At 44.2% G+C, this 72,089-nt stretch overlaps 1 protein-coding gene across 1 annotated transcript; it reads left to right on the top strand.

Moving 5' to 3' along the window:
• The first annotated feature begins 35,552 nt into the window (after window positions 1-35,552).
• On the top strand, window positions 35,553-51,770 carry LOC126166137 (cuticle protein 76-like). Its single transcript, XM_049920379.1, has 2 exons — window positions 35,553-35,637; window positions 50,974-51,770. The coding sequence occupies exons 1-2, from the start codon at window positions 35,626-35,628 to the stop codon at window positions 51,463-51,465; spliced, it is 504 nt and encodes a 167-aa protein (XP_049776336.1). The 5' UTR covers window positions 35,553-35,625; the 3' UTR covers window positions 51,466-51,770.
• The last annotated feature ends 20,319 nt before the right edge of the window (window positions 51,771-72,089 follow it).

The following is a 72,089-nucleotide window of genomic DNA, read 5'->3' as shown; positions in this document are numbered from 1 at the left end:
AAACTGTTTATACCAACGTTTAATACACCACCTATCAGGAGGTTTAACACCATACTTCGTTCGAAATGCACGCTGAACAACTGTCGTCGATTCACTTCTGCCGTACTCAATAACACAAAAAGCTTTCTGTTGAGAGGTCGCCATCTTAGCATCAACTGACGCTGACGCCTAGTCAACAGCGCCTCAAGCGAACAAATGTACAACTAAATGAAACTTTATAGCTCCCTTAATTCGCCGACAGATAGTGCTTAGCTCTGCCTTTTGTCGTTGCAGAGTTTTAAATTCCTAAAGTCGTGGTATTCTTTTTGAATCACCCTCTATAGTAACCCAACCTCCTGGTAGCAAGTTAATTGCTAAAAACTGCAAGACTGCTGTGGAATGCTTCGAAGTGTTCATAAAACCAAAAATAGATGCCGGAAAACAGATGTAACAGAAATATGGTCTTACACTGAATTACTTATAATTGATCGTTCCTACAGAGTAGCTGGTTTCTTCACAGGGGCTAGGAGCAGAAATATTTCTCAACACTTGTCACTGGCCAGACTTTCGTTCCTTATGAGGTGTGTGGTGCTTGACAACCTTCATGATAGCGCACAATGTAAGGAACTGGATAAAATGGCTGCAGTACGGAAAGTATTCCCTTTGTTCAATGCAAACTGGAAAGTGCACACAGCCTTTGAGGTTACACTACAACTGATGAATAGCTGGTGCCCTTCAGAGGTAAATGTCCCTTTTGGGTGTATGTTCCAAGGAAGCCTACTAAATACAGGGTTATTACAAATGATTGAAGCGATTTCACAGCTCTACAATAACTTTATTATTTGAGATATTTTCAAAATGCTTTGCACACACATACAAAAACTCAAAAAGTTTTTTTTAGGCATTCACAAATGTTCGATATGTGCCCCTTTAGTGATTCGGCAGACATCAAGCCGATAATCAAGTACCTCCCACACTCGGCGCAGCATGTCCCCATCAATGAGTTCGAAAGCATCGTTGATGCGAGCTCGCAGTTCTGGCACGTTTCTTGGTAGAGGAGGTTTAAACACTGAATCTTTCACATAACCCCACAGAAAGAAATCGTATGGGGTTAAGTCGGGAGAGCGTGGAGGCCATGACATGAATTGCTGATCATGATCTCCACCACGACCGATCCATCGGTTTTCCAATCTCCTGTTTAAGAAAAGCCGAACATCATGATGGAAGTGCGGTGGGGCACCATCCTGTTGAAATATGAAGTCGGCGCTGTCGGTCTCCAGTTGTGGCATGAGCCAATTTTCCGCGGGCTACGCGTGAAACTTCCCCGCACGCGTTCAACCGTTTCTTCGTTCACTGCAGGCCGACCCGTTGATTTCCCCTTACAGAGGCATGCAGAGGCTTTAAACTGCGCATACCATCGCCGAATGGAGTTAGTAGTTGGTGGATCTTTGTTGAACTTCGTCCTGAAGTGTCGTTGCACTGTTATGACTGACTGATGTGAGTGCATTTCAAGCACGACATACGCTTTCTCGGCTCCTGTCGCCATTTTGTCTCACTGCGCTCTCGAGCGCTCTGACGGCAGAAACCTGAAGTGCGGCTTCAGCCGAACAAAACTTTATGAGTTTTTCTACGTATCTGTAGTGTGTCGTGACCATATGTCAATGAATGGAGCTACAGTGACTTTATGAAATCGCTTCAATCATTTGTAATAGCCCTGTACGTGATCAAGATACAGACATTATGTGATGCAAGGACTTGGTACACATCTCAGATGGAAGTGTATGCTGGAAAGCAGCCTGAAGGGCCTTTCCAAGTTTCAAATCAGGCAAAGACGTTGTTTTGAGACTCACTAAGGAGATTCAACGAACTGGCCTAAACATCACAACAGATCGTATTTACGTAGGGGTGCTGTGAACACCCCACCTCCCTAATTATGAACGCTCACCTCTCCAGTTAAAGGTGAAGGGCAATCAAGGTATCATACCCTAACCACGAGAAACACCCCTATTTCGTAGTATCACCTCCTTCGTAAATCGCTGTTGGCAACACACAAGAGGACAGATAACGTTCTCCAGGAATTCATCCAAACCCAAAAAATTCCCTCAGATTGCTACGGGGAACAGCAAGATTCATCACTTAGAATCACTTGTTTCCATTCTTCCGTTGTCTACTGGCGTCGCTTATACCCAGGCCTGCAGATGTCAGACACTTAGGTAGGTACCAAACGCTGTATGTCGATAGAGGATCAGGCAAAGCTCCTATTTAGGTCGTTCTATGTGCTGTTGTCCAGTGGAACGGGCGTAAACGTTAATTAAAAGTAACACCGGAACTGTGGAGGACAGGAAAAGCGTAACTGCGAATAACTAATAAACGTAGCTTCCATGGAACAGTTGGTCGTGCGTTAGATCGTCCTCTTGAGGGTCCTGATCAAATCCAGTCGATGACAAGGCGTTTAACTGCATTATGCGTGAAAGTATGGTATGGTAATTAATATTTCCGCACGTGCGATGCAGTTGTTTCTTTATTCTACTGTTCCGAATATTTATGTCTGTTATGTGAAACTACAAACTCACTAGACGCTTCATCAAGAGTGGTGTCTGTTCTACAGAACTATTTCTCAATGGAACGCTTTTCCTCTGCTCTGTAAAGCTGGTGTTAACTTTTAATTACCGTTGACGCATGTTCTACTGCACGACAGCACATAGCATGAAGTAAACCGGAGTATTGGGTGATACTCCATCGACACACAAAGTTTGGTACCGATCTCAGTGTCTGACGTCTGAAGGTTTGAGTGTTAGCACAGACTACCGAAATGTGTACAGAATGAATTTTTCACTCTGCAGCGGAGTGTGCGCTGGTATAGAACTTCCTAGCAGATTGAAACTGTACCCGATCACTGGAACTTTGCCTTTCGCGGGCAGGTTCTCTACTGACAGAGCTTCCCAAGCACGGCTCACAAGCTGCCCTGTGTGGCTTATGGGCTCCTTAACCACTTCACCCCATTCCTGTTAACGCTCCACGCACAGTAATAGCGATATCTGGAGTGCTGGTAGCACGTTGGAACTCACAAGTCATTCCTTCCGCTGATTTCACGCGATTCCTTACAACTACCCTGCACAATAGGGTTACTGACAAAATATCGATGTATCGTTATACTTTCCAAAAAACAGCGCTATACAGGGTGTCCCATTTATCTTGACCATCCTAAATAACTCTTTATCCAGATGCAAACTGTGGTGTCACCGCCAGACACCACACTTGCTAGGTGGTAGCCTTTAAATCGGCCGCGGTCCGCTAGTATACGTTGGACCCGCGTGTCGCCACTGTCAGTGATTGCAGACCGAGCGCCGCCACACGGCAGGTCTAAAGAGACTTCCTAGCACTCGCCTCAGTTGTACAGCCGACTTTGCTAGCGATGGTTCACTGACAAATTACGCTCTCATTTGCCGAGACGATAGTTAGCATAGACTTCAGCTACGTCATTTGCTACGACCTAGCAAGGCGCCATTATCATTTGCTATTTATCTTGTGATGCCTGTACCGTCAGACCGATGTTCACCAATTATGGATTAAAGTTAAGTATTCAAGAAGCTACGTACTTTTCTTGATACTATAAATTCCCTTAACTGTTCCAAACCTCACGCCAGCCTGCGTGAGCTTAAACGCGTGCCTTTCGGCTACCAATCATAGAGGCTTGGCTGTCTTGCCAAGACACAACACAAACAACAAAATGTTGCAAGCAAATGTTATTTAGCCGTCACAGGCACATCAATGAACATGATTGCCTTCGTTGTAGATTTGTTCATTACGAAGATTTGAACAGCAGTATGACTGTATTCTTTATTCGATAATTCATTTCCTCTCCTAAAGACCTATTCAAAAATGTATCACACTGTACCATTCACTGAAACACAACGTTATTAATTACATAACACAACATTGAATTTGAGCCCGAGATCACAAACTCGTCCACTTGCTGGAGTTCTCAGAAAACAAATGAAAACCAAGTGATAGCATAACACAAAATTGACTTTGACTCTCCTTCACCATTGCCCAGGAGTAGAACATTCAAATATACTCAAAGTGGTGACCCTGGACACCGATACACTGGCGCAATCGTTGAATGAAAGAGTTGTTTACTGCTTCTAGTGTTGCCTGCTGAAGGGACTTGCATTCTCTGCAGTTGTTGGAATATAGCGATATGTCTTTAATGCATCCCTAAAGAGAAAAGTCCAGAGGATGTAAATCAGGATACCTAGCAGGCCAGGTAACTGTTCCTCCTTGATCAATCCGTCTGGCAGGATATCTTCGGATCAGAACACGACGCACACGCACGGCATTACGTGCTGTACATCCATCATGTTGATACCACATAAGCATTCTGGTTCTTAGAGGCACTTCATCCAGAGGAGGAGAAAGAATTCGTCTGAGGAAGTTGGCATACACTGTGACGCTTAGACTACCATTGATGAAGTAAGGGCCAATAATTACAGTATCCACACCAGACATTTACTCTCCATTGACGCTAATATTCCAACTGTCAAGGCCATCGTGGATTGTCGCTGGACTAAAAGTGCATGTTGCTTGTAATTACCTGTCGTTTTACCAGACATTAACTCTCCATTGACGCTGATATTCCATCTGTCAAGGCCATCGTGGATTGTCGCTGGTCTAAAAATGCATGTTGCTTGTATTTACCTGTCCTTTGTTTGGCAAGAAACATTTATCGGTAAATAGAACATTGGAGAAGAAGTTCGGGTTGCCGAGGATTTGCTGCAGTGGCGACTGACGGAAAACTGAACACGATTCTGGAAATCACTCCCATGCAATTCTTGATGTAGGTGTACATGGTAAGGATGGAACCGGTGACGTGTAAGAATACGATGTACACTGGTTTTAGGAATGCTAATCTTGTGTTCAAGCTGTCGTGTGCTCACATGTAGATTCATAGCAACGGGAGCGAGAACAGTAACTTCAACAGCTTCCTCTGAGCGAGTGCTACGACGATCGCGTTGTCGTGGGTTGAAACTTCCCGTTTCTGAAGCGTCGCCACAAGAAGAGAAAATATCAGTGGGGAAGTTGGGTTCTTGTCTGGATATCGCTCTCTGTGCAGTTCCGTTGCCTGAGCAGCATTACGCCTACCTTCAACAACAACAACAATAAAAGAAACGTTATGTCGATGCAGTTTGTAGGAAGGACAGCCTTTACTGTATGCCTGCTCCACACAACAGTATTTAAAACGACTAAACTACTGTACTAAATGTACCCGTACATAAGAAATCAGTATTGCAATTACTGTTCTGCTAACTTACATTCCCCATAGATGCGTAGAATTTCTACCTTCTCTTCGTAGGTTTACATCCTACTCACACAACTCTTCAATTGACGATGGTTGACGGAATAACGGGTGTGCATTCTATTTATGTTTACATTTGTCCTCTGTCGACGTCAGCACGTGGATGTTTGCCATTACCCCGAGTACCTGCACTAAGCTCTGGGAGCGTCAACGTCAATGTTGTGTTATGTGATTAATAACATTGTGTTTCAGTGAATGGCACACTGTCATACGTTTTTGAATAGGTTATTAGGAGTGGAAATGAATTAACGAATAAAAAATACATGGTCCCATTTAAAAAAGTCATACCGCTGTTCATATCGTTGTAAAAAAACAAAACTACAACGTAGGAAATCATGTTGATTGATGTCCCCCTGACGGATAAAGAACATTTGCTTGAAACATTTTGTAATTTTCATCTGGACAAACAGTTATTCAGGGTGGCCAAGATAAATGGGACACTCCTTTACCCTATACATCGATATATCGAAATCCATATGGTGGCATCGAATGCCGATATTTTTATTTCATATTATATTTTTTCGCATTTGTTCATTTGAAATTGTAGTAGAACATAATTTTGCTTTGATTGTGTGAAGGAGTCTACTACTTTTTGAGCTCTTTTTGAGCTCCCATCACCTCCAGTCTGTCTCTTTGACTGTGTGTTTCAAGTATAATTGGCACAAAGGAGAAGTCCGACTGCTCTTGGGTGGCGGCGATGTGAATGGAATAACAAGATTTTCGATGTGGATAAACAGCACGCCAGTTGCGCATTAAGAGAATTTTTGATGCAAGTAGCTTGCTATCTCTTCACATCGTCATTTTTCAAAAGCAGCTGCTGAAAAAGATGACCATAATCTGAATGACAGAATTGGTTTTTGCGGTGGGTGGGGACGTGTGAGGGAATATGCAGGACAGCTACCAACAGAAATTGCAATGTTTAACTTCACAGTGAACTTACAACTGCTAGGTCCCTGGCATTTGCAGAAATGAAAAAAACAGGGATGTGACATGAAGTGTTCTGGACAAATCCGATATGTCACGAAACCAAACGACAGACCCATCGGATACATTTTATTCTGACACTTCCATGCAGTTACCATTATAAGCAAAGTGGTGAGAGCCCAGCGTGAACCCGCACCGTTTTCTTTTCAATTCTTCCACCGAGGCAGCTAGCTTGTCGATGTACAGAATATCTAATATTAGTAAATCAATGGTCAAATACACAAATATAAAACAGGCAGTATGTTCACAAAGTGCAGCCGATATTTTTACAGGCCGATATGCCGATACTTTTCTGCCGATGTATCGATACCCTTCTTCAATGTATCGGGGACCAATAATGATATATTTTTAAATATCGACATATCGATTACCGACATTTTTAAAAATACCAACAGTCCTATTCCAGAATGCTCGACGGTCCCTGGCCGTCTTTATATGGTGTCTGCCAAGGATTGTTCTAGCTGTAGTCGTTCGTTCGCGTTTCCATTTCACAGTTTCATCACCAGCAGTCGCCTTCGACAGCTTTAATCTGTGATGGATTTATTACTCAGATGACGTCCGATGAGTAGTTCATTGTCGAAATTACTGAAATCTTGTAACCGACGTATTCTGATGTTATTGTTTTTCTGGTGACATCGCACTACTCCCCGCCTGTTTTTATACTGGCGGGTCAGCCTCTCGCGACATGTAATTGCCAATTCCGCACTACATAGGTGTTGTCGGATACTTTCGATGATATAGTGTATGCCACACACATCAAAAAAGTTGTGAAGCACCTCGGTTCCGAGAGTTCCGGAACCTGTACAGAAAATTGGAATAGAGATCAACGTAAACATCACTTCCGCCCTTTATATGGCTCATGAAAACCATACACTGCATGTTGCACCACAATGCAGTGTGGCCATTGGAGGTGGTGGTCCAGATTGCTGTACACACTGGAACCTCTAACACCCAGTAGCACGTCCTCTTGCATTGATGCATGCCTGTATTCATCGTGGCATACTGTCTACAAGTTCATCAAGGCATTGTTGGTCCAGATTGATCCACTTCTCAACGGCGATTCGGTGTAGATCCCTCAGAGTGGTTATTGGGTCACGTAGTCCATAAAGAGCCCTTTTCAATCCATCCCAGGCACGTTCGATAGGGTTCATGTCTGGAGAACATGCTGGCCACTCTAGTGGACTGATGTAATTACCGTGAAGGAAGTCATTCACAAGATGTGCATGATAGGAGCGCAAATTGTCGTCCATGAAGACGAATGCCTCGCCAATATGCTGCCGATATGGTTGCACTATCGGCAGGAGAATGGCATTCACGTATCATACAGCCATTACCCCGCCTTCCAAGACCACCAGCGGCGTACGTCGGCCCCCCATAACGCCACCCCAAAACATCAGGGATCCTACACCTTGCTTCACTCGTTGGACAGTGTGTCTAAGACGTTCAGCCTGACCGGGTTGCCTCCAAACTCGTTTCCGACCATTGTCTGGTTGAAGGCATATGAGACACTCATCGATGAAGAGAACGTGATGCGAATCCTGAGCGGTCCATTCGGCATGTTGTTGGGCACATCTGTATCGCGCTGCGTGGCGTAATTGCAAAGATGGACATTGCCGTGGACGTCGGGAGTGAAGTTGACGTGTCCTGTGGCTGCACGAAAAGCATTGTTCAACATGGAGGCGTTGCTGTCAGGGTTCTTCCGAGCCATAATCCGTAGGTAGCGGTAATCCACTGCAGTAGTAGCCCTTGGGCAGCCTGAGCAAAGCATGTCATCGACAGTTCCTGTCTCTCTATCTCCTCCATGTCCGAACAACATCGCTTTGGTTCACTCCGAGACGCTTGGACACTTCCATTGTTGAGAGTCCTTCCTGTCACAAAGTAACAATGCGGACGCGATCGAACCGCGGTATTGACTGTCTAGGATGGTTGAACTACAGACAACTAGAGATGGGGGATCCGCTCTTGAACTAATTCATAGAGTTGAATCTTTCAAAGGAGTGAACAATCAGTGATTCAGAAAAAAAGAACGGTAGCTCCAAACGTTTCCCACGGCAGAGAGAGAGAGAGAGAGAGAGAGAGAGAGAGAGAGACGGAGCATATCAGTAGCGCCTCTGCTGGTCAGAGCACAGTGCACGCCACACAACACAACCAGTGTCGGCCTCTGCCCTGCTTCTACCTTGGCTGCCTGCATTGTGCAGTGCTCCATTGAATTTTGTGTTTCACATATGCCATGCCGTCTCTGTGCGTCGTCTGCCGCGTGCAGTGTCGCACTCTGTCGGCGATCGTTTCAGTCGCACGTCCTGCCCTCTGGGCAGCTGATGCGAGCAACAGGACAGAGAGCCACCTAGCGGATAACATAGGAACTACTTGCAACAACCTGCTCGCAAGGGAACGGACGATTTGTCTCGGAGCGGGTGAGTTCACCGCTCCCCCCCACCTTCGGAACTCGCCCGTTCAACGCTCACCCCACCGTCTCGACTCTAGCCAGAGCGTTGAGCAAAGCGACTCAGGTGTCACTCTGGTCGCTGCGGTCTCAGCTCACGCAGTAATACAGCTCGCGGCTGACCTACTCGACTCAGCGCCTCTGCATCGGAGTTCGTCCCTACTGGATATTGTTCTTTGTAGTAATACCGCTATGTATATTACATTATTATGTTATGTATACATCAATTGTTTTTATTTTATTTTTATTTGTTTAAACTGATTAGATTAGGTTCCTGATGACTCCTCTTACTATAGGATTTTTATTATGGACACTCGAATTTACGCTTTAATTACTAGCGAACCGATAAACGTATCGCAAAATGTGATACACCAATATTTTCCTTGTTTTATTCTGCGTAAGGCTATATGCAGCACTTTCGTTTTACAGTCAAATTTATATTTTGCGGTTTTAGGCGTCTTCGGAAGGAAACGTTCACTTTAAAAATATATGGCTTGCGATGTATTTGTATGAGGTTAATGAAATTTTAATACATTATAGCCAAATATATTGTTAATGTAAATCTCAAGTTACGAAATTTTCCGATCACCCAAAAAACCACGATAGTGCAAAATAAATCAATAATCAAAAACTTTGTCATATCGTGGAAATTTCAATAAACAATACAAAATTCTTACTCATTATCTGTGTTCAAGATCAAAATACAGGTATAGTACTGGAATAAACCAAGTTTAAAGGGCAATGTGCCTTCCATTTATTTTCTACTGTAAATGAGTGGTGAGTCATGAAAAAGAGCTAATTCATTTCAGGGAGTGAACAGTTCTGATCCAATCTCTGAAAAGAACAGTTTTGCCCATCTCTACAGACAACACGAGCCATGTACCTCCTTGCTGGTGGAATGGCTGGAACTGATCGGCTGTCGGACCCCCTCCGTCTAATAGGCGCTGCTCATGCATGGTTGTTTACATCTGTGAGCAGGTTAGTGACATCTCTGAACAGTCAAAGGGACCGTGTCTGTGATACAATATCCACAGCTAACGTCTGTCTTCAGGAGTTCTGGGAACCTGGGTGATGCAAAACTTTTTTTGATGTGTGTATACTCTCTCTCCCAGTTTACTTACCAATCTGTACCATTCAGATGCGTGCCTCCCAGCTACTCCCATCTGAAACAGTTTCTGTAGGAATGTGGCATTATCGATGCTACTTTTAAAGCAGCTCATTGGTTCCTGGACTTTCCTGTGTAGGCACAGCGTCGTGCATTGGCGGTACCCAGCCTGCATCTGGGCAACCTCGTTGACCATCTGTCACGTCAGGTGGCCTGTGCCGTGTACAAAATTATGCTGACTCTTGATACATTGCTGCAACGCCGTACTCTGTATATCATTCTCTTAGCATATTATCACGTAAAAAGTAAATAACCCAATAAAAATTAGTAACAGTGTACGTCCAACGTGGAACGAAATATTACAAGCCAGTTAGCACGGCAGCGCTCTTGGTATGCTGTCTGTTAGCTCGTCAGGTGTGAATTTCCCTCCTACAAGCCAGAGATAGTTTACTGCTACTCTCTCTTATTTACTTGATATGACGTTTTCTGGATGTAAACATCGTTCCTGTTATTATTCCGCTTTGCATTTTATGTGATATTCTCAAGAAAAATTATTATGATGACGACGAACGCTTCGTCGCCAATGTTGAATGACTGGTGGCCAATGCTACATAGAAACATGCAAATCTCTTCTTTGCATATACAGCAGGTTTGTCAGTGAAGTCGATAAGGAGCTGGCTGTATAGTCTTGGTCTACAACGACTGAATAATTAGAAGTCGTTGGTAAAAATTAATATATTGTACGTAACTGGTGGTACAGGTGTCTTCATAGTCAGGAGGAATATAATTACAAACAGAGAGCTATAGAGGCGTCACATAGGCCATACTTTAACCAAGCGCCTTGTTGGAGGTTGCTTCCTATCAGCTGAAGGCTATACTACTTACTTGACGTCCCGAGCAAGAGTGGCCGAGCGCACGCCAGAGACTTGTTGCAATCTGCAGATCGGCGCTAGTCTCGACTCGCGGGTCCAGCGATATTAGTATTGACCGCGGTCGATAACTGCAACCCCTGACAAGTGTGGTATCGAACGTTGATACCACAAAAAATCTACATTTCATTAATTTCTGTATATCCTATTTTTTCATTCTTCCAGCTGCACTTTTTAGCGTTCGTATATTTATGATGTACACTTTAATGCTACATGGTTTCGTTTGTTCATTTCTTATGTGACTTTTCGAATTTTGGGGGAGCCGTTTATGTTCTTCCCTGAATCTGTTCCATCCTGAATTACTTTTTTTCGTAGATTTACTAAACCGATGCTGATGATTTCCGGCATAGTTTCTGAAAAACGCCATGGGTAACTCGTTGCCTCTATCCTAAGCATCCCCCGCCCCATGTATTGACTCGACACCGATGAGTCGTTAAAACCTTGCTTCCTTCGTATCTCTTTCAAATAATTTGATCATCTCCACTTCTTTTCTGTCTATGACTAAATCATATTCTTCTCACTCAGTTTCATCCGCTTCACGTTCAATATTCCGAGGTAGCAATCCAGATTAGACTGTGGAAGTCCATAAATGGTATGATGGTATCCTGGGTTTTGTTAATTGATTTATCCATTTTTTTTTAAAATCATCAGACTTTCGAATGGTTTAATGTCGTACATTCTGCAAATCTTTTCATTTCTGCGTAATTACTAATTCACCAAAACATACTATTTACTTAGCATATTCTAGTCTTTGTCTACCCCCTACTATTGTTCCACTCAACTGATCTTTCGAACGCTGGACGTCGAACCAGATGTACCACCAGCTCTACCCTCCCTCTGGTATGTTTCTTCCATAAACTTATTTCATCACTTAACCAGGTTGCACCAGTGGGGTAAAGCGATTGGCCCCCATAAAGTGTGCAGAGGGCCCACAAAAACAGACCAGAAGAAAACCAAGAAAGAAAGATTATTGGCTAAAAACAGTCTTGGTTGCAATTTTAATTTTTTTATTTTTCAGCTACGCGTTTCGCCTTATTTAGGCATCTTTATGTTATCTACATAGAAAACAGAGAACAAATATATCTATTTAAGAATCGCGATCGCGTTGTGCAGAGTTAGATAGCCTAAAAGCATGTATAAACTGATCAAATACTGAAAGAGCAAATACCTTAATTTGGTGTTTCTTAGAACGATACTTTAGACAGTGTGGTCAAAGGGCATCGTCGAATACGTCAGGCCAACATCGCCTTCGTTAAACTCAGTAAAAACTAGAAATACATAAAATAGTAAAATCAGAAAGAAGAATCACCAGTGGTCGGACACTGAGGAATGCAATCATATTGCCGAAGCCTTATGATAGGGCCTTGCGTTTTCTAGATGGACGCGAGTGACACCAAGACCAGCATAACGCGTTCCCGTTCACAGGAGCGAGTAACAGAATAAGATGGGGCTCAGGTAGTAAGCATAATGCACCACAGAGTCGTGTGCTAGTACTGACGCCTAACACAGAATCACCTCAATAGGTGGCGCTGCCACGCAGGACTGATAAGAAGGAGAGATCGTAAACTGGATTTACATACCCACTAAAACTTTATAAATGTAATGCACATAAAAGATTGATAAGATGGAGTTACTAGGGGCAACACCTGTGCAATAACGTATCCCAAAATTTTGACGAAGTAAAATACAAATGAAGGCGGTAAATTTAAAATGAGAAAACAAGGTGTATAATACAACACACAAATGCAGTACATAAACAGATTTTACGTTCATATATAATCCTGGAGCTCTCGTAATTCTGCCTAAATATGAGCCGTGTTCCTCTCTGGTCTTATGTCGTCTTGTTAGCTAAGCCATTAGGGTTTTTGACTCAAATAGGATACTTGCGAGTTTGTCGCTTTAAATGTTGACACCATGCACTCCGTTTTATTGACCTTTCTTTCATAAGTTTTCACCATGCTCATCGTTATATCATTACTGCAAGGGGGCTGATGACCTTGCTGTTTAGCGCCCTCAGCCATATATCACCATCACCATCATGCCAAATAACCCACAGTTGTACTTTGTACCAACAACTGTAGTTTTGTCCGGTAGAACAGTTAGAGTTGATCGTCTGTCGATACTGAGGATATGAGACTCGAAGCATAACCTCGGAGTGTAACGAGGGGCCGGCCGAGGTGGCCGAGCGGCTCTGGGCGCTGCAGGCTGGAACCGCGCGACCGCTACGGTCGCAGGTTCGAATCCTGCCTCGGCCACGGATGTGTGTGATGTCCTTGGATTAGTTATATTTAAGTAGTTCTAAGTTCTAGGGGACTGATGACCTCAGAAGTTAGGGGCTCCGGAAAGGCTCAAAATCATGAAAAGTTCAATTTTTACTTTTCTGCGTTTTCTGAATCTGCAGACTATTACCTTTTAATAGATATATAATTTATTCAATTCCGAACACTACAACTATTTTTAAATTTTTTTTGAAATTAGTTCTACATGGGCGTGACCCACTGTGGCGCTGTTAAACTGCTGTCAAATGGTGTTATTTTTAACGTCCGTGTTCATCAGGTACATTTTAGTGATGTGAGATAAAGTATGTGTTGTGGCTAACCTATTTTCAGAGACTTAGCAGCACCTGAACTGTTGAAAAAGTGTATTCACGGAAAAACTCAAAACCCCAATGAAAGTGTAAATAGTGTTATATGGTCGAGAATCCCCAAGACTGTATTTGTGGGAATAGAAACACTTCACTTTGGTGTGTATGATGCTGTTGCGACTTTCAATGATGGCAACATTGTAAGGTGCAAGGTATTTAGAAATATGGGAATGAAGATAGGTTCTAACATGGTACGAGCGATGCTTGCTTTAGACAAGGAACACCTTCGGGTTGCAGACAGGGCTGTAAAGAGTCTAGAAATACAAGCAAGAGTAAACAGGAGGAGGAACAAGAGGAAGCTGGAGGAGGAGTTTGCAGAGGATGAAGATAATCCATCCTATGGACCTGGAATGCCCTCAAAAGTTAACCCAATCTTTGTCGCTCGATTCCCAAAACTTTTATTTTCTCATACTTATTACATGTTTTCTAAGGATCTTCCTAACGTATTTGTTTGAAACTTTCAGTAAATGTTACACAGTACCTTCTGCATAATTTAACACAGCCTTTTTCCAAAAAACTGTATATTTTTGAATATATAAATAAAAAATTGCAAAAAAATTGTGAATTTTCATTACAATTGAAAAAAAATCATCCTTAATAACTGAACTAAAATTTTGTAAAATCCCCTTGTTAAGTTGTAGCCCGTATTCCAATAAATAATCTGTAAAAAGTTCAACTTCCTACCTCACATACTTTGTGGGGAAAGATGTAATTTATAAGCGTTAAATTTTAACATTGCAAGTATAGGGCGTTCCGGAGCCCCTTAAGTCCCATAGGGCTCAGAGCCATTTGAACCATTTGAGGGCGGAAACTGGTTGTGACGTCGTTTAAGCTGTTGTCCCAGAGCCTACCTCCATTGACTTACGGAAACCACAGGATTTGTACATCGGGCTACCAGAGTCGGTTTCTGACTCCGTCTCCTCCCGAATGTGAGTACTGTTTCAAAACTACAGTGCTTCTTCGCTCGGGCCAGGTAGTCAGGCGTAAGTAAATGCCCCGAAGTTAGAGAAGTTGGATGACTCGTGTTATTCCGCCCATACTGGGCAGTTATTTGCTAAAAAGTCTATTTATACACTGAAGTGACAAAGAAACTGGTGCAGTTATGCGTATTCTTGTACAGAGATACGTAAACAGGCAGAATACAGCGCTGCTGTCGGCAACGCCTATATAGACAACAAGTGTCTGGCACCATTGTTAGATCGGTCACTGTTGCTATAATGGCAGGTTACCAATATTTAAGTGAGTTTGAACGTGGTGTTATAGTCGGCGCACGAGAGATGCGACACAGCATCTCCAAGGTAGCGATGATTATCCCCTACGACCATTACACGAGTGTACCGTGAATATCAGGAATCCGTTAAAACATCAAACCACCGACATCGCTGCTGCCGGAAAAAGATGCTGCAAGGACGGAACCAATGATGACTGAAGAGAATCGTTCAACGTGACAGAAATGCAACCCTTCAGCAAGTTGCTGCTGGTTCAGTGCTGGGCCACCAACAAGTGTCAGCGTGCGAACCATTCAACGAAACATCATCGCAGCCGAAGGCCCACTCGTGTACTCTTGATGATTGCACGACACAAAGCTTTACACCTCGCCTGGGCCCGTCAACACCGACATTGGGCTGTTGATGACTGGAAACATGTTGCCTTGTCGGACGATTTTCGTTTCAAATTGTATCGAGCTGATTGACATGTACGGGTATGGAGACAACCTCATGAATCCATGGACCCTGCATGTCAGCAGAGGTCTGTTCAAGCTGGGGGAGGCTCTGTAATGGTATGGGGCGTTTGCAGTTGGAGTGATATGGGACTCCTGATACGTCTAGATACGACTCTGACATACATACGTAAGCATCCTGGCTGATCACCTGCATCCATTCATGTCCATTGTGCATTCCGACGGACTTGGGCAATTCCAGCACGACAATGAGACGCCCCACATGTCCAGAATTGCTACAGAGTGGCTCCAGAAACACTCTTCTGAGTTTAAACATTCCGTTGGCCACCAAACTCCCCAGACATGAACGTTATTGAGCTCATCTGGGATGCCTAGCAACTTGCTATTCAGAAGAGATCTACACTATGTCGTACTCTTACGGCCTTATAGATAGCCTTGCAGCATTCATGGTGTCAGTTCCCTCCAGCACTACTTCAGACATTAGTCGAGTCCATGCCACGTCGTGTTTCGGCACTTCTGCGTGCTTGCGGGGGCCGTACACGTTATTAGGCATGTGTACCAGTTTCTTTGGCTCTTCAGTATATATTGCAAACCGAAATAAAATGTTACCTGCATCTAAGGCATAATGACTTGAAAACCACACGTCTTCTTCATACTGGTCACTCCTAGGATAACAAGTAACCTTGACTAGGCTCTCAACAAGACGCTAACCATTCAAGCATCTTTTTACGCTCCAGTGGGAGGACTCTTCAGACTGTGATGATTCCGTCGCGTACAAAGTGCTACTGCCACATTATAAGTCAGTGAATTTCACGTTTTGACTAGAGGACGCAAAAATTCTTACTTGCAATCCCGCTATCCTGTCGTAGCTGATGACGAGACTCGTTTGGCCCTACTTTTTAAATTTTGCGTACCGTCTGGACTCCTGTATAAGCCAGCCACATTTATCTGTTGCAATATTTTAGGTCCTTCCGTTCAGTTTCCCCTTTTCATAGAAGATTTTAGAAGCGATGGTAAACATGATTTTAGTGGCTCGGTGTCTTCTATGTCTACATCCACATTCTGTAACACACTGTGAAGTGCATGGAAGAGGGTGCTTCCAATTTCACCGAGTGTTGGTGTTTCATCCCGTTCCATTCTCGTATGGAACAGGGGAAGAATGCTTAAATGCCTGTGTGCGCGTTGTAATGAGGCTACTCTTGTCTTCGCAGTCAATTCAAATTAGTTTAGAATTTCTGTGACCATTCGTCCGCATTTCTTTACGTACGTTAAATGTACCCTGTTAGTCCAATTTGGTAATGGCCCCACGCTCTTGAGTAATGCTTTAGGATGGGTCGCACGAGTGCTTTGTCAGCAATTTCCTTTCTAGACTAACTCAATTTTCCCATTAGTTATCCTAACCAGGAGTCTCCTCTAGAGACTGACTCCATTATTCTAGTATCCTAACAATGAACTAAAGGCAGGCACCTGCTTTACTTTCCATTGAGCCTATCTGATCATTCCATTCTTTTATCTCACATCCGGGAGTCTTTTTATGATTAACTAATGTTGTAGTCATGTGTTTTTGCGTTTTATGAAGTTCACACTGTTACAGAATAATGATGAGGGGGTCGTTGCGGAGTGCGTGAAGAAAGCAAGTTCATGCGGCCATCTCAACAACAATACGGTGCAGAACGAAAATCAACAGAATGATCTGACATGAACATGACGGAGAAAGAGATCGACGCGGGTGCCATTTCGTCGCTTAAGAAAGGTCTTAACTTCGCACCAGCGCCTCGGAGCATCCCTATCTGTGATGTTATAAGTGGGGTTGAACAAGCAATCCCCAAGATGCCTAGGGAGAGTGCAGACAAAATTCGTCGCGAAACGTGTCGTATCATTTCAATATCTAAACCACCGAGGTCTAACTTGACTAGGTCTGAGTGCAATGGTCTTGACGCACTCCGCAACGACCTCCTCATAGTGGTTCTGACAACTGACAAGGGCAATGCATCCGTCATTCTGAATAAAGCTGACTACGACGCCAAAATTCAGTTGATTCTTGAAGAGGATACATGATGTGTTGGCAAATGTGCCAACACCTTGTAGATAGAGGAGGCCGAAATGCATGCTATAATCTAACGCAGACGGGCGTGAGGTCTGGAACAGGATACGTAATGAATGCTATAAAGAAAAGTACGTAGCTGCTGGAATACTTAACTTTTAATCCATCATTTGTATACAGCATTCTTGATGATACAAGTGAGACTCTCTATAGAAATGGTTAATGGCGCCTTGCTAGGTCGTAGCCATGGACTTAGCGGAAGGCTATTCTAACTATCTCTCGGCAAATGAGAGAAAGGCTTCGTCAGTGTAGTCGCTAGCAAAGTCGTCGTACAACTGGGGGCGAGTCCTAGTACGTCTCTCTAGACCTGCCGTGTGGTGGCGCTCGGTCTGCAATTACTGACAGTGGCGACACGCGGGTCCGACATGTACTAATGGACCGCGGCCGATTTAAAGCTACCGCCTAGCAAATGTGGTGTCTGGTGGTGACACCACAATACATGCCGGAAACTGCCACGGGACCCGACGTCAAGAATAATAGGGAAGACATTAGAGCTTCTAAGGCAGTCAACACTGGAAGAAGGCGTTATTAAGAATCTCCTCCTTCAGGCGCCGAGACCACCTACGCTTTATGGACTGCCAAAAGTCCACAAACCGGATTCTCCTCTTCGTTCCATTGTGAACGCCACTGGGTCACCCACTTACAGATTGGCAAAACACCTGGCCAGCCTCCTTGCACCGCATGTGGGTCGTTGTGTGCGTCACATCAAGAACACCGACGACTTTATCAACAGAATTAAACAACGTCTTAGACAAGGAGCCGTAATGGTTAGTTTTGATGTGGTCTCCCTGTTAACACATGTTCCGGTCAAAGAATGTACAGATCTCCTCTCCCAGTTATGTGATAGCACAATTGTGGGACTGTTTAAGCACACTTTGACATCGTCGTAATTCCTACATGGCGGCCCGTATTTCGATCAGTTGGACGGCCTGGCTATGGGTTGGCCATTAGCTCCATCCATTGCCAACCTTTTTATGGAAAAATTTGAAGACATCGCCTTGGATACAGCTCCAGCTAAGCCAAGTTGCTTTTATCGTTACGTCGATGACACTTATCATCTGGCCCCATGGTCGTAAAAAACTTGGAGAATTTTTAGAACAACTGAACAGCATTCACGGCCACATCAAGTTTACGATGGAAGTCGAGACAGATGGTGCATTGCTCTTCCCTGACGTCCCCGTTCGACGGAAAACCAATGGGCACCTCAGCCACAGTGTCTACAGGAAGCCGACAAACACAGATCGGTATGGGCACGCTCTCAGCCACCACCATCCGGCACAAAAACATGGCGCTCTGAATACCCTCGTCCATCTTTCAGACGCTGAAAGTCTGCCACTAGAATTGAGCCACCTCCGGAAAGTCTTCCAGGGAAACGGGTACAGCCACAGACAGGTGCTGCAGGCTATATCTGGTGTGACACGCAAGAAACACACCAACGGAGCAGAGAACACCACCGAAAAAGAAAGCAAAAAACTTGTGTTTTTGCCTTTCGGTGGTACAGTGTCGGGACAGATTATCCGGCTCCTGAAGAGATATAACACTTCATGGGTGTTTAGGCCCCCAGCAAAAATTCGACAGCTGATGAGGCCTGTGAAGGACGATCTAGGGCTTAGAACGCCTGGACTGTACAAGATACCATGTCAGTGTGGCTGTTACTACGTCGGCCAAACAGTACGCACTGTGGAGCGACGCCGTACGGAACACGAGAGGTGCTTATGCCTACGCTATCCAGAAAAATCAGCCGTGGCAGAACAGGCCGTAGAAAATGGACACAGAATTCTATTCGACGAAACATCTGTCGTTATGAGGACGAAGGCATTTGAGGATAGCGTCATAAAAGAAGCTACACTCCTGGAAATGGAAAAAAGATCACATTGACACCGGTGTGTCAGACCCACCATACTTGCTCCGGACACTGCGAGAGGGCTGTACAAGCAATGATCACACGCACGGCACAGCGGACACACCAGGAACCGCGGTGTTGGCCGTCGAATGGCGCTAGCTGCGCAGCATTTGTGCACCGCCGCCGTCAGTGTCAGCCAGTTTGCCGTGGCATACGGAGCTCCATCGCAGTCTTTAACACTGGTAGCATGCCGCGACAGCGTGGACGTGAACCGTATGTGCAGTTGACGGACTTTGAACGAGAGCGTATAGTGGGCATGCGGGAGGCCGGGTGGACGTACCGCCGAATTGCTCAACACGTGGGGCGTGAGGTCTCCACAGTACATCGATGTTGTCGCCAGTGGTCGGCGGAAGGTGCACGTGCCCGTCGACCTGGGACCGGACCGCAGCGACGCACGGATGCACGCCAAGACCGTAGGATCCTACGCAGTGCCGTAGGGGACCGCACCGCCACTTCCCAGCAAATTAGGGACACTGTTGCTCCTGGGGTATCGGCGAGGACCATTCGCAACCGTCTCCATGAAGCTGGGCTACGGTCCCGCACACCGTTAGGCCGTCTTCCGCTCACGCCCCAACATCGTACAGTCCGCCTCCAGTGGTGTCGCGACAGGCGTGAATGGAGGGACGAATGGAGACGTGTCGTCTTCAGCGATGAGGTCGCTTCTGCCTTGGTGCCAATGATGGTCGTATGCGTGTTTGGCGCCGTGCAGGTGAGCGCCACAATCAGGACTGCATATGACCGAGGCACACAGGGCCAACACCCGGCATCATGGTGTGGGGAGCGATCTCCTACACTGGCCGTACACCACTGGTGATCGTCGAGGGGACACTGAATAGTGCACGGTACATCCAAACCGTCATCGAACCCATCGTTCTACCATTCCTAGACCGGCAAGGGAACTTGCTGTTCCAACAGGACAATGCACGTCCGCATGTATCCCGTGCCACCCAACGTGCTCTAGAAGGTGTAAGTCAACTACCCTGGCCAGCAAGATCTCCGGATCTGTCCCCCATTGAGCATGTTTGGGACTGGATGAAGCGTCGTCTCACGCGGTCTGCACGTCCAGCACGAACGCTGGTCCAACTGAGGCGCCAGGTGGAAATGGCATGGCAAGCCGTACCACAGGACTACATCCAGCATCTCTACGATCGTCTCCATGGGAGAATAGCAGCCTGCATTGCTGCGAAAGGTGGATATACACTGTACTAGTGCCGTCATTGTGCATGCTCTGTTGCCTGTGTCTATGTGCCTGTGGTTCTGTCAGTGTGATCATGTGATGTATCTGACCCCAGGAATGTGTCAATAAAGTTTCCTCTTCCTGGGACAATGAATTCACGGTGTTCTTATTTCAATTCCCAGGAGTGTATTCAAATCAAAACCTCTGAAAACACCATCAACAGGGACGGCGGTTTGCAGCTCAGCACAGCCTGGGACCCGGCCATCGCGAGGTTAAAACGGGCGCGACGGACGCGGGATGAAAACATTACCATATATGGCGAAGAAGAGAGCACCAGTGACGTCACAGCCAGCAGTGCTGCTATATAACGACGCGGACACGGCGACACAGCAGTCAGTCTTATCACTTGACAATGACTGAGGAGAGCTCGGTCGAAAGCTCGTGGCTTTTTAACCACCTGGCGCGGCTGGAAGCCCGAGAAAATTTTATTAATTCATATCGCCGCGAAACCATGTATTGCATCATTTGCAAAACGAAGATTACAAGTTATATTCTCTGGCAGACCAAATTTCGTTCTGGGACCATAGTCTGTACCCCAGAAGAGCACCTTAGATATGCTGAATAGCCCGAACTGGTCTACACTTGAAGATAAACTATCCCGCTGCTTACAGAGTTCCAAGTAGTATTATTGAGGAATCTAGCAATCTACTGCATCTTCTTTTGTCGCTCTCTTAAATATCAGTCTCTCAAAGTCGACTGTCTCGGGAATTTTTGAGAGTTGCGTCGCTCGGCTTTTGATGTTTGATTTCTGAGCTTCACGTACCGTAAATATAAAACAATTAACGGAAACGGAATCTCTAGGTAAGAGTATCAACAATGTAGGAAAAGACAGATTGCTACTTACGATACAGAAGACACGTTAAATTGCAGACAGGCACAATTAAGACACTTGCATAGAGCTTTCGACCACAGTCGTCACCAGTCTCACGCACACACGACCGCCAGCTATAGCATCTCAGGGCGGAATATAACAACTAGCTGAGTACCTGGCATTCCCCAGGTATGCATTTGCTACATTGTTCTATTAACCCGTCACCTCCTTGTCAAAGTCAATGAAATTCACAAACAGATCTGTACCTTAGATGTAATTTTATTTTATTGTGAAGGCTACCAGTTTCAGCATTTCATTATGCCATCTTCAGGCCCCATGTGCATCTCTCCAAGCATCATATAGACCCATAAATCTCTGGATGTCGTGAATTCAACCATTACACTATTGCTTCATTCGAAGTCTTGAGGGCAACTCAGCAACCTGTAGACTGAGTCTCCTCCTTTGTCCTGTCTCTCTGTCCATCACCTCCTCTCCCTTCTCTCTGTCCTCCTCCTCTCCTCGCTCTGTCCACCTGCTCCCTTCACCTCTGTCCGTCTGCTCTGCTCCCCCCCCCCCCTAACTGCTCCTTCCCCTCTGTCCCTCTGTCCGTTAGCTCCTTTCCTTTCTCCCCTCTTTTTGTCCATTTTCTCCTCTCATGTCTCTGTCCATCTCCTCCTAACCCCTGTTCATCTCCCCATCTTCTCTTTGCCTGCCCATCTCCTCATCTCCTCTCTCTCTTTCTGTCCATTTCCCCTCCTCCTCTCTCCATCCATCTCCCATCTCCTCCTTCACCCTCACTGTTCATCTTTTCCTCTTCCTGGCTCTCTTCACGTTATCACGCTCACCACAATAGGAGGCTGGTGTTTCTTACCCCCTCACAGTACAGGGTCTATCAAAAAGAATCATCTGGTTCGGCACGTCTGTATTTGTGAAACTAATAAGCATAAACAATGTATTTTCTGTTTGATGAATAGGACATTTTTTCATATCTTTCCATAGGTGTTCAATACGCCCTCTCGAAATGCTTGGCATATGTCAGATTGTTCCCACACTGCAGCGAGCACGTCCTGAGTTACAGCTTCCACAGCGACTGTGAAACTAGCCCTTAATATTTTTATTTTTTATTTTATTTTATTTTATTTATTTTTTGGTGAAACACTGACCTACATAATTTTTCCTGCCAAAGACAATTCAAACTTAACCTATTCATTTATCACCCACAATGTACAAGACCAACGCAATCTGACTGCTATACATTGACAAAATGACTTCCAATAATTAACACAAAAGAATGACCCCGAACTGCAAGAAATCCTAACAATAATAGAAATTCAAAAAATATGAAATTAATGGAATAAGAAACTACCTCCAACTCTGTTAATTGCCTAAACTCATTTGAATCACGAATCCTGATAGTGGACAACACATTCTTTTGCATAAGTCACTTAACTCACAGAAAATCTTCATAACACGAACTACACCAATTACAGCAAGTGGCAACAACAGCCAGCGAAATAGAAAGATTATAACTACTATATACTCTAACTACTAGGATAAATATGGTTAGCAAAAAGGAATATTTTGTTGAAGAGCAAACAATGTATATTAGAAATTTTTACCTTATTCATGTGACATCCAGTTCCAAAAATTATATAGTTGTCAATAATTCCACTGCCCAAAACATTATCAACCATACACCCATCCTCATACATTTCCTTCTGTATTTTCTTAGAAACACATCATTTCATCTCACTTCACAATGCATGTCCTACCAACACAGAGTCTGTGCTAAGAAAATCATGTCCATATGCTTCCCTATCCACTCGCTAACTACTAGTCCGTCCAACCACAGTATCTTGCCGAGGGTACAGAGCGCTGTCGGCGATATTAACACAGTCTATAGCGCTGCCAACTCACAAACAGGCCACTTACAGCTGTTATGCGGTGTCTCAGTTAATTCATTGTTGTTGGTAAAGGAGGCACATAAACAGTCTTTTATGAAAACCAACAAGGAAAAATCACTGAAAATCAAGAAAACAGTCATCCTCCATCTTGCCAAGTACGAAATTACAGAGCTCCACACGTTGTATTTTGTCACTACCACGAACAGCTTGCAGCCGCTGAATTTTGTATGGTTTCATGGGTTAAAGTCGACTCCTGACGGACATCGGGTGCATGTTGAGCTGTAGAGCTGCACGGCGAACGGATTTCTGCGAACTCCTGGGACGGCCCGGCGTTTTGCCTTTACGCAAGCAACCTGTTCCTCGCAATTGTTCATGCAATCGTCTAATGCTTTGTGCTGTAGGAGGATCCATTCCATACCTAGTACGAAAGTCACGCTGAACAGTTATTACTGACCCGCACTGCGCAAAACGTAGAACACAAAACGCTTTCTGTTTTCCCGACACCATTTTTACTACAACTGAAGTGGGCGCACACTGCTGCTACCTAGTGGGAACCATGTAAAACTCGAGAGTCTGCTCTTCCCAACAGCATGTTGTTCACGCACATATCTCAAATAACATAATAGTTATGACTTTTTAAAAATCGGATGATTCTTTTTCATACATCCTGTATTTCTTTCCAGATCGCAAGTAATATGTGTATCAAATTTGGTTTAAATCGTTCCACGTGTTTGGGATGAGGCTTTTACCCTTGGCTTCGCCCACGTACGCATGTATGCAGGGTGTCCGATTTATCTTGACCACCCTAAATAACTGTTTGTCCAGATGCAAATTACAAAATGTTTGAAGCAAGTGTTATTTAGCCATCAGGAGGACATCAATCACCGCCAGCCGGGATGGCCGTGGGGTTCTAGATGCTGCAGTCTGGAACCGCACGACCGTTACAGTCGCAGGTTCGAATCCTGCCTCGGGCCTGGGTATGTGTGATGTCCTTAGTTAGGTTTAAGTAGTTCTAGGTTCTAGGGGACTGATGACCTCAGAAGTTAAGTCCCATAGTGCTCAGAGCCATTAGAACCATATGGCATCAATCAGCATGATTACGTTCGTTGTAACTTTGTTTTTTACAAAGATATGAACAGCGGTATGACTTTTCTAAATGGCACCCTGTATTTTTTCGGTAATTCATTTCCTCCCCTAAAGATCTATTCAAAAATGTATCACAGTGTACCATTCACTGAAACACAACGTTATTAACTGCATAACACTTTGAGCCTGGGATCACAAACTCGTCCACTTGCTGGAGTTGTCAGAAAACAAATGAAAATCAAGTAAAAACATAACACAAAATTGACTTTGACTCCCCTGCACCATTGCGCAGGAGTACAACATTCAGAGGTGCTCAGAGTAGTGACCCTGGACACCAACACACTGGCGCAATCGTTGAATGAAAGAGTTATTTACTGCTTCTAGTGTTGCCTGCTGAAGGGAACTGCAAGCAAGGATGATACGTTCCTGCATGTCCTCTGGAGTTGTTGGAATATCGCGATAGACAACGTCTTTAATGCAGCTCCAAAGGAAAAAGGCCAGGGGATTTAAATCAGGAGACCTAGGAGGCCAAAAAACTATTCCTCCTCGACCAACCCATCTGAAAGGATACCTTCGGTTCAGAGCACGACGTGCACGCAAGGCACTATGTGTTGGACATCCATCGTGTCGATACTACATAAGCATTCTGGTTCTTAGCGGCACTTCATCCACAAGAGGAGGAAGAATTCGTCTGAGGAAGTTGACATACGCTGTGCCGTTTAGACTACCATTGATGAAATATGGGCCAATAGTTGTAGCCGATGTCCGTCAGGAGTCGACTTTAACCCATGAAACCATACAAAATTCAGCTGCTGCAAGCTGTTCGTGGAAGTGACAAAAAACAACGTGTGGAGCTCTGTAACTTCGTACTTGGCAAGATGGAGGATGACTGTTTTCTTGATTTTCAGTGATTTTTTCTTGTTGGTTTTCATAAAAGACTGTTTATGTGCCTCCTTTACCAACAACAATGAATTAACTGAGACACCGCATAACAGCTGTTAAGTGGCCTGTTTGTCAGTTGGCAGCGCTATAGACTGTGTTAATATCGCCGACAGCGCTCTGTACCCTCGGCAAGATACTGTGGTTGGACGGACTAGTAGTTAGCGAGTGGATAGGGAAGCATATGGACATGATTTTCTTAGCACAGACTCTGTGTTGGTAGGACATGCATTGTGCAGTGAGATGAAATGATGTGTTTCTAAGAAAATACACAAGGAAATGTATGAGGATGGATGTGTGGTTGATAATGTTTTGGGCAGTGGAATTATTGACAACTATATAATTTTTGGAACTGGGTGTCACATGAATAAGGTAAAAATTTCTAAATACATTGTTTGCTCTTCAACAAAATATTCCTTTTTGCTAACCATATTTCTCCTAGTAGTTAGAGTATATAGTAGTTATAATCTTTCTATTTCGCTGGCTGTTGTTGCCACTTGCTGTAATTGCTGTAGTTAGTGTTATGAAGATTTTCTGTGAGTTAAGTGACTTATGCAAAAGAATGTGTTGTCCACTATCAGGATTCGTGACTGAAATCAGTTTAGGCAATTAACAGAGTTGGAGGTAGTTTCTTATTCCCACACCAGCGTCCCAATGACGCTGATGTTCCACGTGTCTAAGCCATCGTGGGTTGTCGCTGGACCAATGATGCACGTTCCTTGTATTTACCTGCCCTTTCTTTGAGAAGGAACGTTCATCGAGGATTTGCTGAGAGAACTGTACGCGATTCTGGAAACCATTCCCATGCAATTCAAAATGGTTCAAATGGCTCTGAGCACTATCTGACTTAACATCTGTGGTCATCAGTCCCCTAGAACTTAGAACTACTTAAACCTAACTAACCTAAGGACATCACAAACATCCATGCCCGAGGCAGGATTCGAACTGCGACTGTAGCGGCCACGCGGTTCCAGACTGAAGCGCCTAGAACCGCATGGCTACAACGGCCGGCTCCCATGCAATTCTTGTTGAATGTGTACGTGGTGAGGATGGAACTGGTGACGTGTACGAATATGATGTACACTGGTTTTAGGAATGTCAGTTTCGTGTTCAAAGCTGTCGTGTGCTCATATGTGGATTGATAGCAACGGAAGCGAGAACAGTAATTTCGGCAACTTCATCTGTGCGAGTGCTACCACGATTGCGTTGTCGTGGGCTGAAATTTCCCGTTTTCTAAAGTGTCGCAACAAGACGAGAAAACATCCGTCGGGAAGGTGGGTTCTTGTCAGGATATCGCTCTCTGTACAGTTCCGCTGCCTGCGTAGCATTTCGCCTACCTTCAACAACAACAACAACAACAACAACAACAATAAAAGAAACGTTATGTCAATACAGTTTATAGGAAGGACAGCCTTTACTGTATGGCTACTCTACACAATAGTATTTAAAAGGACCAAACTACTGTACTAAATGTACACGTACATAACAAATCAGTATTGCAATTACTGTTCTGCCAACTTACATTCCCCATAGATGAGTAGCATTTCTACCTTCTCTTCGTTGGTATACATTCTACTCACACAACTGTTCAACTGACGATGGTTGACGGAATGACGGATGTGCATTCTACTTATGTTTACATTTGTTCTCTGCCAATGTCAGCACGTGGATGTTTTCCATTACCCCGAGTACCTGCACTAAGCGCTTGGAGCGTCAACGTCAATGTTGTGTTATACAATTAATAACGTTGTGTTTCAGTGAATGGTACACTGCGATACATTTGTGAATAGGTCTTTAGGAGAGGAAATGAGTTATCGAATAAAAAATACAGGGTGCTATTTAAAAAAAGTCATAACGCTGTTCATATCTTTGTAAAAAACAAAGTTACAACGAAGGCAAGCATGCTGTTTGATGTCCCCCTGACGGCTAAAGAAAATTTGCTTGAAATGTTTTGTAATTTGCATCTGGACAAAGAGTTATTAAGGGTGGTCAAGATAAATGGGGCACCCTGTATTTAACACTATACACACATATTTGTACACAGAGAACTTCGTCCTACAGTTTCATTTTCACGCAGCTCATTGTTTATGACGTCGTGTCTGCTGAACTGTGTGCTATACGATCATATAATTTTGCAGGTAAATTCATTGTTATACGTGGCTACTGTCTTCAAAATATGTTGCGAATAGAGTTAGTTGTAAAGAATTAATAATTTATAACGTCACTCACGATTCTGGAGTTTTTAGTCCATCTCAGTATTTGACATCATATCTCCTTAACTAGGTTTCGTACATTTTGTACAGTCATACATTTTTAGGTACATTCAGCAACATATGTGGCTACTGTCTGTAAAATCTATTACGTACAGAAGTAATAAATTAAAACGTAATGCATGGTGCGGAAGCTTTTCATCTTTCTCAGTATTTAAGACGTCGTACGTTCTGAACTAATGTGTCGTACAATGATATATTTAATCTAGGTATATTCAGCGGCCTAAGTGGATATCGTCTGCGAAGTGTGTTGCGAATGAAGTTAGTAGTACAGAAGTAGTAAATTAAAACGTTATACACGATGTCACAGTTTTTCACGCCTCTCAGTGTTTATGACACAAATTTTGTACAATGCACAATGAAATAATTTTGCTGGTACATTCAGTGGTATATTTGAATATTGTCTGCAAAATGGGTAGCGAATACAGTTGGTAGTAAAGACGTAATAAATGAAAACGTCTTGCTTCATGCGGCAGTTTTCCTGCATGAACTGTGGAAATATAGTAAGCGATAAATTTATTTGCTTTCATCGTTTTGTGAACCTCGTCGGCGAGAAAGAGTTTCGTAAGTGTTTGAAATTACGTGCGTACATTTTGTCGCAAGTTTCTAAGTGTTCCATTCTCAAATACTGGATGATTAAGTTATGGTTATTCTGGTTGGACACACTGCTTTTTCACCCCTACCCTCACTTATACCGCTTCGATAGGTGGATGATTCGTATACCCATAGCGATGATTTACAGACAGGTCCAGTGATTTACAAAAAAAATGTTCAAATGTGTGTGAAGTCTTATGGGACTTAACTGCTAAGCTCGTCAGTCCCTAAGCTTACACACTACTTAACGTAAATTATCCTAAGGACAAACACACACACCCAGGCCCGAGCGAGGACTCTAACCTCCGCCGGGACCAGCCGCACAGTCCATGACTGCAGCGCCACAGACCGCTCGGCTAATCCCGTGCAGCCCAGTGATTTACGATGAGATGTGATATATATACATATATATCCAGTTTTGTGACATGTATGGATTCAAAAATCCTGTTGCCGTATGGTCATTTTATGGGTCGGAAGCTTTCGGAAGTCACGAAACACTGAATCAAAATGATAGCCTTGATCCGTGACTTTGGGAGTGTCGTGTGTGGAAAAAGCGTGATTGGGATTTCACATGACTGACGTTTTCATAACCCGCGTTGTTTGCCACAGAGGAGATCGCTCTGGTCGAGATACCTCATTATGGTTGAGCTGAGTGAGAATATTATTTATGATGATACAGTGGATTGCAGTGCGAATGGGCGATAGTGGTTTGAATAACCTCCATTACCCGTCATGTAGACTGGTGTGACCTGAAAGTTCTTTCGTCCACTGCCTACAGGTTTTGTTCTATGAAACTGTGGTATGTTGAGGTAAAGAGAGGGACTACCTCAGATGCAAATTGTGTACAGGATTTAACAGGGATGCCATTCGCCTAAGAGGCCTTGTTGAAAATTAGTGTTCTTAGCAATTTCTCAATGCTACTGACTTAAATATCAAATGGTTCAAATGGCTCTGAGCACTACAGGACTTAACATCTGAGGTCATCAGTCCGCTAGAACTTAGAATTACTTAAAACTAACTAACCTAAGGACATCACACACACACACACCCATGCCCGAGGCAGGATTCGAACCCGCGACCGTAGCAGTCACGCGGTTACTTAAATATCAGTATCACTCTTTTTTGTTGTGGTGCTAGTTTTACAGTCAGGCCGTAGTCTACTACATCATTTGAAAACGGAGTCCAGTATTCCTGCTTTTGCTTTTCTGCCCTCAGTTTCGGTTCTTTCCTCATCCACGAGCGCCTGGACACTTACGTTTGTGCCCAGTATGACAAGAATATCTTCCTGTTTCGTGTGAGACCTTTCAATAATACTCTTCTACAGTGTTACTAAAGGCCTCACACATTGCTCTTATGACAGTGTCAAGGACGTTTCATCCAGCGTCTCTTTATCAACAGCCGTATACTTTGTTTTAAATATACTGTATTATGCAGTAATTGCTGTTTCTTCAGATAGTCCCTTGCAGACATTGTCTACCACAGAGCTTCTCTCCCGTCATGGAGTACTCTAGTACGTACATATCTATCCAATGATCAATTTTTCTTTTAAACTTGGGCGACAGCTCTTCTACGTACTCAAGCTCAGAGATAAATGTTTCAAGCTCCTATTTCAGATATGACACTCCAGAGCCTTCGTAAAAATTAAATCTCTCTAGATGTTAGTATTTGACTTGCTCAGTGATGGCTGGTCTATTTGCTACCATGGAACAGATACATTACCATCATCAATGGACTTCCGAACTATCTGTTGAAAGTAGTTTTTGGAACAGCATTTATTTTTATTTCGCAGGACGTGTTACCACGCTCAACTCTTATAAAACTAATTACTCTAACGTATTGGTGGACGACTAAAGTCTCATCTAGTAATGCCGACGATTTTTATTGTTTGAGTCAACAGTTTTCTGACAGGTCTGATGCAACCCACCACCAACTCCTCTCCTGGGCCAACCTTTTCACCTCATAGTAGTACTTGCAATCCAGGTACTCAATTATTTGTTGAATGTATCCGAATCTCTAACTTCCCCTTCAGTTTTTAACCTCTACAGCTCCCTCTAGTATCATGGAAGTTATTCCCCGATGTCTGGACAGATTTCCTATCATCTTGTCCCTTCTTCTCGTAACTGTTTTCCATGGATTCCTTTCTGCGCCGATTCTGCGGAGAACGTCCTCATTCCTTATCTTATCAGTCCACCTAACATCGACACGACCGCGGAACACTACGTAGCAATATCATACCTCGAGACGCCCTTGGGGTCATCCTCATCACTAGTTTGGTTCCTACTGTCCTGTTTCCGGTATTCAGTAAGAGAATAAATGAAATCTCTGCATTTCTGTGTACTAGAATAAAATGAGCAAACGTTGTTTTCAAAAACTTCGATAGGTTCTTGACCGCTTTACTTAAAATCTTTACACGACTCTATTATATATATTCGATAAGCCTGTTAGAGAAGTGACCTTGCGACGAATCGTGTAATAATCATCATCGTCATCAACACCAAGATAATGCCCCGTGCATCCAGAGGAAGCAAACACATTGAGATCATATACCGTCCCCAGTGAAATACTAAGAAAGACTTAAAAACAGTATTTATAAAGAAGAGACATTTAAAAATTGTAATAATTTCTCTGTGTAAGTTTCGAGGGCAAAGATGAACTCGGAACAAAATGATCTAAAGAAACGAAAAGATACTCTCTTTTGTTGATATTTTAGTCGTCTTCACTTCTTCTCTTGTCTTGGTTGCGTGTAGATATACATATTGCGAGTGCTGGCAAATGTAAGCATATTTGTACTATTAAGCAGATAATATATTGATTTAATATTATTGTTCGGTTTTAATTTGTCGGAGGTGATCCCTATTTCATGTCCGCCTTCCTTGAATTAATTTACAGTGCAACAATCGCAGCGGCCGATGCAGCCAACGACGCCATTATGTGGCGATATTAACTTACGAAAATTAGCGGAAGCGAAAAACTCGCCTGCTATTAACATAATATACATTTTTCTCCACAGCCGCCCGACGTTGCAGAAAATACACTCCTGGAAATTGAAATAAGAGCACCGTGAATTCATTGTCCCAGGAAGGGGAAACTTTATTGACACATTCCTGGGGTCAGATACATCACATAATCACACTGACAGAACCACAGGCACATAGACACAGGCAACAGAGCATGCACAATGTCGGCACTAGTACAGTGTATATCCACCTTTCGCAGCAATGCAGGCTGCTATTCTCCCATGGAGACGATCGTAGAGATGCTGGATGTAGTCCTGTGGAACGGCTTGCCATGCCATTTCCACCTGGCGCCTCAGTTGGACCAGCGTTCGTGCTGGACGTGCAGACCGCGTGAGACGACGCTTCATCCAGTCCCAAACATGCTCAATGGGGGACAGATCCGGAGATCTTGCTGGCCAGGGTAGTTGACTTACACCTTCTAGAGCACGTTGGGTGGCACGGGATACATGCGGACGTGCATTGTCCTGTTGGAACAGCAAGTTCCCTTGCCGGTCTAGGAATGGTAGAACGATGGGTTCGATGACGGTTTGGATGTACCGTGCACTATTCAGTGTCCCCTCGACGATCACCAGTGGTGTACGGCCAGTGTAGTAGATCGCTCCCCACACCATGATGCCGGGTGTTGGCCCTGTGTGCCTCGGTCGTATGCAGTCCTGATTGTGGCGCTCACCTGCACGGCGCCAAACACGCATACGACCATCATTGGCACCAAGGCAGAAGCGACCCTCATCGCTGAAGACGACACGTCTCCATTCGTCCCTCCATTCACGCCTGTCGCGACACCACTGGAGGCGGGCTGCACGATGTTGGGGCGTGAGCGGAAGACGGCCTAACGGTGTGCGGGACCGTAGCCCAGCTTCATGGAGACGGTTGCGAATGGTCCTCGCCAATACCCCAGGAGCAACAGTGTCCCTAATTTGCTGGGAAGTGGCGGTGCGGTCCCCTACGGCACTGCGTAGGATCCTACGGTCTTGGCGTGCATCCGTGCGTCGCTGCGGTCCGGTCCCAGGTCGACGGGCACGTGCACCTTCCGCCGACCACTGGCGACAACATCGATGTACTGTGGAGACCTCACGCCGCACGTGTTGAGCAATTCGGCGGTACGTCCACCCGGCCTCCCGCATGCCCACTATACGCCCTCGCTCAAAGTCCGTCAACTGCACATACGGTTCACGTCCACGCTGTCGCGGCATGCTACCAGTGTTAAAGACTGCGATGGAGCTCGGTATGCCACGGCAAACTGGCTGACACTGACGGCGGCGGTGCACAAATGCTGCGCAGCTAGCGCCATTCGACGGCCAACACCGTGGTTCCTGGTGTGTCCGCTGTGCCGTGCGTGTGATCATTGCTTGTACAGCCCTCTCGCAGTGTCCGGAGCAAGTATGGTGGGTCTGACACACCGGTGTCAATGTGTTCTTTTTTCCATTTCCAGGAGTGTACGTAGCTTTAAGATTCTTATTTTCAGTACAACAGCCGAGAGCGAGACCCAGGACTCCGACTACAATGCAATGGTTAACGGAGGTAAGAAGAAATAGTCTCGCGCGTGTGTGGGCCGCAATTGTAATTAATAACTAAACATTTTTTGCTTTAAAGTGAACTGCTTCATTTACTGCATTTTTATATTTTCTCCTTTCATCAATTAAATTCAGTATTTCTTCTGTCACCCAAGGATTGCTACTAGCCCTCGTCGTTTTACCTACTTGATCCTTTGCTGTCTTCACTACTTCATCCCTCAAACCTACCCATTCTTCTTGTACTGTATTTCTTTCCCCCATTCTTGTATGGAGTGTAGCGATTTATGGAAGTGAAACATGGGCGATAAATAGTTTGGACAAGAAGAGAATAGAAGCTTTCGAAATGTGGTGCTACAGAAGAATGCTGAAGATTAAGTGGGTAGATCACACAACTAATGAGGACGTATTGAATAGAATTGGAGAGAAGAGGAGTTTGTGGCACGACTAGAAGAAGGGATCGGCTGGTAGGACATAGTCTGAGGCATCAAGGGATCACCAATTTAGTATTGGAGGGCAGCGTGGAGGGTAAGAATCGTAGAGGGAGACCAAGAGATGAATACACTAAGCAGATTCAGAAGGATGTAGGCTGCAGTACGTACTGGGAGATGAAGTTGCACAGGATAGAGTAGCATGAAGACCACAACAACAAAGTGAAATGACTAGCCGAGGAAATTAATATGAAAAGTTTATTCCATTGTTCAACTTGTATGCTCATGTATTAAGATTCAGCGAGTCTAACGTTCATTAACGTAACAAATAATTTCCACTGAAGATTAATATTGTTGAAAAAAGAGAACTTCACAAAAGCATTTAACTGTAAATGAAAATTGAATGAAATATCGTTTTGATAAAGGTCCACCACGTAAGTAGGCAACAATCACCATTACCAGTCAATCTCTGCAGTAAATAATAAATTGAGTTACGACGGCCGACGGACGCGAGAATCACAAATGTACAAATTCACAGCATTAATGAGGGTGCTAGTCTTAGGTATGGAATGCGTTATTACTGCTGTCCGTTTACGAAGAAATGAGCGCCTTACAGCATCTAGCCAGTCATGACTTCTGGGACATTCATGTACGAATTTCGGCGCTTGTATTCATCGACTAGTACGGAGTGTCAGTAATAGAGGAAAGGTGCCCATTATGCGATAGTTCCCTAATATGAGACACCGCACCTGTGCTCATGTTAGGAGTTGCACACTGCTGGAGAGTTTCTTAAACACGTCTACTGCGTGCCAGACGACGACACAGCGAGTAGGACGCCATAGTTGAGCCGGACACAGTACGTAGAGGTTGATACAAAATTTCTTGTGTTTGGAGTTTTTATGGCATCGGTGTTAAGACGATATTTCAGCTTGAAGGTGAGTGGATATTACTGCACTCTTTTATTGTTATTTGTGACGGTATTACCTATAATTATTGACAATTAGGTTCATTTTCCAACGAACGTTGTTAGCAAGTGCGTTATTCTTTGTGTAAGATGGCGAAATTCCTAATATGCGATAGTATAGGGATCCAAATACGCGACAGTGTCGCATATTACGATACCTATCGCATATTGGGGGAACTCATTCTCTCACGATTTGTTATTTGTAGTTTACGCTATACTATCATGAGATAACAATATTTTATCATTTGATGTAGTAAAATTTTGGCAACTGCGTTTATTTTAGTTCGATTAAATTATCATAAACAAGGATTACTTTGACTAGTCTTATGATGAGAAATTGGAATGTTTTCTGGAACTTTCTTTCAAGGCAGTATTTCGCTCAGAATATGATCAATATTACCCCAAATTCAAAGTACTCCGTTCACAGTACTTATAAAAAATAATCTAACAAATAAAATCATAGAAGTTGAAGTCCTGTAAGAAGTATGTCTGATTATTTTATTTATTCTTTGTAGATGGCATTGGCACCAAAAAGGAAAACATGGGATGAAGACGCCATGGTTCGTGCCATTACATGTGTGAGAAATGGCGAGATGGGGTACTTAAAAGCCTCAAAAGTTTTTGCTGTACCAAAACGTTGTTTATAATCGTCTAGTGACTCGGCATCCGAAGTCCATCTTGATGACGGTGGGGATTCAGACAGCAGTGATGATGATGACGCAGAGTGTCTGTTCTGTACTGGGCGCTTTTCTGAAGACAAACACGGGGAGAAATGAGCACAGTGCACGAAATGTTATCGCCGGGCTTCATGAAGATTGCAATGTCACAGAAGACAATTTTGTTTGCCCCGGATGTCGTAAATATAACCTAAGGAGTGTGAAATGAGTGAAGGATAACAGAAATGAATGAACATGTAAAAATTGTATATTCATATGTCATTATTCTGTAGTAAAATAATTAAAGCAAAATATTATTACTGTTTCATATTAGGAAACCTTGATCTAATTTCTACGAAATGCCTTGTTTGTGAAGATTTAATAACTACTCTGAAAGATTGTTTATTATTGCAAAAAAATGGTTCAAATGGCTCTGAGCACTGTGGGACTTAACAGCTGTGGTCATCAGTCCCCTAGAACTTAGAACTACTTAAACCTAACTAACCTAAGGACATCACACACATCCATGCCCGAGGCAGCATTCGAACCTGTGACCGTAGCAGTCGCACGGTTCCGGACTGCGCGCCTAGAACCGTGAGACCACCGCGGCCGGCTATTATTGCAAATACGATAATTGTATGATAAAATTAAATAATGCAAGATATTATTACCATCATAAAAAATAAAATTGCGCTTGCTTTTAGGTCTTTCAAATGGGTTTACAAAAGTATGTCTCATATTAGGCACCTTTCCTCTATCCGATATGCAGGAAGCGGCCTTGAGTTCGGACTGTTTCACAGATGACTGCCCGGCAGGTCCACGGCATATGGCGAGTGTGTGTAGAGTCAGGTGTCGCAAGGTTTTCGCAAACAGCGTCGTGTGTTATGTACGGCAGGTCAGGGCAGGGCGCTGCGACTCGTGCTGTGCGGGCGTTGCTCGGCCCGTTCAGCGGTCGGACCGGTGCGGCCACTTCTCCGGCTGTTGTCCCGGGGTGTCCACCCCGGCAGCCGCCGCCGCTATATAACGCCCGCACTCCGGCTACCGACACCAGTAGTTCCGCACTCAGCACAACCAACAATGGCCTTCAAGGTAAGGTGGCGGCAGTCTTGCTGCAAAGACAGTCGCGAGTTCTTGTACGTACGTGGCGTTTTGCATTACGATCCGTGCTCTGCTCGAAAGTACTTTCCTCACTACTTTCCCCGAGGATAGCGTCGTACGCAACCAGCCAGTTAACTATAGGCAGTAACCACTGGCATGGAGGAGCCGTTTTCAGACGGGGTTCAGTATCATATTCCTTTTCAAAAAGTGAGCTGGTACAGTGTTCGAGTCTACATCTACATCTATATCCATACTCCGCAAGCCACCAGACGGTGTGTGGCGGAGGATACCTTGAGTATCGGTTCTCCCTTCTATTCCAGTCTCGTATTGTTTGTGGAAAGAAGGATTGTCGGTATGCCTCCGTGTTGGCTCTAATCTCTCTGATTTTATCCTCATGGTCTCTTCGCTAGATATACGAAGGAGGGACCAATATACTGCTTGACTCCTCGGTGAAGGTATGTTCTCGAAACTTCAACATAAGCCCGTACCGAGCTACTGAGCGTCTCTCCTGCAGGGTCTTCCACTGGAGTTTATCTATCATCTCTGTAACGCTTTCGCGATTACTGAATGATCCTGTAACGAAGCGCGCTGCTCTCCGGTGGATCTTCTCTATCTCTTCTATCAACCCTATCTGGTACGGATCCCACACTGCTGAGCAGTATTCAAGCAGTGGGCGAAAAAGCGTACTGTAACGTACTTCCTTTGTTTTCGGATTGCATTTCCTTAGGATTCTTCCAATGAATCTCAGTCTGGCATCTGCTTTACCGACGATCAACTTTATATGATCATTCCATTTTAAATCACTCCTAATGCGTACTCCCAGATAATTTATGGAATTAGCTGCTTCCAGTTGCTGACATGCTATCATCATCATCACTTATCTGCTATATTAGCAGGTCCTTTACCTCTCCATTTTCTGCGATCCATTGCTTCCTTTTTAAGGCTGCTGTATGTTGTACCGTCCGTCCATCATGTCATCCAGTATCTGGAATCTCTTCCTTCCTCGCTTCCTTTTCCCTTCTACTTAATCTTCTAAAACTGTTTTTATCAGTCCGTCATTCTTTCTTAATATATGCCCAATCCAATTTCTTTTTCTTCTCTTCATTACATCTAGTAACTGTCTTTTCTCTCCCACTCTTCTCAGCACCTCTTCATGTTTTACTCTGTCCATCCAACTTATTCTTTCCATCTTCCGCCACGTCCAGATCTCAAAAGCCTCCAGCCTTTCTCTGTCTTTTTTCCTCATAGTCCATGTTTCAGCACCATATAGAAGAACACTCCATACAAGACATTTTATGAGTCTCTTTCTGAGTTCTCTGTCCAGACCGCTGCAGAAGATTCTCCTTTTCTTATAAAACGCCTCTTTTGCCATTGCTACTCTTGTTTTAATTTCTGTGGTGCACTTCCAGTCGGTGTCTATACTGCTTCCAAGATACTTAAGATTTGGCACCTGTTCTAGTGTTTCTCCATTCAGTATACCTGCTATATTGTAGCTAAATGATAAGGGATCTTTCTTTCTATGTATTCGCAGCACATTACACTTGTCTACATTGAGATTCAATTGCAATTCCCTGCACCATGCGTCAATTCGTTGCAGATCCTCCTGCATTTTAGTACAATTTTTCATTGTTACAACCTATCGATATACCACAACATCATCCGCAAAAAGCCTCAGTGAACTTCCGATATCATCCACAAGGTCATTTATGTATATTGTGAATAGCAACGGTCCTACGACCTGAAATCACTCTTCGGAAGACTTCTCTCCATTGAGAATGACATGCTGCGTTCTGTTATCTAGCAACTCTTCCATCCAATCACACAATTGGTCTGATAATCCATATGCTCTTACTTTGTTCATTAAACGACTGTGGGGAACTATATCGAACGCCTTGCTGAAGTCAAGAAACACGGCATCTACCTGGGAACCCGTGTCTATGGCCCTTTGAGTCTCGTGGACGAATAGCGCGAGCTGGGTTTCACACGATCGTCTTTTTCGAAACCCATGCTGATTCCTACAGAGTAGATTTCTAGTCTCCAGAAAAGTCATTATACTCTAACATAATACGTGTTCCAAAATTCTACAACTGATCGACGTTAGAGATATAGGTCTATAGTTCTGCACATCTATTCGACGTCCCTTCTTGAAAACGGGGATGACCTGTGCCCTTTTCCAATCCTTTGGAACGCTACGCTCTTCTAGAGACCTACGGTACACCGCTGCAAGAAGGGGGTGGGGGGGGGGTACGTTCCTTCGCGTACTCTGTGTACAATCGAATTGGTATCCCATCAGGTCCAGCGGCCTTTCCTCTTTTGAGCGATTTTAATTGTTTCTCTATCCCTCTGTCGTCTATTTCGATATCTAATATTTTGTCATCTGTGCGACAATCTAGACAAGGAACTACAGTGCAGTCTTCCTCTGTGAAACAGCTGTGGAAAAAGACATTTAGTATTTCGGCATTTGTAGTCGGTGAGATCCGAGATGAAATCCCCGACTAGTCAATCAGCTTTCAAAGGTTCCCTGGGTACCGTAAATCATCTCGTGACAGATTCCAGGATGGTTCCTTTGAATATACCACGGTCGATCAGCTGTCCCGTCCCTGTCTCGCGCCCCATCGCTATTTTTAAGTCTCGATTTTTTCATATTGACCTATCTTGTACTAGCCTTTCTCTGTGCGACTATCACACCCAGAATGCCGTATGATCTCTCTCCTATATTCTAATCTTTGTTTGCCTCTACTATTTTTCACTTTCACTGCTCCTTCACTGCAACAACCCATCCACTTGCACTAAATCTCCAGAAATGTCTCAGTTTAGCCAGTGAGTCCGTAGCGTATGGTATAAGAGGCGTACTGTATTCTATGACTGGCCGTTCTTTTCCACCCTAATTTTGCGGAGATAAAGACAATCCATTCTTGGACATTGTTTGTGAGTCGTCGAGTAGGACTCTTTCCACCTGTTCTGCCGAAAAGCTCTCGTAATTTACGTCCCTCGTAGAAGCAGTATCAGCGCCATCGAGTTCCGTGTAAAATGTAGTTCTATTTCCTGTGATTCTAAGTGATGAAGCGGGTTGCCGGCCGGGGTGGCCGAGTGGTTCTAGGCGCTACAGTCGGGAACCGCGCCACCGCTACGGTCGTAGGTTCGAATCCTCCCTCGGGCATGGATGTGTGTGATATCCTTAGGTTAGTTAGGTTTAAGTAGTTCTAAGTTCTAGGGGACTGATGACCTCAGATGTTAAGTTCCATAGTGCTCAGAGCCATTTGAACCATCTGATGAAGCGGGTTATTCGGAATAATGCTCAAAAAGAATGCCTTTATGATGCATTTATTTACTAAACACATTGAACTGGTAATATCGACGCAATTAATAATCAGTAAGTAAAAACTAACAATTTCATGGTCTTACGACAGAACTACATTGGAAGGCGTCCTATCGGCGACTGGTGACTATGGCACGCAGCCTGTATCTCGCACTTACGTTCGTGATATTTCGTAGTCTTTCTTACATTTTCGTTGGCTTAAATGTTAATCATTTATTTATCAACGTGATCGGTTTCTGGCGCTGTAATATTGTTGTAAGAAAGTACTTATGACCTGTAGGCTTCTCCTAGTATTATTGTTGTTGTTGTTGTAATCTTCAGTCCAGAGACTGGTTTGATGCAGGTCTTCATGCTACTCTATCCTGTGCAAGCTTCTTCATCTCCCAGTACCTACTGCAACCTACATCCTTCTGAATCTGCTTAGTGTATACATCTCTTGGTCTCCATCTACGATTTTTACCCTCCACGCTGCCCTCCAGTACTAAACTGGTGATCCCTTGATGCCTCAGAACATGTCCTACCAACCGATCCTTTCTTCTATTGAAGTTGTGCCACAAACTTCTCTTCTCACCAATCCTATTCAATACCTCCTCATTAGTCATATGATCTACCCATCTAATCTTCAGCATTCTTCTGTAGCACCACATTTCGAAAGCTTCTATTCTCTTCTTGTACAAACTATTTATCGTCCATGTTTCACTTCCATTCATGGCTGCACCCCATACAAATACTTTCAGAAACGACTTCCTGACACTTAAATCTATACTCGATGTTAACAAATTTCTCTTCTTCAGAAACGCTTTCCTTGCCATTGCCAGTCTACATTTTATATCCTCTCTACTTCGACCATCATCAGTTATTTTGCTCCCCAAATAGCAAAACTCCTTTACTACTTTAAGTGTCTCATTTCCTAATCTAATTCCCTCAAGATCGCCAACTTATTTCGACTACATTCCATTATCCTCGTTCTGCTTTTGTTGATGTTCATCTTATATCCTCCTTTCAAGACACTGTCCGTTCCGTTCAACTGCTCTTCCACATCCTTTTCTGTCTCTGACAGAATTACAATGTCATCGGCGTACCTCAAAGTTTTTATTTCTTCTCCATGGATTTTAATACCTATTTCGAATTTTTCTTTTGTTTCCTTTACTGCTTGCCCAGCTCCTAGTATATATATAAAACTCGCTTTTTTCCAGTACATATCCCCTAGTATATGTATTGAAAAAAGCGGGTTTTATGAGAAAATATTTATTAAGCAGGTGCTTTTCCTACGTAACTCGCCGCTGACGTAACACGTGTTCTAATATCTAGCCGCAGCTCCTCACATGACCATCCACTGGCAACGCTATATGGTCCAAAGGCTCCTGCAGGCACCATGGAAACTGAAATCTTATTCCCGAATGTGAGTTCTGCAGTACCGCTCTCCTCACTGAATGTTACACGGTATCTGCAGACGCGATGAAAATTCAGAAAACTGGAAAATACAGAAAAAAATGCGGCTTGAAAAGAAGGGATACCTTACAAGCACCATGTTAAGTTTTCCTGAATGTCGCAGTATTTGTTCGAATAACATATCCACTCTTCTGGTACGGGTTTACTGTAGACGTCTCTTGTTAGTAAGACCGTCTCGGTGTGGCTACCGGCAGTTTTACTCACCAGTAGCCAGTAGCACCATCACCTGTCGAGCAGCTGCCTTGAAGACATGTTGTGGTATATACGGAACGCAATCCGGTGCCAGACCCGAGTGCCTCGTATTGAAGAGATCCGCTGGGAAAGCCTCAAGAGTCACATCTTGAACATAGACTTCTCTCTTGGTGTCAGTACGGTCGATTCAGCCTGGCTATTCATCTCGAATATTTCCGGAACCGTTTGAAGACATCGTATCCCGTTTTCACCCACGTGAATTATGAAAAGGTCCTCACACTAAACCTTTGGAGGCAAAATAGTCTCCGTTTTCCACTAAAATCAGTCCTCGTCATGCCCCACCGCTGGGTCGGAACCGTGTACGTGTTTCCAACGCTACGTGGTCCCTTCCCATCCGTAAGCCCAGAGCTCCGTTGTCACGGACGCAGTCTCGGTCCACTGCATGTGCGCGCCCCGGTCTCCCGACTTACCAGTGTAGCAGTTCGACTGTGCAGAGAGTGTTCAGCTCGACATTTTACGATGTGAGGTCCTTCTTTGCGTCATCTGAGGATACACACTGGCGATATTATCATCACCTACAATACAACCTTTGGAGACAGGCCTTTTCCACATTTCTTCGTCAAATTTTTCCACCCGAATCTATCGTCTTTATTTATGTCTTACACTGGATTATCCTCTACGTCTTATCACAACCTTATCCAACACAGAATCTCCTTTTTTCTACCTCCCATTACTGCGTCTCGCTGTACGCACAGTGTATTTCTGTGTCAGTTGCATGAGAGTCGCTATCATATCCTGAACCGCTATCTCTTCTCTTGTCGATTTTTACGGTGTTTCCGCCCTTTCTTCTTGTTCCGTAAAAAAACCTGGAAATTTGTGGTAAGTTATTATGGGACCAAACTGCTGGTGTCATCTGTACCTAGGCTTACACTTTACTTAATCAAACTTAAACAATCTTAAGCTAAGGACAACACACACAACCAAGCCCTAGGAAGGATTCGAACCTCCGACGTTGGGAACCGCGCAAGCCGTGGCAAGGAGCGCGAGACAGTACGGCTACCCCGCGTGGCTTTATGCCGAATGTGTATTCCATTGGGCAGTCTGCGCTTCACACTGAGCCTCCATGTTCCACATCCGTAAGTTAGAAATGGCCTTATACACTGATTATAGACTGCCATCCGTTTCCCAAGTGATCTCAAAATCCACTTTTATTGTCTGATTAATTCTTTAAGTGTCCAAGGGATTGTTGTTCCTAATTGCCCTAAGTATACAAAAATGGTTCAAATGGCTCTATGCTCTATGGGACTTAACATCTGAGGTCATCAGCCCCCTGGCGAGACTTAGAACAACTTAAACCTAACTAACCCAAGGACATCACACACATCCATGCCCGAGACAGGATTCTAACCTGCGACTGTAGCGGCAGCGCAGTTCCAAACTGAAGCGCCTAGAACCTAAGTATACAACTCTTGTTCATCTTCTCTAATTTCCTAGAAGCATACTCATCATTCACTTATTTGATCAGCGCAATAAGTCTTCAGGCCGACTGTTATATTAACGTTATTCAGTTTCTACATCCATGTTCACCCATAGCAAATGAAACAATGTCAACTACCTACTGAAGGTGGCACACATAAGAGCCATTTTTGTGCAGTCTTTTTCGACCCCAGTTTAACATTTGTAGACCTCTCCTGCTGCTTCAGAGAATTCTTGTGTATAATTCTTTCCTACATTGTATACTGATGTAACTGCGTTCTATGCCTAAGGTCTCAAGTCGGTTGGTCGGTTGGTTTGGGGAAGGAGACCAGACAGCGTGGTCATCGGTCTCATCGGATTAGGGAAGGATGGGGAAGGAGGTCGGCCGTGCCCTTTCAGAGGAACCATCCCGGCATTTGCCTGGAGTGATTTAGGGAAATCACGGAAAACCTAAATCAGGATGGCCGGACGCGGGATTGAACCGTCGTCCTCCCGAATGCGAGTCCAGTGTCTAACCACTGCGCCACCCCGCTCGGTCGTCTCAAGTAATGCTAGCATATGTTGTATGTCAGATTTAAAGCAGTTTCGGTAGTACCCCAAGGGTGTGATACAGGTGCGTTACTGTTTTCAGTATACGGCGTGATTCAGTTGCCCTGCCTACAGCTTCGATGGAATTTGCAACACATTCAAAAACCACACACGAGGTTTTCATATTTTCTCGCTCGCTACGCCCAAACTGTTACAACCACAGAAGAAATGAGCAGGACCCTTTTAAAGGAAATTCAATGTAGTTAAATTTTGTACTGGGATACTTTTACTCTTGTGGCCACGGTTTTCGAGTTACTCAAGAAGAACGGATTTGAAGGTCACTTTGCACGTTTTTCTTGGATAATTCGGAAACTACTGTCTCTAGCGAAAACGTAACCCAGTATAAACTACATTAAATTTCCTACAAAAAGGTCGTGTTAAATTTTTTATTTAGGCTAAGATTGCGTCTAATAGAGAGAATATGAAAATCTTGCTTGCTGTATCTGAAAGCGGTGCGGATTGCATACAACCCATAGGTAGCGACAGCTGAATCACTCTGTGTGTACATGATGTATCATAGTTAATGGCGTAAACGCATACAGTGGCAAGTACACGATACCAGAAGTAAAAAAGTATCAGTAAACATTGGGTCTAAAATGCATACCTTAAGAGCTACGAGCAATTTTTCATCTTCGGTACTGCGAAACAAATCTCTTCTACTGCAAGCTCTTTGCTTTCCATATATTGGAAAATGGTAATGTGGACCAAAACAAGAAAAAATGTCCAGTAAACATGTGCTCTAAAATACATACCTTAAGAGCTATGAGCACGTTCTGATCTTCGCTATTTGGAAGCACAACTCTTCTAATGAACAACTGCTCATAACTTTTAAGGTTAGTACTAGGCCATTTCACACATTCAATATCTTCACTTTTCGTTCTGTCCGGCACGTCAACGACCCTGTGTGGGCGTACATTGTCATCCATAAACAGAAAATTGGGACATATGAACTCCCAAACAGAGGGCCATAATCCACAATAATCTCCCTGGAATACCGATGTGCTGTAACGGTACCTCGCACAAAGATAAGCAACCGTGTTCCGTCACTGTGCAAAATGCCTGCGCACACAATTACGCCTAGGCCATACCGACGATGTTCATGAACATATTGTGGTGTGTAATGTGTTCCCCTCTCTCTCTACTCTACCTCGTGCCCAGAATCACTTGCCACAATGAAGCGGCATTCATAGGAGAATATCACTCCTGACCACTGTTGCTGACCGCAACCAACATGCTCCCTACACCAACGACCTCCTTCTCGACGATGGGGTGGTTGAAGTGGGACGCATTTAACAGTTCCGAGTATACGTACCAGTCTGATTTAATCAGAGCGAAATGATTCTGGCAGGGACGTGTGTACCGCCAGCGATTTCAAGGTCAGCACCGATCTGTTCCTTTTCGCCACCACGGCTACGTATCGATCCTCTTGAGATTTGGTGGTCCACCGGCATGCTTTCGTATAGCAGTTTCACCTTCAGCGGCCTTTTCTAACCGCGTGATGTCGCTTTTGGAAAGATCCATTACTATGGCTAGAATAGTGACACTTTAACCGGCTTCGAGCCATCCAGTGTCTTGCCCACGCTGGTAAGCACACAAACGATGTCATGCAGACACACTGCCGTACCACACGGAATGTCATACTAATCATTCCCACGACAACGTTCATCAAACATCGTAGTGTCGAATGCGTACAGAGCGTTCAAACACAGGCTTCGCTGCAGTTAACACTTCCCGCATTCCACATTTCGTTTTACTATAATTGGTCAGGTGTTCTGCAGTTATTTTCGGTTGTCCCTAAGCAAGCGCTAGTTGTTCCTTACCTATTGCCAAGCAGACTACAACGATACGCTTCCATAAAATTTTTCATCTCCTATTTCACCCCCTTAGTGGCTGAATTTCTAAAAACACTGGAACAATCTAGAGAACAAAAATAAATTTTCATAGATTTAGCTTTAAAAATGCTTTCACAATGAAATATTTTCAAAAAATCTTTCATCCCCTATTTCATCCCCTTAAGGGTAAAATTTCTAAAAACAATGAAACACCTTACTTTTTAATCGAGCAGTCAAATAATAACTGTCATAGATATAGCTATTAAAATGCTTTATTAGTTCGTTAATAATGATTTATTTTTTTAAAAAAAAAACTTTCACCCTCTTCGGTCCTGAATTTCCAAAACATCTGAAACACTCTTTTTTTTTTAATTTCTCACTGAGAAACTAAATACCAGCCCGCATCTCGTGGTCGTGCGGTAGCGTTCTCGCTTCCCACGCCCGGGTTCCCGGGTTCGATTCCCGGCGGGGTCAGGGATTTTCTCTGCCTCGTGATGGCTGGGTGTTGTGTGCTGTCCTTAGGTTAGTTAGGTTTAAGTAGTTCTAAGTTCTAGGGGACTGATGACCATAGCTGTTAAGTCCCATAGTGCTCAGAGCCATTTGAACCACTAAATACCAATTTTCGGAGTTCTAGATTCGAAATTGCCTTAATAGCGACACAACTTTAAAAAATCTTTCATCAACTTTTTCACCGCCGGCCAGGGTGGCCGAGCGGTTGTAGGCGCTGCAGTCTGGAACCGCGCGACCGCTGCGGTCGCAGGTTCGAATCCTGCCTCGGGTATGGATGTGTGTGATGTCCTTAGGTTAGTTAGGTTTAAGTAGTTCTAAGTTCTAGGGGACTGATGAGCTCAGAAGTTAAGTCCCATAGTGCTCAGAGCCATTTGAACCATTTTTGAACCTATTTCACACCCTTAAGGGTGGAATTTCGAAAAATCCAATTTTAAACGTTGTCTGCAGTATAAGATCAACACCCTCTCCAAATTATATGCTTCTATGCTCAGTAGCTTTGGCTGGGAGATGATGACTCAGTCGGCCAGGTCATTTCCTTTTACAGTATACTGGCTGTACCGGGTATAAGTGCATGTATTTTTATAAGTTGTACCTTCATATGTGCACACGTCAAAGAGTTGGTTGTTTTTTCTCTGCATCGAAAATGTATAACCTGATGTTTTTCGCAAGATCGTACTGTAACACTAAGCGGACTTCGTCCTTCAGTATAAACTACTCGTTTTGCATGCACACTTTAAAACCTGACCTGCTGCCCAAAGGAAAAGCAGCATTAATGGCTCGGTGTTGCCACACGTACTTGGAGGTACAAACCAACATAAAAACATACGACTTGTAACGGCTGTAATCGTTAGTCTGTATCAACATCTACATCTACATCTACATCCAAACTCCGCAAGCCACGTGACGATGTGTGGCGGAGGGTACTTTGAGTACCTCTATCGGTTCTCCGTTCTATTCCAGTCTCGTATTGTTCGTGGAAAGAAAGATTGTCGGTATGCCTCTGTGTGGGCTCTAATCTCTCTGATTTTATCCTCACGGTCTCATCGCGAGGTATACTGCCAGACTCTTCGGTGAAGGTATGTTCTCGAAACTTCAACAAAAGCCCGTACCGAGCTACTGAGCGTCTCTCCTGCAGAGTCTCCCACCGGAGTTTATCCATCATCTCCGTAACGCTTTCGCGATTGCTAAATGATCCTGCAACGAAGCGCGCTGCACTCCGTTGGGTCTTCTCTATCTCTTCTATCAACCCTATCTGGTACGGATCCCACACTGCTGAGCAATATTCAAGCAGTGGGCGGACAAGTGTACTGTAACCTACTTCCTTTGTTTTCGGATTGCATTTCCTCAGGATTCTTCCAATTAATCTCGGTCTGGCATCTGCTTTACCGACCATTAATTTTATATGATCATTCCATTTTAAATCACTCCTAATGCCCACTCCCAGATAATTTATGGAATTAACTACTTCCAGTTGCTGACCTGCTATTTTGTTGCTAAATGATAAGGGATCTATCTTTCTATGTATTCGCAGCACATTAAACTAGTCTACATCGAGATTCAATTGCCATTCCCTGCACCATGCGTCAATTCGTTGCAGATCCTCCCGGTGCTCGTGCTTGATCAAAGCAAAGTTCACAGACTACAGAAGCTGCATGTGGATGTATAGCGACGTAGTAACTAGAAAACACGGCGTTTCAGTGCGCTGAAGTGAGCTAATAACTGAACGCCAATATGTAGTACGGAGTGTGGAGGTAATTTAGGAGCCAATAACCATGAGGAAGAACAGTAATTTCAAACAAGAGCACTGTAAGGAGGTGGTATCTAAGTCTGTGGTTCTTTGTGTTACGCAAGATGCGTTTCAAACAGGATTGGTCGTATTCTGCAGGAAAACGGTTTGAAGTGTGTACTGGTACCGTACTTTCATCTAAGCTGGACCTACCCAGATATGACGAGACGTAGTAGCACGTAATTTACGCAGTAACATTGTCGAACAGCATCGGTTTGGTGGTCCAGGTGCTATGGTGTGGGCAGGCAGAATGCAGCGTGGGCAAATACTGACGTGATACTCTTCAGTACACCGTGCTCAGTCACCAACAGAAATATTCGCACTGTTACAGCCGGTATACAAAGATAGGCATGTGAGTCGTAGTTTAGAATTGCACCTCCTTGCTTATTTTATGAGGCAGAGCTCGCGGCGAGTATTGCAACTGGGGCGACCTGAACTGTGGAGCATTGGGGTGGGGGGGGGGGGGGGGGTGCTGGACTGATCGATGGACCAGGTGGCAACCCGAGAACGCCGTAAGCGATAAAGGGATTAGCCGTGTACGGTGGGCGGCCACATTGCTAGTAGGAGGGGGGAGGGGGGGCGGGGGGCAGCTGTTGCGACAACTGCGTCGCCTTCATCGTCAGCGGGGAGAGCTGTGTAGCTGCGAGAGGCCCCGCCAGCCACCCGGCCGCTGTGTTGTAGCATGTGGAGCACCGAGGCGCGCTGTCGCAATCCTGGCCCCGCCTCTCATCCCAGACACGGCACGCCTATTAATAGGGACACAAAACACAGTGGCGCAACGCAGTGCAATGCGCGCCCTTTGCGGCGCCTACTAGGGAACATAGTCCGTCATTCTGTCCCCACGCGGCTGGCTATAAAGTTGTTATCTGCTCCGTCGCTATTCATCTACCTCTGCATCCACATCTACGTCTGTACAATTACACCACAATTTCGCACTTCAGAAATTGAGAAAGCGTTCATAAACTTTCTTTCAGACTGTTTCTCGGCCGTGACATCCTCCAACAGCACGCGAGGAAAATGTAAACAAATCTTTTCGTGACAGCTTTGAGTTCTGTTATTTTGTTCCGATGGTCTCTTCGTGGCCTAGGTGGCAGTCAACAAAATATTCTGGCATATGGGAGAGAAAACTCGCGATTCAATCATATCGCCGCAACGAGAAACCTTTTCGTTTAAATTATTGCCACCGCAACTCGCTCATTATACCCGTGACACTCCCTATTTCACGATCGTACGAAACGAGCGCCGGCCACTGTGGCCGAGCGGTTCTAGGTCTGGAACCGCGCTGCTGCTGCGGTCGTAGGTTCGAATCCTGCCTCGGGCATGGATGTGTCTGATGTTCTTAGGTTAGTTAGGTTGAATTACTTCTAAGTCTAGGGGATTGATGACCTCAGATGTTAAGTCCCATAGTGCTTAGGACCATTTGAACCATTTGAACGAAACGAGCGGCCCTTTCTTGAACCTTTTCCGTGTCCTCCGTCATCCTATTTGGTAAAGATCCCATACTGCGCAACAGTACGCCAGCAGACAAACAGACCTAATGTATGGGGTCTCTACTAGATTCTGCCACTCGAAAAAAAGGAATCACGTGTATTGCTAACTAACCACGTTAAGTGAGAAAACCACGCGCAGCCTGTGAAATTTGTTGTTTGAGTGTTAATAGGCAAAGCATACATTTATCACCGCTAAGTAGTATACTTCTGTTTATCTTTCAGATGCTAATCAATATCCCTGATAATTTATGTCCTAAATGCTTAAATTAGATGTGAAAACCAAGTATAAGATTAGGTGAGACAGCATCAAAAACACGTAACTCAAAATCTGTTTATTCTACCTCCTGTCAGATTTGTGTTTTCTGAGATTATAGGCCGACGGTAAAGAGATGAAAGTGTCACGAACGGTAATAATTTAAAAAAATGCGCTGTCTGATGGCTATTGTTTCTTTCTAGTCAGGGCGGACTAATAAAACAAGTTTATTTCTACAATCCACGTACTGTAGCGACAACTTTTACTATTCTACAGTGGGCGCCATTCACGTTGTGACAGTTCATATTGTTCATTATAAAACCACTGAAGGTTAACTTACAACAACAGAATTTGTAAGGATGGGAACATGTAATACGTAGGAAAAACAACTAATAAGGAATCACAGATATTTTCAAAAATTGCCCAGTTGTGATTAAGACTCGCGCACTAAGCGTTCTGTAAAAACTTAGTTATGTATACAGACAGTTCATCCATTCCGGGAATCGAGAATCTCGATGATTTTTGCCTGTTAACGACATTGTTACCCAGGGATTCCATGACTCTCGAGAATGCTTTAATTTCAAGTTTGAAATCGGATAATGAATAACAAAAAATATATTTTTAATGTGATATAAATACAAATTAACAATTTTCTTATTGTTTTCCTTTACTTTCACTGTGAAATCTTTCTTCTTGCCAAATTTCATGATTAGACGTCAATGGGAAAGTACCCTATAAGTTTTAATGAGTGAGCTGGCGAGTATTAAAACATGTGACATAAATCTTTTTATTGCATTGACTCAGAAGCTAGCGTTTGTTATACGGCCAAAGGACCATAGCCTTTATTATGTTAATAAATGTCAACTTCACACGTCTACCCGTTTCTGAGAAGAACGGTATTAACAGACCTGCGCACAGACTACAGTCTGACGACAAGCGAGAAATTTTTTTCTAGTGCTATAATTGGAAATTAACAATTCCTGAACTTTTTCCTTTGCTTTTAGTGCGAAACCTTGCTGCTTGGAAAATTTCAAGGTCTAGGAAAGGGGAGGTACCCAGCAGATTTTGATGGTTGCGTTTGCGAATAGCAAAATAAGTGACATAAATGGCAGTATCTTTTGATTTCACTGGCTTAGAAGCTTCGGTTTTTTACATCGCCAAGGGTCTATACACCTTAATACATGGTATAAATTTCAACTTGATATGTCGACCCATTCCTGAGAAAAAGGACAGAGAGACAGATAACGAAGTGATGCTGTAAAGGTTCCGTTTGTACCGATTGAGGTACAGTACCCTAAAAACAAAGGCATTTTATTTAATATTTTTTCAAAGGGAATTAATGATAGTATAGTACATTTCAGAGCACTTGGTCTGAGGTATTCTAAGTGCGCCCCTGTATTTAGTTGCGTATGGTGATAAATACTTCACAAACAGTACTCTAGATTTGACTCGTATGGCCCAACGAAAACAGCGAGAGTTTGTCTCTTTTGGTGCCAACACTCCACGGTCGGTCGGAACATTACATTCTGAACATGTTAGGCCGTGTGGTGGCGACCACGTGGACTCTCAATGCACGGCTGACGATCGTCAGTTTTTGAGATGAAAGTTGACATCTCAGATCTATGATGGACGACATGAGATAGATAACAATACCAGTGTTACAGCTCGTTGGGTATGCAATTATTTTAATTGCTCTATCTTCCTCTTCTCTGCCTCATGGGACAATACTACTTGTCCATTTTTGTGCTTTGGTCAGGATTAACACATTATTCTGTCAATAACAGAAACTGTTACTGTTTGTTTGAACTTCTACTGCTTCCCAATTTATCTAGCCCGAATAGTTCGTTGGATGTCACCTGAGTGTCTAAAAAGAAACAACTTAAGTGACTTCTCATACAGTACCGAATTAAGAATTGTTCCCAAAAAACAGGCGGCTCGCTTTTTATATCTACTCACATTGCCCAGCATTCTAATTTCGATACCGTTTGGCTTTCTGAACCGCTCCACTCATACGTTAAAGTGATTCGTGCGACAATACATGGCCTATTTACTTCTCCACCTTAGTCTGTGTGAACTACAACTAAAGAACCCACCACAGTTATGACAAACTCTGAATCTTACGTCATGTGAATGGGAGCCAACGGTCTCTGGAAGGTCGGCGCTCTGCTGTCTATGGATAGTGACCTTTCATATCTCCAAATCCTCGATCGGAGTTACTTCCAATCACTGGTTCACACATTTCACCGGTAGAGGCACGAGGTTGTAGGACCCCAGTCATTATCAATTTTGTTGCGATAACAGGAGTTTAAGCTTCTCCAGAATACCATTTCATCAGTAGTGGCGGCGGTAATGTCACCCGTATATTAGCTGTTCAAACGGCGGATGTGTCACCCGGTCTCTACATGCGCGTTTCCAATGGTTGTCCACAGCTCGCAGTCTTCGCCGCCGTCCTGGCCGTGGCCCGCGCCGGCTACCTGGGCGCCCCCGCAATTGCCTACGGCGCCGCCCCCGCCTATGCCGCCTACGGCGCCCACGCCGTCGCCCCCGCGGCCATCACCTCCCAGCATTCCAACATCCTGAGGAGCTACGGCAACCTGGGACAGGTGTCCACCTACTCCAAGACCGTCGACACGCCCTACTCCAGCGTCAGCAAGTCTGACATCCGTGTCACCAACAACGCCGTGTACGCCGCCCCCGCCGCCTACGCCGCCGCCCCCGTGGCCTACGCCGCCCCCGCGGCCTACGCCGCCCCCGCATACGGCTACGCCCGCGCCGCCTACGCCCCCGCCCTGGGCTACGCCCGCGCCGCCTACGCCGCCCCCGCCGTCGCCGCCCACGGTCTGCTGGGAGTGGCCTACTCCGCCGCCCCCGCCGTCGCCCATCTGACCTACAGCGGCCTGCACGCTGCCTATGCTTATTAAGTATCCATTCCACCAACCTAAATCTATCATCTGTCCTTGGATCCGTTCTCTATTTCTCCTCAATATTCTCGTCCATTCTTCCTATTTTCCTTCCTCGTTCCTTCTCTCATCATCTTAATACTCACCTACGTCTTTCAGTCCATTTTCTTTTCCTTCCCAAACTTTTCTCTTCGTTATTTCCTACACCTTCCTAGATCTGTACTGGATATACCAGTCTCACAACGTATCAAGGACTGAAAAATTTTCTGTCATTTGCACACCATTCTGTCCAGCCATTAAATGCACATGCTGTCTATTATCAACCATGTGACATCAATAAATTATTTAAAATTTAAAACACTGTGTTTTATTTGAAAGTGTGAAATTGTTTTAATCGAAATGCTTATTAAAATGAAGCAGTTTATACAATTCTCGAGCATTTGTGATCAAAAACACCGTTGGATTAACAAGTTGTTTCTCGCATCAGGCATTTTAACACACTCGTGTAGAATAATTAGGAAATTTAGGCACTGGTAGACGAAAATATCTAGAGTTCCAAACAAATTTGCTACACGCACGTCCAGAGTGATTACAGTTTGGATAGAAAAGCTTCCAAAATATAAATTACTCGATCAAAAATACCATGACATAATAAGCCAATTTCTGTTATAATAGGCCTCTTTCTGCTCTGGTCCAAATCATTAAAATGTTTACTAATGGAACTGATGACAGCAGCAATATTGTAAGGAATACGATACGTTATGATAAAGAAAATGAAATTAATAAAACTTTTATTTTAAAATTGACGTAACTGGTCTTCGTGGATAGTCATTAATAGGATGATGCTAGACGGTGCACATCGATAATAAAGGTTTGAATCTCCAGTGCTTGAGTGCATACAAAGGGTACAACAAATCGTAGTCGGACTTCTTAAATCATGAAAATATAATTAAGGCAGTAAACAATTTTTGATGTTGCTGAGCAACAGTCATACAATAATTTTTGAGTGAACTCTCCGCCATTTGACTGTATTGTTGTTTATTTAATTACGACCCAGGTTTCGGCATTTTATGCCATTTTCAACTGATTGAGTTTATGTCATTAACGTACAGTATATTGCAGGACGGGAACCTGAAAATTAGGAAAAACTTTCGCTCCTTACTTGAAAATGGCATAAAAGGCCGAAATCTGTGTCGTAATTAAACAAACAACAATGTAGTAAAATGGTGGCGTGTTCATTTTTAAGAAATTAAAAAAGTAATGAAAGCAGGTTCTATGATTGATCATGCAAATTTACATAAATGCTGCTACAATGGCGGCCAATCAGTTGCATCACCTTACCAAAACGTCCACATAGCCTAGTCGCTAATTATTGCTGAAACAGATAAATACGGGTTAGGACAAGGTAAATGTAGTAATTCAATATAAATAAGAACGTTTCAGAGTTTAAGTGATATATATTTACACATACATTTAATATACGGACATTAAAACTACTTCACCTCATATCAAAGCGTGCATCTCTGTCGGAAGCTAAGACAAAAGAGAGTGAGGGGCACAAGATCCCTCGCTAAAGAAACTAGAATGATTTGTTTAAAGAGACATTAGTTTACATTTGAAGAGTCACAACGTTTATGTAATTTCCGGGCAAGAGAAGTCTACTAGTATCAAACATAGGCCTTAATTTGAGGAAGAAATTTATGAGAATGTACGTCTGGGGTACAGCATTGTATGGTAGTGAAACATGGACTGTGAGAAAACCGGAACAGAAGAGAATCGAAGCATTTGAGATGTGGTGCAACAGACGAATGTGGAAAATTAGGTGGCAAATGACGTAAGGAATGAGGAGGTTCTGCGCAGAACTGTAGAGGAAAGGAATGTGTGGAAAACACTGACAAGGAGAGGGGACAGGATGATAGGACATCTGATATGAGGGAATTACTTCCTTGGTACTGGAGGGAGCTGTAAAGGACAAAGCTGTAGAGGAAGACAGAGATTGCAATACAACCAGCAAATAGTTAAGGAAGTAGGTTGCAAGTTCTATTCTGAGATGAAGAGGTTGGCACAAGAGAGGAATCCGTGGCAGCTTCAAATCAGTCAGAAGACTGATGTCCAAAAAAAAAAAAAAAAATTATTAACTACGTCGCGTTTTTCCACCTGTGGAGCAGTCTGTCATTCAATTAATTTAGAAAAAGGGATATTACACACACACTTCTTATTTGTCGGCAGCTTTGGACTTAAGAACGCATAAGAAAATGTGCCAACTCCAGTCTTATCCATAGCAATATAGTGCCTTGTAGCAGCAAAAGCATTTTTAGGTATCCTTAATAAAAACTGATGGAGTTGAACTGACGAAAGATCTACAGATTTGAAGATAATAGGACACACACAAAATATTATTGTCTCAGAATAACTGGCTCGGCTTCGCATTTTCGCTACCGTGTGAATTTGACGTGTTTCAAGTACGATAATTTAATTCGCACTAGGCAGTCTAAATTACGTTTAATTTAATGAAGAGCAGGTTCTAAACAATAACTACAATTCTTGGTTATTTCGATTTGATGGCCGCAATGGTGGCTATGCAAACTTCGCTGAAGCCGGTTATTGCGATTTATACAACAATACTCACCCACTTTTCCACCTGGTAATGGCTCTGAGCACTATGGGACTTAACTTCTGACGTCATCAGTCCCCTAGAACTTAGAACTACTTAAACCTAACTAACCTAAGGACATCACACACATCCATGCCCGAGGCAGGATTCGAACCTGCGACCGTAGCGGTCGCGCGGTTCCAGACTGTAGCGAACCTGGTAACCTGTTAGCAAACATGAAGAAGAGATTAATGTCATGAAATAATAAAATAAGAGTCATTACAAGTACAAAATGGATAATTATATGCACCAATAGATTTACAACGATACATGCATCTTAACATATCACGGTCAGGAGGAGGAAAGGTACCGAGAGAAGTGACATAAGAAGAAAGATAGACAAACGATGAACATCACAGCAAAGATATAAAGTCGACCCTCTCCATTTGAAACAGTGTGAATTTATGTTTTACAAATAGGACTCCTTTCTTTGCAATTAACTGCTCAGTGTATAATCAATTTAGGATATTTACCAAAGTAATACTATTAGCACAGAAAACAAGAAAATATACTGATATGTCGTTATAATTTCTAAAAAGACGAAGTTGTTTATACAATGGAGTAGGAAGCGACAAGACACATTGTACTGATTTCAACAATTCTGCTGGTGGTAACGTGTCATCGGATGACAAAATTTGTTTCGGCAACCAAGGCAAGTGTATTACTATTCAGTAGAATGAATTAGGCTGGAATGAAAGTAATTCGAAATTACATTCGCCTATTCTCAAAGGCACTGCATGGAATTGAGAGGAAAAAAGTTTTTGTTCCAGCTTGACCAAAGAGAGGGCACAGGACTTATGTTGAGACATCAAAGACTGACTAATTTGGCAATGGGGGAAAGTTTTTGCGTGCGTGTCTGGTGTGTGTGTTGGCAGGGAGGCGCGGGGGGGGGGGGGGCGCTATTAGTGGAGAGAGACCATTGTTTCAGTTCTGCCAGCTGGTGCAAGTGGATTTAGGTTGCTGTATCTATGGAGAGATGAAGAGACCTGCACAGTATAGACGAGCGTGGAGACCTACATCAACCAGACTTAAAACGGAAGGGATGACAAAATAGAGACGTGTATTACAGGCTGACAGGCAAGAGATGAACCTGATTCCTGAGTTTTTCTCAGCGCATTAAACTGATAGGAAGTTTACGAAAGTCCACTCGAGTTTCCATTTTTACGGAATATGAAGACGACTGATGTAGTATCGAAATACTGAGCACAAATATTAAATCTTCAACTGAGCTGAGATGAATCTAAGAGTTTCGGGCTCTTCCACACTCGCTGGATTACATAAATATCCCTTGTACAATAAAAATCATAACATATGACCCTGTTTAAGCCATGATCGCGTACTCAAAGACGAACGTAGAACCTGGCGCAATGCTACCTCAAAATATTTAAAGAAACTGTGATAACTGAGACTGAAATTGTGACACTTTGTAGCGAGGAAACCACCAAAATAAATGTAATGGTTATGTGTCGCCAAAGTCATCAATTCTGAGAGTTGCTTTCTTTTAGATATTTCTGCTTAAGGATTTAATTATCGCTTATAATGTCCACTGGTCGCGTTACGAGCGATGTTCATTAGACACAGTAGTGGAGTTGCCTCTTTACTGTCTCCGAGCCAGCGAAGTTTATTTCCAAAGGTTACTCCGCCTCCAGTAATTCTTCCTGTCCTATGGTGCGGGACACACTTGGTCTAGCTCCTTCGTCAAACCCTCTATTGCTTGTTAGGCCACTGACTTCATTGGAGCAGAGAAACCCGTCCATCCGGCACTGAAGGTGATTGCCATAGGTTGGTGAACCCCGTCAAGGATCTATTATTGGTGAATTGATGGTAGAAGATAAAATTATGGTAAAAGCGTTGAATTTTGGTATCTCTTCAATTCCCCATGAATTCTGGCCCTGAAACTGATACCAGTCAGCCTAGCGTCACCTAAAGCTGTAGATTTGACACTAGTATACGTAATTTTCCATTATTTTGTCGCACCCCACCCACATTTTTCACAACATCTCTCTACTAAGGATGACAGTATTGTCTAACTTCGTTTGCCCCCAACTCAATCCCTAGGAGTGCTCCGGCTGTCGAAGTCCCACAGCATTTCTCTTTCCGGTTGTGTCATCAAGACATTGAAATTACTGCAGACATTCCACAGCAATAGTACACGTATCACGCCTTCCTACAGCAAAACCCCTCACAGGTGTTAAAGATGATTTGAATTGTTTCCAATCAGCACGTTAACCTGGATGTTATGTATTTGAGACTAACTTAGGTTTTCTTACTTATTTCAGTCACAGCTGCGATTTGATATAAGCTGCTGCCAACGTTCATCTTCAGAAGTTTTCAGACATCGTGCCCACCCTTATAAATCTTCTGCTTTGAGAGGAGCTGAAATTATTTAAAAAAAAAGAGAAAGAAAATTCGAAGATTAAACGCAATAAGAAATGGTTGTAAATCGGTGCTACAGCCATTTGCGCGGAAGTAAAGACGAAAAAGAATGAATAGGTAAAAAAAAAGAAACAGCGGCAAAGTGAAATGTTGTGGAACTGAAATCCAGGACTCTTCCACCGAAGCCACCCTGTCTAGATATCGTGAAGTTAGATACCAATGCTCCCATTTGAAAAACATAAGTTATTAAAACAATTAGTTGCCAATAAAAAACTGATCTTTTGGAAACTGTTGGGCTTATAGACCCATGCGACCTCATCTTGTCCTATAATCACATCGCCTTTAACTCAAACATATATCATCAACCTGCAGTGCGCTAGCTACGAGGGAAAATGGTTGTCTAACATAATGGCAGAATTTTGTATTAATTTGTGGCGGCTGACTTTATTGAAAATGAGGCTCTATTTTGATTAAATGTTATTTAATATTTACCTGCAATTCGAAGCGCTACTACTCCACCTAAGCATAGGCCTATGTTCGTTTGTAATGTTGCTCTAATGAGCCCCCATAACAAGGGACTAGAATGAAAATCCGTGGAGAAAGTAAGTTACAAATATAAAAATCGTAACTGGGGTTCTAGGTATGGCATGTGACTGCGTTACTCAACAACTCTGCACACTGCGTGAAATTAGTGAGAATAAAATGATAACACTTCCACATTAGTTCACTATGTACACCAAACCACTGTTTAGTCGACTAAAATCGCAGTATATTCTTCAGATAATAATACAGGCACTACACCTCAAGGGAATTACATCATTCAAAATATTTTTTAAGGTCCCAATGAACACATAGCCCTTTTTTCACTTGCAAGGTAAATTAATAAGTATATACTTCCATTTTAACATTGCTTATGATGTGTGGAGCAGTATACAAAATTAGCCATTTTCGGTTTGTCCTTTTCACAAGGGATGATTTCCTGCGTAACTGCTGTCTTTTTAGCCCTTCAATACATGTCCGTGGAAGTCATGCACGCAGCAGGCTCCGTAACAAAAATAATTCTTGTGGGGAGATTCTCTACATAGGCTTCAAATGCTGCTTGATACTCAGTATTCTATGTGATTTTACTCTGTCAATTGCTGCAGTATAGCTCTTTTTTATGTCCGAGCCCATGTTGTACAGGATAAGTTGTAAATCTTCTGTCCTGCCCCTATCCCATGCCAAAAATGCTCTGTCGATTGTTTCACGTGGCCGGATTCAGTGTTCCGATTGTGAAGTGGATGGCTGAGATGCACCAACTGACGCAATCCTCACAACATCTGATCTCTCCCAGTTTTGTGGCGTATTCTCATTACTTGATTGGTTTTGCCACTGTCTACTGTTATTGTAAAAGTAGAATAACCGGGATGAAACCTATTATCGTGCGATTTTTGTTCTCACCTAAGGACGTGATTATCATTGTTGCCATTTCTATCCACATTTCCACTGAGATTGTTGGGACACTTATCTATTGATCCACTCAGTCGTGCATTTGTATGTCCTTCACCTGATTCCCCACTTCCATCGGTTTTATTTTTATTATGTAGCTTCCCATTCTGCGAAAATAACTTGGCATCTTAATTTATCAAATGGATGGATCTAACACTGAAAAAGGTTCTTCAGTGTTAGACTCAGACACATTGATTACTTTCTCTCTTATTGGAATGGGTAATTCATCTTTTAATATCTGAACAACATGTTGAGAACCTGGATTGTCCCAGTACATGGTCTTATTCAAATATTTTTCGAAATATTTCCTTAAATTCCATTGTTGTAACTGGAAAGGTTTCGGATTGAACAGTTCCTTTATCAGTCTCTCTTGTACGCTTGAGGCCCAAATTTCCCTAAAAATGCCTTCTCAGAATCACTATAGGTTTGACAGTCCTCAGCAAGTTCCATTGCCCAACCGATGCCTCCTCCTGCATGTGACCTATCGTGAAAACAATCTTCTGTGCCCCAGACCACGATTTCGGCATTGCTCCACAAAAGGCTCTTATAACGACCATGAGGTGCATACTTTTTTTTATAAGGCGCAAATATCTGAAACTGCGTATAATGAATGAGACTCTCTTTCGTCATTAAACTGTGTAGACAACGTACAGGTTGCATATCACACATTATCCCGCACAGCACAAAAACTGCTGAACACGAAGCCTCTCATTTCATGTTATATCTGGCACAAAGTCTTCCACTGGCACTTATGCCATAGATTTATTATCGTTTCCTAATTCCTTAGTCAGCTGGTTCTGTTCATAGTTCATTCCATTGATCGCCCACAGTTCTAAGCCAGAGCCATATATCTTGGTTTAATTTCTCAGGAATTTCTCTGCATTGCTTGTGTGCCACTGAGTCGGGTGCATTGCTTCCGTCTGCTGGGTTATTAGAAAGCTTAAAGCTTCTTCATAACTTTTGACATCGGAAACTCTGCTAATTGCACAAGCTGTTCTTGTTTTGTAGTAGTCCACGACATAAATTCCTCATTTAGTAACTGCTTACTAAACTCCACTGGGTTATTTTGGAGTGTATCCCGTTCAACAGCACTGTCATTCAATGTCAGTGATAGCGTCTGAACGGCTTCTGACAATTCTGCCACATTTTAAATTACTTAACCTACAATTTCAGGTAAGTCCTGCATTTTTTCAGGTACACTATTATAAGCTAACTTAAGTGCGGCTATTTCACTAGTTAGTTCACGCAACAATGCATCCTGAATTTTTGACAGCTCTGAAATTACCGACTGAATCTCCTCTTAATAATTCAGCAAACGCAGTAGCCATAGCATCATTGCTTTTCGATAAATCAGACAATTGAGTTGCCATAGTGTCCTGTTTAGTGACCATAGCCTCCTGTTTAACAGACACTGCATCTTATGTAGTAGTAAAGTCCTTTACCCTATTTAATACGGTATCTAATTTTATAAACATCGCTCCTAATGCATTGACAGGCATTATTGTTTGTTGTACCGGCTCTTCCTCTACAGTATGCGATTCTTCTCTATAGCTTGGTCTTGCCTCCATCTGAGCCATACGAGCATGCGTTGTACCATTCAATAAAATTAAAAAAATATCCAAATCAGTGATTATCACCTGAATCGCACTTATGGAGAATAAATGTTTAATAATTATACTACGAATGCAAATGATCGTTTCAAGCAATGTTATTAGTTACGTTAACAGCACCATCTCTGAGCGCTGATGTGATAATTGTCTCATGTTGCGAGAATTCTAACACCAATACTACCAGGAACTGTACTGCAAAACTGTGAGGAAATTCTCGTCGTTTGATACGAGCAGGCTATTCTGAAAAATTGTAAACTGTACTTGCGTAATGCTTCCGCTCCAGCGTCGCCATTTCTCCGTGCTTCTTGTGGATCTCCAACTCGTTTCCGTATGTTTGTTTTCCGTTCGGATTTATTCTCCATTCAACTGCATGAAAAGGAAACCAAAATGATGTTAACATACAGGGTGTTTCAAAAATGACCGGTATATTTGAAACGGCAATAAAAACTAAACGAGCAGCGATAGAAATACACCGTTTGTTGCAATATGCTTGGGACAACAGTACATTTTCAGGCGGACAAACTTTCGAAATTACAGTAGTTACAATTTTCAACAACAGATGGCGCTGCGGTCTGGGAAACACTATAGTACGATATTTTCCACATATCCACCATGCGTAGCAATAATATGGCGTAGTCTCTGAATGAAATTACCCGAAACCTTTGACAACGTGTCTGGCGGAATGGCTTCACATGCAGATGCGATGTACTGCTTCAGCTGTTCAATTGTTTCTAGATTCTGGCGGTACACCTGGTCTTTCAAGTGTCCCCACAGAAAGAAGTCACAGGGGTTCATGTCTGGCGAATAGGGAGGCCAATCCACGCCGCCTCCTGTATGTTTCGGATAGCCCAAAGCAATCACACGATCATCGAAATATTCATTCAGGAAATTAAAGACGTCGGCCGTGCGATGTGGCCGGGCACCATCTTGCATAAACCACGATGTGTTCGCAGTGTCGTCTAAGGCAGTTTGTACCGCCACAAATTCACGAAGAATGTCCAGATAGCGTGATGCAGTAATCGTTTCGGATCTGAAAAATGGGCCAATGATTCCTTTGGAAGAAATGGCGGCCCAGACCAGTACTTTTTGAGGATGCAGGGACGATGGGACTGCAACATGGGGCTTTTCGGTTCCCCATATGCGCCAGTTCTGTTTATTGACGAAGCCGTTCAGGTAAAAATAAGCTTCGTCAGTAAACCAAATGCTGCCCACATGCATATCGCCGTCATCAATCCTGTGAACTATATCGTTAGCGAATGTCTCTCGTGCAGCAATGGTAGCGGCGCTGAGGGGTTGCCGCGTTTGAATTTTGTATGGATAGAGGTGTAAACTCTGGCGCATGAGACGATACATGGACGTTGGTGTCATTTGGACCGCAGCTGCAACACGGCGAACGGAAACCCGAGGCCGGTGTCGGATCACCTGCTGCACTAGCTGCGCGTTGCCCTCTGTGGTTGCCGTACGCGGTCGCCCTACCTTTCCAGCACGTTCATCCGTCACATTCCCAGTCCGTTGAAATTTTTCAAACAGATCCTTTATTGTATCGCTTTTCGGTCCTTTGGTTACATTAAACCTCCGTTGAAAACTTCGTCTTGTTGCAACAACACTGTGTTCTAGGCGGTGGAAATCCAACACCAGAAAAATCCTCTGTTCTAAGGAATAAACCATGTTGTCTACAGCACACTTGCACGTTGTGAACAGCACACGCTTACAGCAGAAAGACGACGTACAGAATGGCGCACCCACAGACTGCGTTGTCTTCTATATCTTTCACATCACTTGCAGCGCCATCTGTTGTTGAAAATTGTAACTACTGTAATTTCGAAAGTTTGTCCGCCTGAAAATGTACTGTTGTCCCAAGAATATTGCAACAAACGGTGTATTTCTATCGCTGCTCGTTTAGTTTTTATTGCCGTTTCAAATATACCGGTCATTTTTGAAACACCCTGTACAAGAAAATAACATTAACAAGTTTTAAAACTCCTTGAACGGGAGCCAGTTTACAGTAGACCTCTGTTAGTTTTCTTTGCATCCACCGAACCGAAATCTATGCCCTGTCGTACTACAGACCATTTACGGCAATTCGTTTGCAGACGCATAAACTAATAAATTCCATGACAAACCTACATTTTCTAAACTTTCTTCTATGTTGTTAAGAATGTCACATCCCACCTGTGTGCCTGTGATATTTACAATTTCACAGAGCACTAAAGAATATACAGTAAACGTTTTACAAAGATTTTGCAAGCTGGCTCTGCACGTCGTCTCCCATAACAAGTGTGGAACGCACGAATGTAGTGTTTGATAACGGCGCCATGCAAAAAGATGCGACCCGAAGTGGACATAAATGTTCAGCCGCAACTACCAAGTATTCTTATACCAAATCACCAACCGAAGATTAGACAAATTTTGTAGATCATCTGAACGGCGCACTCACTTAAATTTACTACGTCATCTTCACAGAGCTTCCTTTTATATTTTAAAACCTCATGCACGGGCTCAGGTCCTCCACATTTTCCGTTTATGTATTCTTTGGCCTGTAAGACTGTGGTGCCTTCTAAACTGAACTTCCTGAAAGCATTCAGTGTCTCATGATACACTAAACGTTTTTGCGAATCCTTTTTTTTTGTGTAAAAAGATAAGATCCTCGCAATGCGAATGGTAACGCGAAGACAATGTCGGTGTGACACGATGTCGAGACGGTATTGCTGCTGTTTGATGACACCGCTGTGAAAACTGACCCCCCCCCCCCTATCTCCCAGCCTGTGTCACGGTTGGCACCCTCCCTAGTTTTCGCAACACAAATAATGATCCTAAGAGTATCCATAAGATCAACTTAACTTCACTGTGCCTGCAAACCAGCCTGTTTTTTCCGCAGTCGGTTTTCAAGTGAATTTAATCCTGTTTAAAATAATTGTAGCGATGACCCTACGGGCTCTGATAGCAAGGTAGTACCACGCGAGGTGTTACAGTCCGTCAAATTTCTCTCTCAGGCAGCCTTACCACCAACCTCTTTCTCCACTCCTCTGGGGATTTCTCTTCGAGCCAAATATGAATTCACAAATGGTGGATCATTTTAACAATAATTTCGATATCGAGTTTTAAGAGCTATGTTGCTATGTTGTATAGGTCTGATGCGTTTATTTAATTACGTTTTTAGACTTCTCTTAGCAGTCCCAGTTTTGTCCTTTGTGGTACAAGGCAGCAGTATATCTCGATCCGCTTCGACTTCTGGAAGATCTCTCATCTGTTTCTCTTGGTCGTCGTTGCGGTTTAACAGCTCCTTGAAATGCTCTTCCATCTCTGTAGCTGTGGTCGTTGGTTCACCCCTCACCATCCTTTCTCTTCATTGCTCCTTCGCGTCTTGAAATTTTCCTTTACAACCATTTGGTGGTTTTGTACAGCGATGCGTTTGACATCATCTAAGACGAACAAGTGCTCATAGTCTTCAGGTACCCATTTTAGTCGTTACACGCTGTTTTCTTATTTTGGTCCACACTATTACCTCTGAAATTTGCCTACCCTATAGTTGTACAATGAAGATTCGTAGTTGGCGGCTGCTGGGAGGCAAATTCGTATCCCCAAACACGTTCTCATTCCATTATCTAGGGTTTTGGATAACGAATTGTTGTTAGACATGTATTTTGTTTTGTGATTAGATCCATTATAAATGGTTCTGAAAGCTTGCGACTGTGAAAACAATAGGTTTGTTTATATATAAATAACTCATCTGCTATCAGTCACGATTTTATTTATTTTGTTTCTCGCAGGACGCGTTTCGGGAAATGATTCCCATTTTCAAGTGCGTTTTTTGTGTTTGTTATGTCATTCCTATGTGATGTTGTCGATGTGTCAGATTCTGCTTCATTTTATTAACTTCACTGCAATATATAAGAAAACACCAACTAAAAATCGCGTGTTTTCCTACATATTGCAGTAAAGTCAACAAAATCAAGAGAAGAAATCGATCGCCCCGAACACGATGCATCTGCTCCAGTGCCGTCAGGATCGCGTGGAGCTCCGCTGCGAAAACGGTATATTCAGCAGGGAGGCGAATCCGGGTAACATGATCAGGGAACACCACAGAACAGCCAAGGAAAGTCTCCTGTTTGGAGCCATCAGTATAAACGACAGTGAAACCATGATGCACATCTAAAATGTTAAAAAACAGAGATTGGAACGTAAAATTTGGTGTGCCAGCTTTCTTAAAATTAGTCAAATCTAAAATAAGTTTGGGTCTCCGGAGGAGCCAAGGTGGAGATCTGCTCCAACCGCGACGTAAAACATGAAGACCAGCCATAGACATCGCACCGAGGCAATCCTGTGCGCGAATCCCATAGGGCTGCGTCGCACGTTGCCGGTTATGAAACAATCGTGCCAGAGGAGGCTGAGCAACGGTATGGTATGCAGGGGTGTATGGTGTGGACAAAGTTTTATACGCCTGGCGCACTGTAAGTAGCCGTCGCCGCATATGAAGTGGCGGTTCACCAGCCTCTGCACAGAGGCTTGGTATGGGGCTAGTTCGGAATGCCCCAGTGGCCAACCGAAGCCCTTCATGGTGCATAACATCCAACAACTTTAAGTAAGAAGGCCTCGCAGACCCATACACCGTGCACCCATAATCGAGCCGAGATCGCACAAACGCCCTGTAAAACTGGAGCAGACAAGTCCTGTCAGCTCCCCATGTACTGTGGCTAAGACATTTTAAAATACTTACAGCCTTAAGTGACCGCCGTTTCAGGTCTTTAAGATGAGGTAACCACGTGAGCTTCGAGTCAAAAATGAGCCCCAGAAATCTCACCGTGTCTTTAAAAGTAAGTATAGTGTCCCTCATCCTCAACTCAGGAAAGGTTAAAATCGAACGAGAACGGTTAAAAAGAACACATACAGACTTCTCGGTGGAAAACTTAAAACCACTCTTCTGCGACCAGTCATCCAAACGCCTAATCGTAAGTTGCAGCTGACGAGTTGTCGTTGCAAGGCTTGAAGAAGAGCAAAACAAAGAGAAATCGTCCACAAACAAAGAACACTGGACAGGACTTTTCACTATGGACGTAATGCTATCAATAGCGATGGCAAAGAGAGTCACATTTAAAACGCTACCCTGAGGGACACCGTTCTCCTGCTCAAAGCGATCAGACAGGACGTCACCAATCCGGTATCTAAAATATCGTGGCGAGAGGAAAGACTGAATAAAAAGAGGAAGACAACCACGAAAACCCCATTCGTGAAGCTGCTCCAGGATGAGACGCCTCCAAGTAGTATCGTAGGCCTTCTCGATGTCGAAAAATACACCTAGAAGGTGGTGACGGTGTAGGAAAGCCTGTTGTATAGCCGCCTCCAGGAGGGCAAGGTTATCGAAGGTGGAACGAAACCTCCTGAACCCACACTGAAAGCGACTAAGGAGTTGCCGGGATTCTAACATCCAGACAAGGCGGCGATTGACCATCCGCTCCAAGGTCTTCCCTATGCAACTAGTGAGGGCAATACTACGGTAGCTACTTGGGCTTGTGCGGTCTTTCCCAGGTTTTAAAAAAGGGATTAAAACTGCCTCACGCCACGCGTCAGGAAAGTGACCCGACGCCCAAATGGCATTAAAAAGTGCGAGGAGTATTTCTTTGTTGCGCAATGTGAGGTGCCATAGCATACTGTAATGGATCCTGTCGTGGCCAGGGGATGTGTCACGAGCTCCAGACAACGCAGAATCCAGCTCCCACATAGAAAATTTGCAGTTGTAAACTTCATGAGAGGTGGAATGGAAGTCCAGACTACATCTCTCAGCAACGGCTCTATGGCGCTGGAAACGTGGATCCTGACTGGTTGTTGCAGTAACTGTGGCGAAATACGCTGCCATAGTCTGGGAAATGTCTCGCGGATCCGTATGGAGAGTGCCATTATTCATTACAGCAGCTATGGGACACCTCCCTCCTCTGCCAGAAATTCTCCTGATGGTGTCCCACACAATGGAACTTTTGGTGGAACGATTAATGGTGTTCAGGAACTGTTGCCATGACCTCTTCTTGCTCTCACGAATAACGCGGCGACATCTTGCCCTCGCCACCCGAAAGGCTGCAAGATTCTCAGCAGTCGGCCGACACTTGAACCGACCCAGAGCTGCACGCCTCGTCCTGATTGCAGAGCGGCATTCGGCACTCCACCAAGGCACAGGTGGCCTCTTCCGGTGGCCTGTGGACTGTGGAATGGATGCTGCAGCGGCGTGGTGGACCATTTTGGTGATGTGATCCACCCACACCTCAACATTCGCACAGTGTTCGAATTGGGCCAATTGGCTATAAAGTGTCCAGTCAGCTCCACTGAGCACCCATCGTGGTGGTCTCCTTTTGGGGCCCACGCCATCTGGCAGGTGAATCCAGATTGGGAAATGATCACTGCCGTGCAAGTCAGCGACCACTTCCCAGTGAGCACTGGCGGCAAGAGCTGGAGAGCAAAGCGAGAGATCAATGGCAGAGAACGACCCAGTCGCTGTGGAGAAATGAGTACTCTGTCCTCCATTAAGCAAGTAGGCACAGGATGACAGGAGAAGCCTCTCAATTGCTCTACCCCTGGGGCAGGTAATTGCAGAGCCCCAAAGCACATTGTGGGCATTAAAATCACCACAAATAATGAATGGCTGGGGGAGCTGGGTAAGAAGGTCAGTGAGGGCCGCTTCATCAAGAGCATCATTTGGGGGCAAGTAAAGTGAACATACAGTCAATGGATGACGCACGTGCACGGACACAGCGACGGCCTGTAAAGTCGTCGTAAGTGAGAGAGGCGAGGAGTGGTAGTCCGTCCTGACGAAAATACCTACGCCTCCTCTAGCTCTCTCTCCACGCAGGTCGTCCTTTTTGTGGAGTGTGTAGCCTCGTATCTCAGGGGAGTATGATGGATGGAAATACGTCTCCTGGAGACAGAGACACAGTGGTCTACCCTGAGAGAGTAGACGAAGTTCCTCCACATGCGTCCTGAACCCTTGCAAGTTCCACTGGAGTATGGAAGCCATCTATGTTGGGGGTAGCACCTTTATCCTGTCTCTCCGACGGGGCGGGGAGACCGCAGCAGGTGGAGGGGCAGGCGTGGGACGAGATGATTGCCCCACACATACATCGTACTCCATCAACTCTGGGGAAGAGTCAGATGAAGCCTCACCTAAAACAACATCCGCATGGTCAGATGGTTTACCACGGGATTTGACGCGCTGTTGCTGCTGTACAATAGCTTTCTGTGGTTTGGTGGATTTTGGGGGAGCCGATGTGGGTGTGGTAATTGGCGCACTGGGCTTGGGAACAGCTTCACCTGTTGGAGGTGCCAGGGCCTGGCCCAAGTGCGCCACTGTACCTTTGTCTGCCGTTCGAGTAGGGGCTACTGGCTCTGAAACAGTGGCTGCGTTGCAAGTGCACTGACAGCTGCAGGTGTTAGTGCCAACACTCACCACCTCAGTCTGCGTTGAGGCATCGACTTTTGGAGTAGGCTTCTGAACCAGGGATGCAAAAGATGTAGCAAATGTGGGAGGTTGCATCGACTTATAGATCTTCTTGGCCTCACCATAGGGGATACGCTTGGTTGTTTTTATTTCCTGGACCTTGCGTTCCTCTAAAAATATTCGGCAGTCCCTACTCCAAACAGGGTGGTTCCCAGAGCAATTAATACATTTAGCCGGAGACGAGCAACCAACTCCTTCATGAGCAGCCTGACCACAGTTTCCACAAGTCGCTTCGCCTTTACAGCCTAAGGTGGTATGACCAAAACGCTGGCATTTGAAACAGCGCATTGGGGTCGGGAAATAAGGCCTCACACTAAGGCGAAGGAAGCCAGCTTTAACATGTTCAGGAAGCTTTGTGCTACTGAAGGTCAGAATAAAGGAGTCGGATTTGACAAGAGTGCCATCAACCCTCTTCATTATGTGTTGGACATCAACGATACCTTCTGGAGCCCACTCACGTTGCAGTTCTTCCTTGGGAATGTCAACTAGATCCCGGCATGTCACAACACCTTTGCTGTAGTTCAAGGTGCTGTGCAGTTCAGTGTCTATGGCATACTCTCCAAGGCTTTTAGCAGATTGGAGGTTAGTTGCTTGCTGGGAAGTGGAAGTTTCCACTAGCAAGGTCCCATTACGTAAGCGCTTCACCGATTTTAAGGAGCCACAGATTCCCTCCAATCCCTTTTGTATATAGAAGGGCGAAACCTTCTCGAAACTACCCTCCTTCCGTTTCACAGTGAGAAACACATTCGGATTACCAGAATGCATTCTGTTACCTAAGACTGGACTGTTCAAACAAGCGTCGGAGTCAGGGGGACTGACTGCACGGGCCCTCTTAAGAGACTGGGTGTTAGAACCTTCCAGCGGCCCACCCTTTCCGCTGGGAGGAAGAAAAGAGGATTTCGAAGGATCCATCTCGGTCCCACGAGGAGCTAGGGAACTAGAAGTCCACCTAGACAGAGCCCCGCGTGCCTAGGTAAGCCTTATACAACTGAGGTGCGGCAGGTTCCCCAGAGGTTGCCCGCTATCGACTGTTCCACCTCAACAGCCATGCATCTCATCAGCGCGCAGCACACCTTGAGATTGAGGTTTTTTTTATAGAGGTTTATTCCATCCTCGCGATCCGGGCGGTCAAGCCAAGATCCCCATTCCCTGAGACACACAACGTTCCACCGCCGCGCCGCACGGTGGTCGCTGAAGTATGCCCAGCGCTTACGGTGACAGGGGACTGGTGGCGCTTACCAGTCCCCAGCTCAGGAACCCCGGGGTCGCCAAGCCCGTACCCAGCAAATGAATGCTGAGCCCCTGGGGGCAGACTGCACACAGCACAGCCAGTGATTTTCATATAGAGCGCTACGTAACTTTGCCAATAAGAAAACATAAACAGCCTACTTACACATGTAATGGTTGGGATAGGCCGAGCGTTAGTTACGTGATTTTATTCGGCTTATAAAATATAAAGGTAGGAGAATGTATAATACATTTATTGCTGAGTGTTCAGATAGAGTCACAGATATGAGGATGTGTCATGTGTTAATATGTGTGACGTCCTGGAAAGAGAATAATACCACCTCATGCTCGGGGAGATGAAAGTATGAGGTCCACATTACATAGGGAACGCCAGCGGAGTAACAACACTGCGGCACCGATGGAATGTCAACACCACGGCTGCTGAGCGAGAAATACTGAACTGAATTACGTTCCTTCCGTCTTTGTAACGTCTTCTTAATGGACTAACATTGTTGTGTATAGTTTCGTATACAGCGGTAAGGAGAGGTGGGCTATATATTGGTGCGCTAACTGCCGTAATAGGAAAGCTGTGAAGAAACGAAATGATTAACAAACAAGTATTCACAGTAAACAGAAGATTTACTTAACTAGTATTTCTCCAAGGGAACGAAGGCTCATTACAAATAATGCAGCAAGAAACAGACCCTAGCACTTACAACAGCAACAAGGACGAGGCTCTCTGAACTAAAGCACGAAGAAGGGTTCCAGAGCCGCGATTTGGCTGCGTCTGCGTAGCGTCACGCAGCAAAGAGGCTCCGAGCACGAGTGGGCTGAGACACTGCCGGCGGCGATACTACACCCACGCTCATAAATTAAGGATAATGCTGATGCATGGTGAAACAACGTCCTGGTGGGCGATTTGTGGGTTTAAATCACCTCAGGGTATGACCATGCGGTGCATTTGACCTGCGGTCGTCGCACGGTGGCGCTGGCAGCAGTCCACATACGCAGACGTGTGTTGGTGCATGTCAGAGTACGGTGCAGCGAGTAAGTGTGCAGACGTTTTCACACGTGCTAATGGTGACTGTGTGTTGAAAATGGCTCAAAGAAAACATATTGATGACATTATGAGGGGTAGAATACTAGGGCGTCTGGATGATGGTCAAACAGAGCAGGTCTCAGCACGGGCGCTCCGTGTGCCACAAAGTGTGATCTCAAAATTATGGCAACGATTCCAGCAGACAGGAAACGTGTCCAGGCGCTACAGTACGAGACGTCCACAGTGTACAATACCACAAGACGACCGATATCTCACCCTCAGTGCCCGCAGACGGCCACGGAGTACTGCTGCAGGTAGCCTTGCTCGGGACCTTACCGCAGCCACTGGAACAGTTGTCTCCAGACGACTGAACAGACATGGTTTATTCGCCCGGGGACCTGCAAGGTGCATTCCAATGATCCCTGGTCACAGGAGAGCCCGAAAAGCCTGGTGTCAAGAACACAGTACATGGTCATTGAAACAGTGCTCCCAGGTTATGTTCACGGACGAGTCCAGGTATAGTCTGAACAGTGATTTTCGCCGGGTTTTCATCTGGCGTGAACCAGGAACCAGATACCAACCCATTAATGTCTTTGAAACGGACCTGTATGGAGGTTGTGGTTTGATGGTGTGGGGTGGGATTATGATTGGTGCACGTACACCCCTGCATGTCTTTGACAGGGGAACTGAACAGGTCAGGTGCATCGGGACGTCATTTTGCACCAGCATGTCCGCCTTTTCAGGGGTGCAATGGGTCCCACCTTCCTCCTGATAGATGATAACGTACGGCCCCACCGAGCTGCCATCGTGGAGGAGTATCTCGAAACAGAAGATATCAGACGAATGGAGTGGGTTGCCTGTTCTCCAGACCTAAACCCCTTCGAGCACATCTGGGATGCTCTCGGTCGGCCGGCCGCTGTGGCCGAGCGGTTCTAGGAGCTTCAGTCCGGAACCGTGCTGCAGCCACGGTCGCAGGTTCGAATCCTGCCTCGGGCATGGATGTGTGTGATGTCCTTAGGTTAGTTGCGTTTAAGTAGTTCTAAGTCTAGGGGACTGATGACCTCAGATGTTAAGTCCCATAGTACTTTAGAGACATTTGAACCATTTTTTGCTCTGAGTCGACGTATCGCTGGACGTCTTTGAGCCCCTACGATACTTCAGGAGCTACGACAGGCACTGGTACAAGAATGGGAGGCTATACCCCATCAGCTGCTCGACCACCTGATCCAGAGTATGCCAACCCGTTGTGCGGCCTGTGTACGTGTGCATGGTGATCATATCCCATATTGATGTCGGGGTACATGCGCAGGAAACAGTGTCGTTTTGTTGCACATTGTGTTTCGGGATGGTTTTCTCAACTTATCACCAATACTTTGGACCTACAGATCTGTGTCGTGTGTGTTCCCTATGTGCCTATGCTATTAGCGCCAGTTTTGTGTAGTGCCACGTTGTGTGGCACCACATTCTGCAATTATCCGTAATTTAGCAGCGTGAGTGTATATCACTGTTGCAGAGGGCACTCGTGGAACGGAGCCACTGTAGGCATGGTTCAGTGTACGTGCTTCATTGTGTCTGCCGGATCCTGCACGACCGCTATCGGCGTCAGACTTGCAATTCCGTTGCCAACTTTGACACCCATGGGGTGGTATCTACACACGATACCGCAAACAATTCATTTTATTATGCACCAGGCCAAAATTCTTATTGTTTTATGTTACATTTGAGATGAATTGTTTAACAGTAGACAGGAATCAGTATTACACGCATTGCGTGTAACATTGATTTACTGAGAATATACAGAAACTGCATTACAGCAAACATCCTTTGGTTATGATTTGTAGTTTGGAGTTTTTGAAGTGGAAGTATTGCAGTGTGATTATTTACTTGAGCTTTAATGGGCTGACAGTTTATTTGAGCGTTAAAATATTCACATAACAGAGTGACAATTGTCTCATGAAGTTTATAAAACTTCTTCGAGAACTGACACTTTCCCATTTCGTATGCAAGGAAGAATATTAGCTAACATTAAGGAAGTAAGATGAAAAATATTTTAAGAACTATATTAATACCTTCAGCTACTAACGGGCGTTGGTATATAGCAAGGGGGACAGATGAGAATGTGTGCCCCGACCGGGACTCCAACCCGGATCTGCTGTTTACATGGCAGACGCTCTGTTCATCTGAGCCACCGAGGGCACAGAGGATAGTGCGACTGCAGGGACTATCTCGCGCACGCCTCCCGCGAGACCCACATTCTCACCTTGTATGTCCACACACTACATTCGTAGTGTCCCACCCAACACACTCGTTACTCGTGGAAGATATTCTTATCAAGTCTGGATATGGTGTCTGTTTTTTCGGACATGTCCGAATAATATTTTAGTGAGGGCCATTATTTTAATTAACCATAGCGCATTCATTGGGCATTTATATTAAACAGCTCCCAACTGTCAATAATATTAGCCAATAGTTTTGTGCTGTATATTGGTGCTTAGAGAGAGAGTGAAGTTAACATTGCGCAAAACTATATGTCAGTCTTGGAGGCTCAAACATAGTGGATATGGGCACCATCTATTACTTGGCCACTGGGCTGGCCTTACACGCACAGAAAGTAAAGACGAAGTACAGAAATATGAAGGAGTGGTGTAAGAAGAGCAGAAGAATGACACATAAAAATTTACTGCGAGACTTGAGGATAAGAGAGACAATTGTTCAGAACTTTCTCAGGATGGACGCTTGCTCGTTTGGTATACTTCTGTAATGTATAGC

Source organism: Schistocerca cancellata, chromosome 1 (assembly GCF_023864275.1).
Source record: "Schistocerca cancellata isolate TAMUIC-IGC-003103 chromosome 1, iqSchCanc2.1, whole genome shotgun sequence".
NCBI lineage: Eukaryota > Metazoa > Arthropoda > Insecta > Orthoptera > Acrididae > Schistocerca > Schistocerca cancellata.
This window is presented reverse-complemented; position numbering and strand designations above follow the sequence as displayed.